The 69847-nt window shown below is 49.1% G+C and overlaps 1 protein-coding gene across 1 annotated transcript; it reads right to left on the bottom strand.

Annotated features, from left to right (window-relative positions):
* Positions 1-9490: 9490 nt before the first annotated feature.
* Positions 9491-65111, bottom strand: LOC142881632 (3',5'-cyclic-AMP phosphodiesterase 4B-like; the record flags this gene model as incomplete). The annotated part of the gene is made up of 5 exons (XM_076016021.1): positions 64549-65111; positions 13606-13800; positions 12589-12625; positions 12174-12244; positions 9491-9605 (listed from the first exon to the last, which is right to left on the bottom strand). Coding segments are annotated over exons 1-5 (642 nt in total), but the record flags the coding sequence as incomplete, so codon positions are not given.
* Between the last annotated feature and the right edge of the window lie 4736 nt (positions 65112-69847).

Below are 69847 nucleotides of genomic sequence, written 5' to 3'. Positions count from 1 at the left end.
CTTCCATCCTCCCTCCTTCCTTCCTCCTTCCTTCATTCATTCCTTCCCTCCTTCCATCCTTCCTTCCTTCCTTCCTTCCTTCCCTCCTTCCTTCCTTCCCTCCTTCCTTCCTTCCTTCCTTCCTTCCTTCCTTCCTTCCTTCCCCTCCTTCCTTCCGTCCTTCCTTCCATCCTTCCTCCCCTCCATCCTTCCTTCCTTCCTTCCATCCCTCCCTCCTTCCCTCCTTCCTTCCTCCTTCCATCCCTCCCTCCTTCCCTCCTTCCTTCCTCCTTCCTTCATTCATTCCTTCCTTCCTTCCCTCCTTCCTTCCTTCCTTCCTTCCTTCCATCCCTCCCTCCTTCCCTCCTTCCTTCCCTCCTTCCATCCCTCCCTCCTTCCCTCCTTCCTTCATTCATTCCTTCCCTCCTTCCTCCCTTCCTTCCCTCCTTCCTTCCTTCCTTCCTTCCTTCCTTCCTTCCTTCCTTCCTTCCTTCCTTCCTTCCTTCCCTCCTTCCTTCCATCCTTCCTTCCTTCCTTCCATCCTTCCTTCCATCCTTCCCTCCTTCCTTCCTTCCATCCATCCTTCCTTCCTTCCCCCCTTCCTTCCTTCCCTCCTTCCTTCCTTCCTTCCTTCCTTCCTTCCGTCCTTCCTCCCCTCCATCCTTCCCTCCTTCCTTCCCTCCTTCCTTCCCTCCTTCCATCCTTCCTTCCTTCCTTCCGTCCTTCCTCCCCTCCATCCTTCCCTCCTTCCTTCCCTCCTTCCTTCCCTCCTTCCTTCCTCCCCTCCATCCTTCCCTCCTTCCTTCCTTCCTTCCATCCCTCCCTCCTTCTCTCCTTCCTCCCCTCCTTCCCTCCTTCCTTCCTCCTTCCTTCCGTCCATCCTTCCTCCCCTCCATCCTTCCCTCCTTCCTTCCTTCCTTCCATCCCTCCCTCCTTCCCTCCTTCCTTCCTTCCTTCCTTCCTTCCCTCCTTCTTTAAACAGACCAGCAAGTGTATCACTGTCTGCTGACCAATCAACCAGTAAGATTTTGATGCCGTTTCATCCCCGGCCAAGGCCAGATCCCCACACCTCACCATTCCCTAGCAACGGTTAGCCAAGAGCATTCAGTGTTGCCACAACAAGGCAAACACTTTGAGTCTTAAGATTTGATGCAAAAGCTTTGAGCATCGTTTCCAGACAACACAATGCAACGCAAGAGAAACTCCTGGGCACGGATAGGAAAAGTCCCCATCCCTGCCTGGAAAGGCTTGGCAGGCCTTCACAACTTCCTCTCCAGGAAACGATGCGAAAGGGCCAAATGTCAAATGTCAGCATGTGAGAGACTGGAATGAAAAAACAAAATTTGTGTTCGAAAACATTTGCAGAGCCTGGCAGTGAGAGGAGAGTAAGTTGAAAATGAACGATGACAACAAGCATACACACGCGCTGGTGTAGCAGCTGGATCAACAGGTCACGTGGGAACCAATGATCAGAGCCTGGTGAAGAAATGGCCCGGGCCCAGCTGTTTGTGCAAACAACATAGAGTTACGCAATGCAGTCAGGTATACAATGTGCAAATTGTCTCGGGATGGTGCAGTCACGGCTACCACACACACAAGGTGTCATGTTTACCCAGTGGGGCGGGCCAGAGGCGTCACTGTGGTGTGGCAGCGTCATGGCTAATGTAAAGCAACAGCACCGGCCTCGGCCGCAACTGTTGATGTCTGCAGATGTGTTGCAGAGTGGCCGTCGTTGGACAAAGCATTTAGCGCAGCGTGAGGTCGGCGAGACGACCTGGACAATGGGACAGGAGATTTACGTGCGAGAGGAATTCTAGTTACATGTGGAATAATTCATGACTACAATTTGAATTACAGCAGAGAAAGCTTTAGGGTTCATAATTTGTTTTTGTTGAAAAAGGGGGGCGTGTCTGAGCAACGTGGAAGTTCCCATGAACTTCTTAATCGTTTTGTGTATTTTTTTAAAATTTGAAAGTCCCCAGTCCAAGGCCCTGGAATTTTCCAGTTTCTCTGCATGTACTTGTGTGTGCGGAAGTCTTTTTTTGGTTGTTGTAACTTCTCCTTCCACTGCGTCGCCGGAGCTTATCTCTCACCTCATCACCGCTCGGCCTGTCCTTCGCGGCGCATTCCTGCACCGCTGTAAGGCTGCAGGCAGCGCGGGAAACATCTGAGGCCGTTGTGGAGGAGATTAGCGCGGCGGCTCGTCCTCCTTGTGCCTCGAAAGGCGAGTGGAACGACCGTCTCATGCAGAACCGGGCCGGCTGCAACGCAGTGTTTGTCCATCCTGCTGCAGAACAGCAATGCACCGTCTGTGTCTTTCCACAAACATCTGCTGTGAAATTGTCTGGAAGGTCACTTTGAGAATGCGAACGGTTACAAATTACGCGTTAGCCGAATGAAACCCCAATAGCAGAGCAGACTAATTACATTTGAACCCGTTTAGATTTCTTTTCAAAATGTTGAAGAAATGCTTTCAACTGCTCAGACCTGACAGTGTTGAGCTTTGAGGAGTCCTCGAGACAACAACCGCAACAAGAGCAGAATTACCAAGAGACAATGCTGAGATACCAAGCGGGGCATCATAACCTCTCAGGCTTGAAATCAATCAAAATCAATCCCATTCCATCAAGATAGGTCTGCTAAGCCAACCACTTAGCATTCCATTTAGCACCTCATGAACCCCCACTGAAAATGCAACTCTCTACATTCTTAAGAAAATCCTAGCATTGATTAAAAACCAGGCCAAGAGCTGAAAAATAAAATGATGAAACATAAAGCCCAGTTGTTTTGTTTTGTTTTTGTAAAAAAAAAAAATGATCGGATGTAATTAAAATTGTAATCATGAATAATTCCACAAGTAACTGTAATTCAATTACACCCTTTTCCCGTCATGGAGTGACCTTTATTTTAGAATGAAATGATTTAACATGGCACGTAAGTCGTGACTCCCCAGCGGTGGTCGGGCCGGCCCACCTGCACAATGGAAAAGGTGCAGTGGGACTGCAGAAGAGAAAAGAAAAAGTCGACGCGATGACAGCGGTTGTGCGCACACACGCTCTGCGTTATTAGACAAAGGTCCGGAAAGTTCGAGCGCCCTTTGCTTCACTCGTTTCCTGTGTGACAGCATTTCATCACAGAGGTGCCGACGCAACCCGGGAGGACGCTAACCCTAACCCTAACCCGGGAGGACGCTAACCCTAACCCAGGAGGACGCTAACCCTAACCCAGGAGGACCCTAACCCTAACCCGGGAGGACGCTAACCCTAACCCTAACCCGGGAGGACGCTAACCCTAACCCTAACCCGGGAGGACCCTAACCCTAACCCTAGCCCGGGAGGACGCTAACCCTAACCCAGAAGGACCCTAACCCGGGAGGACCCTAACCCGGGAGGACCCTAACCCTAACCCTAACCCGGGAGGACGCTAACCCTAACCCTAACCCGGGAGGACGCTAACCCTAACCCGGGAGGACGCTAACCCTAACCCGGGAGGACGCTAACCCTAACCCTAACCCGGGAGGACGTTAACCCTAACCCGGGAGGACGGCTCACGCCTCTGTTCGCTTCTCACAGCTGACTTGGCTAGAAGTGGGACGGACTGTTTCCTGGCTCCACTGCGACACTGGGACACAAATGCAGCTGCTTCTCGGATGAGTGGATCCGCATTCGGTGGAAAATCTTCCCCCCCGATTACCAAATGGGTTAGCGTGTGTGAATTCTGAGAATTCTGGCAATCCGAACGCAGCTGGTGCTTGGCTTTCATCTGACAGATCACATAACTCAAAAGTGACAACTGGTACTTGCAACGACCTGTAGCCAAATAAAACCGTCGATTGAATTTGAAGTCGAATTTCAGTATTGTTTCATTTGTTTACGGACTCATGGCCCAAACCACATCCAGCCCTTCACGACATGATCTGATCTGAGGTCATTAGTGACACCGCCAACATCCCTATAACGAAGTCAACGCGGCATCATTTTTGGGAGCTTGGGTCCAGCCACAGTGGCACATTATCTCAGCAAAGTTCTGTTCTTCTTCTGTCCTCCTTGGAACAGCAAATCAAAAGAGCACATTGTCCTGACAACGGTACAAACTGTTCTGCCATAGCTTAACAGCGACGAAGGAGCCTGATGGTCCGATAGCGTGAGCAACACAGCATAAACAACAAATCCTGGCAGAACAATGGCACATTACAGGAAGAAGGTCCTAAAGGCAGAACTTTAAAAAAAACACAACCCAACAAAACAAGCATGTGATTCACACCAAGACCTCCTGACTCAACATCGGGGAGGCAGAATGGTCACAAACACAACTTATTTTCTCGAGTGAACACTGAAACGCCGCTGGACTGCGGGCCGCACTACACAGCGCCAGCGGTTGATCATTTCTGGTGACGTTAATCCTCTTTCACACTTCTGTCCCACTTTTTATTCTAATCGAGTCAAATTGATTAGAATTATTCATTAATAACACAGCAATGACACCGAGGCCGAGACTGGTTGGTGCTTTTCAAACCACTAAAAACCAAACAGACAAAGCTTTGCTTTCTTTGTCTGCACAGGGTTAATGTTGGCGCGGCTTCCACGACAAGAGCACAACACAGACCCGAGTGTTTGCGAATGTTGCAGGCCTGTCGGACCAAAACCAACCTGCAGTCACGCCGTTCATCTGACACGCTAAAACATACCAGAGACTCAAAAAAGTGTTTGTCATATATCAAAGCTGTCAGCGCTTATTAAAGTGCGGTTTCTCGATGGCGTTGGGCTTTTTTTCTTCTCTCTTTCTGTTTCCTGCTGCAACATTCTTCAATGGTGAGGTGAGACTTCAGCCCGGCTCATAAAATCAAATGCCAGGCGTGAGATATCAAATTACACTTAATTCCACTCGTTAAAATAATCAAATAAAAATGATCTTGCCATTTCTGCGATGGCTTTTTATGACCTCTGCCTTCACTAAAAGGAAAAAAAAAAAAAAAAGTGAACGGGAACTAAGGGGCCTGTTAAATACAGGCCACAGTGCGGCGGAATGGACCAGAACAGACCTCGTTTACCAACACCTCACATGATGTCTTGAAGACCTCACACACTGGGCCTCCGGACGGAGCTTCTTCTCGGCCAACACGTCACAATTCACACCTCGAGATTTGATCTTTTTTTCAGTTCGGGAAAAGCACCAGACATTTGACTCATGCATTATGATTTTCTTTCCGCTAACAAAGTGCGCTGGCAGACAATGCAAACAGGTCCACCTGCGAGTGAGCGCGCAGGTATTTACGAGTGGCATCATCGTGCGTCGGCTGCTGCTGCCAGCGCCAGACAATGGGCCTTTGTCCGTCTGCATCCTATTTTTCTCTGGCGGGCTGACGCGTCCGTGCGCGGCGCCGCTCGTGCACGAACGTGCGCCCGCGCACGCGCACGTGCTCACACGTACGCGCTCGCGGCTTCCGTCGACTTCCAGCCGTTTTTAAAGACAGCAAAACAGGAACAATGTGATCTTCTCTTCCTGCCTCGCACTTCCTGCTCCTTCCTGCGCTGACGCCAGACAAGCAGCTGGGCGGGCGAGAGGGCGGAGCAAAGATGAAGACTCGGGGGGGGGTGCAAATGAATGGCAGAGGTGACGGAAACGGAGGCGTGCGCGGCTCCAGTGTGTGCGTGTGTGTGTGTGTGTGTGTGTATGTGTGAGGATGTGGCCTGAGGTTATGGGAAAACAGTTGTGCTGTGGCGGGCCGGCGCTGACTGCTCACATCCAAACCACAAGCATTTCATTTCAATCGTGAACAGTAAAGCTTTTTTTTTTTTTTATTTATTTATTTTTTTTTTCTGTCACATAAACCCTGTTGGTGCGACTGTCGCAGAGTGCGTTGTGCAAGTTCGTACAACGCAGTGGCGGGCCGGGCTTTTCACTGTTTCATGTAGGACGGGTGCGAGGAGGCAACGGAACCAACTCTAACGGGTAGTTTGGAATTGCGACATCGCAGCTGCGCCAAAGCACCACAATATTTGAATTTTATTATAAACTGCAGATGCTCGGAATGTACAGCTGTCGCTAGCTAGCTCGCGTGTCTCCAGATTTAGGTTGGGGTTTTTTTTGTTTTTTTTCAGGCTCTCCAGTGTGCTTAGCCAATCACAGGGCTCGTACACGCCGAGTTCAGCGGAAGACCTTCCAGTCGCGTCGCCGACTCCGAATCTGTTTGGCTATGCCGACTGACTGAGTCTGTTCACTTACAGCACACAGTAGCCCGCAGTGTCGATCCTGAGGCCATCGGGCAGATTTCATAGCACCTGGCAACACCAGCTAGCTGAAATATGATTGGATAAAAACTACTGTGATGTGCAACCCTGGAAGCAGCGCAACCGAGAGGCAATAATATGGCTTGAAGTGAACACAGCATGGAGAATAATTGTATCGTATATTAAAAACAGTCTTGCTGGTACTGGATGCTGGCAACCGCTGGTACGACATCATGTCTTTGAAAAGGTCCTGGATGTTCCCTAAAGCTGGCGCGTTGAAGATGGACACTCCACTGACACCGGGACTGAATCATGACGATCATGAATTGTGTGATTCTGTTGCAGGCGTCAGAACATCCTCTCATGTCTCGCTTCCTCTCAAAATTGAAAAGCTTCAATTGAAGAAATGTTTCCATGTTCTATATTTCAGTTGAAACCAGGGTAGCGAAGCTGGAACGTTTGGATATCATTTCTGTTTCTCACCGCTGGTTCAAATCGCCGGGCCTGTCAATGTGAGAGTCTTGAATAATTCTGGACTGAAACAGATTTCAGTCCAACAATCACAGGATATTCAATGTCGCAGCGCGGCTTTCTGCTTGGAAGAACAGACAAAGGAACGCCGTCTTTCTGCCTTGGAGCGGCGCGTCTCGCTCACCTGCGCCGGGGTTCTCCTCATCCAATCATTTACCCACAGGGTTTAAATATTTGGATCTGCACCACACGGAACTGGGAAAAGTTATCCCAGCGTCACGGTGAGGTCGTGGCGCCGCCGACGCATCGTGAGGTCGAAGCAACAAAAACCGCGGGCTTGGGTTTGAGATATCATCGTGGTCTGGGCTCAGAGGGAAACTCGCCTCCCTGCGTGCGGCCCGTGGAAGCGTCTTCCTTCCACGTGGTGCGCGTTCCACCAAAGACCTTGTGGCGTGCACGCAGACGTGGGGAGGAGTGTTTACTCGCAGAGTCCCCGCGAGCCAATCAAGCCATCGGCTGCAGAGAGATGAAGAAATAAGTTGATTGTACCGTATAATTCCACTGTTTAGTAGTTTGTTTACCCTGCGCAGAGAGGTCAGCGTGCATGTTAGCAGGCTGCTTTACCAGAGCGCCCACACACACACACACACACACACACACACACACACACACAGCACCTGATGAGCTGCGGTTCAGAAGAAGGAAGTGAAAAGTCAGTCCATCTGCTTTGACAGGAAGTCAACAGAAGCCACATACAGGCGTGCTGACGTCAATCAGAGCCACAGGAACACCTCCCCACAGTGCGCACACACACACACACACACACACACACACACACACACATGTCAAACATACGCACACACTCGCATTACTCACAATGAAGCACAGATCCCACCATAAACACTCATTTAAATCACACACCTCGCCATTCCACCGTTGCAAAAGCAGAAAACATTGAAATGGCGTCGCGCACGGAAGCGTGCACAGCGCACACACGTCAACGTCTTAATGGGTGTTTGTGCTGAGCGCACACGCACACGCACGCACGCACGCGCGCGCACTATAAACACAGACTATCCACTCATTGCTTCTTTTCGAGGACAAAAAAAAGAAAGAAAAAAAAGAAAAAAAAGAGGCAAAGTTGGGCAATTCAGCAAGAGCCCGGGAAAGGCTTGGCAGGTTGTGCTGAAGAGGAGAGCAATGGCAGCTCTCAGCGCTGGGGTATTTCTTCTGAAACCCTCAGAGTCAGAGGCGTCTTCTCGACACACTCTGCTGATGTGTCTCAGCGTGGTTTCGTGTAAAACAACACCTTTTTCTTGATGTCAAACTAGGACCACTGATCTCGGTTTCTGTATCTCTCACCCCGGCCCGGCTCTCTACGCAGCAACGCCCACTCCGCCTCCTTTTGAGAATCATTTGAAAAGTAATTCGAGTGACATTCGAAAGCTCTGACGTTGTTTTCAGTGAAAACAACCGTTCAGATGCATGTTACAGATAAGCTTTGGACATTTTTGGAAAAAAAAAAAACTTTTGTCAATCAGTCCTCACAAGAAGAACAGTGTTTGAAATGTCTGCATCACTGTAAAATAACAGCATGGTTTTCTCTGCTTTCTACCTTTAATCTGCTCTTATGAACAGTAATCCTGCTGGTCCTGCTGGTCCTGCTAGTTCTGCTGGTCCTGCTGGCCCTTCTAGTTCTGCTGGTCCTGCTAGTTCTGCTAGTTCTGCTGGTCCTGCTGGTCCTGCTAGTTCTGCTAGTCCTGCTAATAGTTCTGCTGGTCCTGCTAGTTCTGCTGGTCCTGCTAGTCCTGCTAATAGTTCTGCTGGTCCTGCTAGTTCTGCTGGTCCTGCTGGTCCTGCTGGCCCTTCTAGTTCTGCTGGTCCTGCTGGTCCTGCTAGTCCTGCTAGTCCTGCTGGTCCTGCTAGTTCTGCTGGTCCTGCTAGCCCTGCTAGTCCTGCTAGTTCTGCTAGTCCTGCTAGTCCTGCTAATTCTGCTGGTCCTGCTGGTCCTGCTGGTTCTGCTGGTCCTGCTGGTCCTGCTAGTCCTGCTGGTCCTGCTAGTTCTGCTGGTCCTGCTGGTCCTGCTGGTCCTGCTGGCCCTGCTGGTCCTGCTAGTCCTGCTAGTCCTGCTAGTCCTGCTGGTCCTGCTGGTTCTGCTGGTCCTGCTAGTCCTGCTACTCCTGCTAGTCCTGCTAGTCCTGCTAGTCCTGCTACTCCTGCTAGTCCTGCTAGTCCTGCTAGTCCTGCTAGTTCTGCTAGTCCTGCTAGTCCTGCGTAAATAAAAACACTGTGTTTTGACACAAACTGCGCTACTTTGTTAGCTCAGCATCCGCTGTCTTCACCCCAAAGCTGTTGAGTCTTCCGCTTGTTTTGGCGGATTAGCTCGCGCTCACAACTCAAATCAATGACACAATAGGAGGGATCAATATTAAATGTGTCAATCGAGCCAACGCATCGTCATCATGTACCATATCAAGGCGCTTCAGTGTCAAACTCACATAGGACTTATGTCGAGGGCTGGCCAGGCACGCTGGGCTACCAGACGCTCGCACGTGCGCACGTACACAACTGCGCGCAAATACAAACACCCAGCCCCCTAAGAGCGAATGTGGCGAAAGACGGAGGGACGGTCCGTCGTTACCTCTGAGGGACCGGCCTTAATGGGCCGCTCCGAGCGCGAGCCAGCGCACACGGCAGCGCTCGGCTGTATTGTCTCCGAGCGAGGCTAATGAGCGCGATGACAGCGGCAGTCTGGATCGCAACGCTCGAAGCCGGACAGACGGACGCAGGGAAAAGTTGAAAACGGTCACGTAGGCAACTGGACGGGCCGGAGGGGCGGAGTCAGTAACAGAGTGGGTGGGACGCGTCCTACCTGGCAGACACACTCTGGTGATGGGAGGTTGAGTCGTTGCTGCAGGCGATCTCCTACAGGAGGGGAAGAAACAGAGAGAGGAAGAAACAGAGAGAGGAAGAAACAGAGAGAGGAAGAAACAGAGAGAGAGAAATAAGACAATGCGTCAGTGAATCCTATACTAAAATTTCCCTGCAAAGCTTTTTTTTTTTCTTTAGAATGTCCCATTATGGTGAGCAGCCCTTTGTGATGTCACAAAGGGCACCAATAAATAAAGACCCAGGACCTCCTCGTTTTCCGTCTCCATTTCCGAACAAACCGTCAAGTTTTTAACAGGAAGCTGAGACGGGACATTTTTTTTTTTTTGCGGAAGGTTGCAAACACAATGCTAAATATTTTGTACGAGCTGCACTGCCGGGAGAAAAAAAAAGGTCAGGAACAGTCAAGATTTCACTTTCATATCATGGAAATGAATGCATTTGTAGTAAGATGCATTTTGATAGATGACACATTCACATGAGGCAGCAGTGACACACGCTGTGTTGACGACGTGTCCATCAAGTTCTGGGGAAAACACCAGTGAACGGGACAGCATCTCCATCCCATCATTGTCATTGTCATTTCGCACACATTTTAGCATTGCAGTAGTGTGCAGCCACCCCTGCACTCAGTAAAAGCTGTATTCTTAGAGCGTACCCTAACAACAACACTCAATAATAATAAACATAAAATCTCATGACGAGAGCCCTGAATATCAACACCGACATCATGAAACAACGTCAAAATCCGTCTACAGTTCGTCGCGGTGGATGTGCGGCGCCGCCTCGGTGACAAGCAACTGTATTTATGAGAGTGACAGCGCAGGAAGCTGTCTCTGCGCCTCCATTCATCAGCGTCCTTTATAGCAGCCCAGCGCAGCGGCGGAGTAAACACAGACATTACCATTAGCATTTTGCTCAATGCCCACGTGTCTGCGGGTATTTCTTTGCTCTCGTCTCCACGTGGGCGTGAGCAGAATGTAGGTCAGACAGGCGTCAGGCCCTCGGTGAAGCAGAGTGGATGTTAATACGGGCCGCGGATGCATGCAGAGCTCTCGACAATCAAAAGGCGTGGTGCGTTCAGGTTCCCTCCTGCAGTCTGACCTCCTTTTGGCAGATGCTGCCGTTGCTGCTTGAAAGCACTGCGCTGTTGTCACTGCAAAGAGCCGCTGTGGCCGAATCTGCTCACTGATCATTGATTGGCCAGACATTGGAGAAAAAAAAAGTGATTTATTAGAGACTTTTTTTTTGTTTTGTTTTGTTTGGACTTTAAAAAAAGCCTTGCGACGTGGAACATTTGAAATGAACGTCCGTCGAGAAATAGAAGAGATGTTTCCAGCACGCCAGAATGTGGATCTCCTCTGGGTTCTGTGACCTGGGTGTAAGGCAGACATGTGAGGCGGGCTGGGGCTTCAGACAACAGGCAACAACTTCCAACCACATCACCAGGCCACCAATAAAAAAAGAACAGTTTGACCCTTTCTATTTGACAGCTAAGCATCGTATTGATCGGGGACATGAGCAGCATGACATTCAGGTCAGGCGTGGTGTCACTGCACCGGGGTCAAACCGTTATCTTGTTGTTGTTGTTGTTGTTGTTGTTTTCAACAAAGATATATATTGCTCAGGCAAAAGCTGCATCGTTTGATGCTAACTAATGAAAAGTATTACAGTATTTTATCGCTTGCAAACTGTCACCAATCGATGAATGAGTTGTCGTCCGACCAACAGAATGATCACACTTTGTTGGACTCGGCAAGCGAGAGAACAAAGACTGGCTGAATGCATTCGTGACGAGACGCCTCGTTTCGCACACTGACGTGAAAAAAACATCAACGCTTAAAAAGTTCGTCTGTGCACGGCAGCAGGTGTGTTTGGGCGCTGGAGCGTCACAACAGCGCCACCTATTGGACACGAAGCTTGCCAAGGAGCTGCAAATTACACACGCGTGGATATTTCTTTCGAGCACCACGGCAGCCACGAGGCAGAGCAGCGCTTCAAAAACTGAGTTTCTCTTTTTTTTTTTTAATGTTGGGATCCTTCTTTCATTTCAGTGAGAAACGTGCGCGCGCTTGTTTCCTGAACCTGCTCCACGTCAGGGAAAAGAGCGGCCTCTGTTTGTCTAAAGAGCTTTAGAGCCACCTTGTGGCACAATTATGACACTACACATGCCGTCCAGCCTTGTCGCATAACGGTTGTTGTTTGTTGTTGTTTGTTTTTTTGGGACTAGTTTTCATTTCTATCAGTGGCTTTGAAAGACGTTGGGTGCGTTTTTGTCTCGTGTGGAAGAGTGTGTGTGTGTGTGTGTGTGTGTGTGTGTGTGTGTGTGTGTGTGTGTGTGTGTGTGTGTGTGTGTGTGTGTGTGTGTGTGTGTGAGTGTGTGTGTTTATTTCCACCAAACTCACTGCATGAAAAACAGTATTTTCCACTCCGCCACCTCGTGGGAATCCAAAAACACCGTCCTGGGAACGTCGAACTGGGCTCCGACTGGATTTATAGCACGGTTGTGAATTTTCCACGGGGCAATATTTCTATTCTTTTTTGTTTTTTCGAACGTGTCACAGACATATTCCACTGCCGCTGTCAGAGCACAGGGCGACTTACTTGCTGGAGGCACACTGGACATTCGTCAGCACGGTGAAGTTATTCCTCACACTTCGAAGGCTTGCCAGAACCTAGAGGACAGAGGGAAACGCGTCATCTTTCCTTCTGGTTCTTCAACGCTTCATTTGGACGGCGCAGAGATCGTCGTATAGGTTGCGTAATATTTCACGTTCATACGTTCACGCGTTACTTTTCTATTGATACATCTCAAAGCAGGGATTTCATTTGACAGCACTTTGGGCCGAGGGCAGTACCAGAAACTTTGCAATCTTACAGTTTGAATTACTTCTATGCAGATCTGATCTGTCTCCATATAATAAACTAGGGCCCATCAACAGTCCACCACCTCCTGAGGCAGGCGTGCATGTGTGCATGTGAAGTTGAATAATCCAGACAGGGGGGGGGGGGTGCTTACCTGAGCAAAAGGAGTTACGATCAAGTCATCGCCATGTCTGAAAGACACACACAGGCAAAGAGGCAGTGAGCAAAAAGTCATCAGACACGGGCCGAGTCCGAATTACCGGCAATTACTGCTGCGCAGAGCCCCCGTTCACACGCTGCACTCTGTGGCTGGCGAGATGTGAAGTTAGCATGACAAGCAGCGAGTCCCCGTGACCCGGCTATCATTACTATCATTAACTAGAGATGGATGGAGTCCAGGCAGGGAGAGGAGGCTGGGAGGCTGGTCACGGATCCTCCGTCCCAGGATGCAACCTTGTAAGGCGCTCGGCTCTATTTCTGTCCGCTGGGCGTAAAAAAAAAAACACAGCCCGGAATTCTGAACAACAACAACAATAATAATAATAATAATAATAATAAAAGAAAGAAAAGCTGCATTAAGCTACTGTGGGTCTTTAAATCATTCACGTTACGCAACATCGGACAGTAACGGGGCGGGGGGGAGTGATCGAGAGGCCGCGGCCAAGAGTGACACGGATTTGCATCTTACGCATGATAAGTCGACACCTCGGTAATCACTTCTGACCAGGATCAAGGAATCGAGGTGAATGAGGTTCAATAACGCAAAAGATTCTCAACAACTCAGAGTGTGTGTGTGTGTGTGTGTGTGTGTGTGTGTGTGTGTGTGTGTGTGTGGTCTGAGACCAAAGGGGAACTCGTAGGGTGTAATGATGGGAGAGGGTACATGATGAGTGTGTCTAGTCTTGTGAATGTAAATATGAGCAGCTGACTGATGGTTGACACTTATCCAGTTAGTAAACTACTAAATGGTAACCAACAGTAGTTCATTTGTATTTTAACACAGTATAGTTAGCACCAGCGCGTGAGCTAGCGCAGCCTTAGCAAAGACGAAGCACACTGAACCGTAACCGATATCTGTGTGTGTGTGTGTGTGTGTGTGTGTGTGTGTGTGTGTGTGTGTGTGTGTGTGTGTGTGTATGTGCGTGTGTGTGTGTGCGTGTGTTCTGTTTACAGTTCAGAGGCGATGGACGAGTTCCGCGACATGGACTTGGGCGACAGGTCGTAGTCGCTGTCGGAGCGGTAGAGGAAGGACTCCCGCCGCTGGTTGTGACCGGGGAAGTTGGTGTGGAGGACCAGACCCGAGCCGGGGGAGGCCTGCGGGTCCAGGGGGCTGCAGCTGGCAGACGGGCCATTCTCCACATCAAAACTGAAACGCAGATTTAAAGAAGAGAGAAAGAAGTGTGACGTTACCATTTTGCTGTTTCACTCTCGGGAGGAAGACGGATAGATATACAGGTAACTAGACATAGATAGATAGATAGATAGATAGATAGATAGATAGATATACAGGTAACTAGACATAGATAGATAGATAGATAGATAGATAGATAGATAGATAGATAGATAGATAGATAGATAGATAGATAGATATACAGGTAACTAGACATAGATAGATAGATAGATAGATAGATAGATAGATAGATAGATAGATATACAGGTAACTAGACATAGATATATAGATAGATAGATAGATAGATAGATAGATAGATAGATAGACAGGTAACTAGACATAGATAGATAGACAGATAGATAGACAGGTAACTAGAGATAGATAGATAGAGAGATAGATAGAGAGATAGATAGATAGAGAGATAGATATACAGGTAACTAGAGATAGATAGATAGATAGATAGATAGATAGATAGACAGGTAACTAGAGATAGATAGATAGATAGACAGATAGACAGGTAACTAGAGATAGATAGATAGATAGACAGGTAACTAGACATAGATAGATAGACAGATAGATAGACAGGTAACTAGAGATAGATAGATAGATAGATAGATAGATAGAGAGATAGATAGATAGAGAGATAGATATACAGGTAACTAGAGATAGATAGATAGATAGATAGATAGATAGATATACAGGTAACTAGAGATCGATAGATAGACAGATAGATAGATAGATAGATCACATGTCAGGATCAGCAATAAGTCTATGAGTACAAAATAAGAAAAGAAAAACACACTCGTAGTTTGGATAGTGATGAGGACCTCTTATGCTTGTTAGGAAGACGAGAAGCTACAGTTCGACATTCGGTGCTTTCCAGTCATTTCCCCAGAACCATTCGACACCAACATGCTTTGATTTTAGACCTCGAGCCCTCCAACTCCCTCCTCCTCCTCCTCCTCCTCCTCCAACTCCCACCTCCTCCTCCTCCTCCTCCTCCACCTCCTCCTCCTCCTCCTCCCCCTCCACCTCCCCTGAAGCTTTAATTCTCTCCAGACTGGACTGGACTTTGAGGGCTGGGGAGATAGGAGACGTAGCCACACGTAATGCAGTAAAGCGGACACGATGACATGAGTGGGCTTGACATGAGCAGACCACGAAGGGCAGGGTGACACGCGAGAGGACGTACTGTTCAATAGTAATGACGAGCGGATAAAGGGGAAGGAGCGTCGAGGTGGATCTCCTCAGGCCATCGCCCGCTGCGCCCCCCCACCCTCCCCCGCGGCCCCCTCTTTATGCTGGCGTTCTCTTTTATTAGCCCGACAGCCACCACCTCTCCCTCCTGTGTAGTAAACACGCACCAGCGAGGAGGCCCGCTGCTTACAAAACAGAGTTTCATGTGGACGGCGACCTCTACGGCGAGCGCCTAGCGACTGTGCGCAGCGCTCCGCACACATGTTCTTCGTGACGTCAGAGGTTGACCAAGAGGCCCGAAGGCAACGTGCGGAGGTACATTTGCACTCAAACACTGTTTCTTTGTTTCTTTGTTTGGTTGCTTTTTTTTAATTCTATGTGTACACATGTACGTGGAGATGGTCCAGATGTTCAGAGTGCGATGGCGGACACTTCCCAGCCCCAGTCTGAGCGGAGTGCTGCCAGGACCGTCACGTCTCTCAGTAATGTAAGGGCGATTTCCCATTTCCCCCGAGAACAGGTGGCTAAAAACCAAAATAATGGTGGAGTCCGGCGATACTCACGGTCCACTACTCCAGAACTCGCGGTATTAGCGCTCGAGCTAATGTGCAGGCAAGCGTTAACGTTTTGCTGTGGGATTTTCCGTACCGTTACAAACATAGTAGAAGTGGAGTACAAACTGGGATTTAAAAAACCCACTCGGAGAAGTCTGAGCTTTTATCTTTTCCTTGCCTTTTTCGATCGACATCTTGACGATTACCTGGGGAATATTTTCAATATGCCAAGCGGCATTCAAACAATGACTTGGAATATATTTTCAACATGTGAGTGGAGGCTCTCCATGGACAAAAGAGGTGAGGAAACCACCACCAGATCTCTTTTCTGACAAATCCAGAGTCCGTGAAAGGTCACAGCTGTATTGTAGGTATTTATTTATCTGGTAGCACTGTTCCCACAGGCTTCAACTCTGTTTGTCAAAAGGGAAACGTGATCTCATCCACAGAGAAGAGAACGTTCCCAAGTAAAGACCTCCAAGACAATATGCTCATGCAAAAAGCCCTTCTGCACTGTTGGCTGCTGCATATAATGCATTCGGCTGCACATGAATGCAGTACTATGGTACAGGTCCTTGAGTCAACTCATTAATACCGAGCACTGAACCATATGTGCAGCATATGGGGCGGACTGGGTGGAAATTCTGCCCTTTATGTACTCCACGAAAAGAATGAAAGTGAGATGGATGTGAGAATCCCCCCCCACCTTGACATGGGAAAGACGATGCCTTTAATGCTTTTAAACTGCACTGTTTGCACATTTCTATGGCTTTAGAGATGAAATAAATCACAATATGATTAAGAAAAATATGGAGGATTTAAAAAAAAACAACTCTCAAAAGGTACAAGTCTCACGGCTAGCATGGTTGTTGTTGGCTGCCTTCTGTTTTTGCCGAATGACACGTTTATCCGGCGACTTGACACTTGACACCTGCTTTGAAAGAAGTCGCTTCACAGATTTAAAACCTCAAAGACTGTCGACGTGGAGTTATGGAAAGAAGCCAAGATTAGCATGCAGCAGCATCATTAGTAAAGCTCACATACTGCTACTACTACTACTACTACTACTACTACTACTACTACGACTACACTAAAAGGATATTCAATCACACAATCAAGTGAAAGGTTCTAGAAATGTACGATCTCTTTCTCCCGAAGCCTTCCAACAACAACCTGAACAGTCACAGGACGGTGGGAACGCTAAACTCGTGGACAAAGAAAGAAATGACTGAACCTTACAATGTTTGACGTCCTATAAGTGCGAGTACAAAGAAAACCGACGCAGTAGGGAACGCCGTCCAGGCCGGGCTCTGCAGCCACTTCTGGACCAGCCAGGACAGGCCTGCTTTTCCCACAAATGATCACGCTGAGCAACTTCTGAGCGGAAAACATTTCCGGTGCTATTCTGTCTTCTTCAACTTCTTTTTTTTAATTCCCCGGAAACATGTCGTGGTGATGGGCTGGCATGCATGCACCACACACACACACACACACACACACACACACACACACACACACACACACACACTCACACGGCTGTGCTGCACTGTGCACATGACACGCTTCACTGCTTTGCCCTCAGGTCAATCCACCGCTTTGTGTCTTGTGATCACGTGTCGAGGCGACGGGATGCGGAGCCGGTGCAGGCCAGTCTAGTCATCACACCCTAACCCATACCCTAACCCATACCCATACCCTAACCCATCCACAGTGCAAACGTCAACGACATCACGGTGTCAGGGAACGCCAGCAGGACGGCGGTTCTCCCTTCACCGGGGAAGGCGGTGAAACAAGCAAACTTGAAGGAAGATTGTTTCTCACTTGTCAGAGTGCTGGCCAGCTTGTGATGGACGGTCATCGACCACGGGTTTACTAAAGTTGCCTTTGCACACATATACCAAACGATGTCAACTGCAGCCCGGGACCACTCCAATCACTCTCACGTACAACGCAGAAGCAGAACTAATGGCGGCCCAAACGCGCTCAGTGGAGCAGACTCACAACCTCGTGACCAGTGAGAATCACGAATCGTGAATCCCAAACACGGGATCAAGCACTGGGGAGGAAGAAGAAGAAGAAGAAGAAGAAAAGGGAAATCAACTGTCCGGCTCTTGACAACTATTCAGGCACCAGTGGCACTCGCGGGTCTGAAATGGAGGGCAGATCTCCATATATGTCCGCGTGCACGAGCGCAGAAATGCTTCTTTCCCTGCCGGAAGCAATGGACTCCGCTCTGAGACACGCACGGTTGCGCGACTGTTTAGTCAAACAGAGATCAGAAACCCACACACACACACACACCCCATTGACATGGGAAGGTGTCTGAATGCATTCAAAGTCACCGAGTGGCGTGCTGCGTCCCAGACAGCTATGTTTGGTGTTGTGACTGACCAGCGCCAATCAGGAAGTGCGCTCCCTCTGACCCGAAAACCACTCTCTGTGATGACACGGCATTCCTTTCCCATGATCCAGCCGCATTTGACTGGCGGGACGGAGGGACGGACGGACCGAGGCCCCCGCAGGAGGACGACCACTGGGTTCCATCTGAGGGGTTCCTGTCAGACGTTCCTGCTCACTGCTACCGACCAAAGTGGCACCTGAAGCTTCAACAGGCTTCCAACAACAGTTCAAATAACTCCATGTTAAGCAATAACGACAAATATATATATATATATATATATATATATAAAAAAAACAAAAAGCAATGTTAAACACGAAAGTAACGGCCGTGTTTTTCCAACGTCAGAAGTAGAAACTACAGATATTTGTGTACAAATGTTGGGAGTAAAAGTAAAAAAAAAAAAAAAAAAGAGTCAGGTAAAGATACGTGAAAAACCTACTTCAGTACAGCAACAAAGTATTTGTTCTTCCCACCTCTGTCAATGAACGACTGAAATGAGGAGACAACAGTAGCGATATCCTCTTATTTTGATCTATTACTAATTCAGAAGGACGGAAGCATAAGAGGGAGGGCTACCAAAAATAATGATAATAAATAAATAATGTTGAGGCAGCTGAAAGCAGTGAGTGGACTTTGCCAGACAGGAAGCGAGGAGTACATGGTGAGTGTCTACTTTTCCAGGTAAGCGGCTTCCCAGTCTGAGAACAGCGGCGCTTTTTTAGTTTGCCAGTAAAGTCGCCGGTCCAGAAACATTTACCGGTAGAGCAGGACAGCTCAGTATCCTGCCCAGTGTGTGACGGTGCTGGGAGGAATTACACCACCTCGCTCTGGCTCAGGCAGGACATTGTGCACCTTTGTTCATTCGGATTGACAAGTAGGATAAATATCAAAAAAGAAATGATGCAAAAAATGTATACAGAGAGACCTGGCAACCGAGTGTGCAAAATCCAATGCAATGGGGAAAATAAGGGTCAACTTGTATGAAAAGCAGACTTGGTCATAGCTGCTTCCTCTGGAGTACCTTGGGACACATCTATCACTACGTAGTGGAGGCAGCGGTATTTTCTTCATTTCATTCTGCAGTGGTGGATATTGGAGCACCGCACAACTCCCATGCCACTCAGTACGTGCAAAATGGTGTGCAAACAATGCCCACACACTTTAGCTTTGAAAAAGACAGAAACACATTGAGGCAGGCAGGGGGGGGGGGGGGGGGCAGGGAGGCAGGGAGGGAGGGAGCGCTATACTTTGAATTGATCTCTTCCTTCCTGCCTGTTACAGCGAGAGGGAAGCCAGCAGCCATGTGTCTGTCCCCTTGTGCAAACAGAGGTGCCATGGTAACACCTCCTGTTTGTCCTGGCATTAGAGCAGGGCCTTAAATAATATTTCTTCTACACACAAAACGTACACTCTGTCCACTTATTAAATTTGCAATTATGCTGATGTTTACAATTCAGGCACTATTATTAGCCCGGCTGTTTGTCAAAGCGCCCGGGGGAACATTTTCCAAGAGACGTGAGAACTTGAAGGAGAAGCCCATTTGTTTGGAAGATTTTCCAGCGTGAACCGGCGGCTTCTGTCCTGAGCCCCCGCGGCTCTGAGTATTAAATTAGCAGCAAGATGTCCTCAAACGTATTCACTGGCCGGCAAGACTTGGTCTTACCACGGACATGACGAGGCCGACCTTTCCCATTGTGTGAACTCTGGAAGGAACAACAAATGGGATCGACTGCGATGCTGAACAGCACTTTTTTCTCCTTGCCTCCGTGCAACGGTGCAAAGCCCAGCTCTTCCTCACCGTTCACAATACACCAGCGCTGAGACCTCCTTCACACTCGCCACACAAACAAAGGCCCAAAGAATGGATTGCATCGCCGTGTTGAATTCAGGCTGCGCTGCCACAACCTCACTGGAATTAGTGACGGTGCTCCCTGTTCATTCAGCGGTGAAGGAGAGAAAGTGCGCTTTGCCTTTGCGGCGGTTGACCCCTTGTGATGTCACAAAGGGCACAGACAACTCTTCCAGGTCACCTACAGCCAGGCCTTTCCCCCCCGACAACAATTTTTTAGCTGGGAGCTGAAATTTCAACCTTGTTCATTGCAGGATGTAAACAGATGGCTAAATGTATTATGTGGGGTTTTCAGCAGCAGAGGTTTTTGTTGTTTTATGGTGATTAATTCCACTGATCTGACCCAACCTGCAACTGACATTCAGCCCAAGAGCACATCGCGTCGTTGTCAAACCCATTCATCCATTCAATCACTGTCATGGCATCCCAGGTGGGCGGGGCTTTGGGGAGGTTGCAGGCTGGATGTCACGCTACCGACATCCGCAGGATGTGAGCATGTTGATGCATGCAAAGGCAGTGGGCACTGGGAATAAAAGAAAGATAAGAAAAAAAGAGTTTAGGATGCTTTTTGTTTGTTTTAGCTTGGCTGCCATTGTGTGGGCCTTTTCTTTTTTTTTTCATGTTACGTCTCAGACCCCGAGACTGGGGCATAACAAGAGTCTCGGCCTTTACGGTCCAGTGGGCCAGCAGCTATCTGAACCATTTCAGTGTCAAAATCAGACGCCCCTTGAAAGATTTCAGATAACACGTGCTGCTGCCTGGTTCCAGGAAACACATAGAGGAAGTGGCCAAAAGGTGTGATGTTAATGATGAGCAGCTATGAGAGCCCCTTGAGCCGAGAGGGAAATGAACCCTTCCCCAAAGACAGGAAGAGAAACTTCACTTGCACAAGAGTGACGCCACTGGACACATCACTACGTCTGCATCAGTGGCCACCACTCTCATTATGAAAATGCTCCTCCACATCATCTAAATCACAAGAGTCTTTGCCACATGTTTGCACCCCCCCCCCCCCCGACGCAGCAGTTGAATGAAACTCTTGGGTATGAAAAGTCCCGGACCGTGAAACCACAGCAGTGTTGCTGCTCCTGGCCCGCATCAACCCACCGCCTGGGTGTGTGTGTGTGTGTGTGTGTGTGTGTGTGTGTGTGTATGAGTAAAGCGCACAGCAAATAAAATTGCGCTGAACCACAACCTTTAAAAACACGGTGCTGTGCCCCGCCCACGGGCGAGGAGACACAAAACACTGTGATTCCAAGAAGTCGTGCACTGCAGAGTAATTAGAGTGAAAAATGTGTAATGAGATTTGAAAAGGGAGATGTTTGATCAGGTTTGGTTCGACTCAAAGAGGCAGGGCGTGGGGCAATTACGAGTCACTTTTTACATCTGACACTCGAACACTGTTCCTGTTGCACCTGCACACAAGATATACAGTACATGTATTGTACATCTTAGACCTATTTCCACTGTTTTAAGGTTTCTTCCAGTGGAGCAGCCTGGCATGATCATCGGGAAAACCTCTTGCAGAGCTCCAGAAAACAGCGTATTTAGCCCTTTGTTTACAGCCTCCCGCTCAGATCTGACACTGTTGGACCGTCCTCGTGTTTTGGAAGGAGACCGAATCGAGGGGACAACGAGGCGCTTGAACAGTCACAATGAATGGGAATGGGTGTCGCTGACTAGTGAGGGATCGTAAAGAGATTGGTGTGCCCTTCACATCACAAAGGGATGATTCCCTTGGATTGCTTTCTGGAAACTTTCCAAAGAAAAGAGGAGAAAGCAGGAAAAAGTCACGTGACACCTATGACAGTTAGAAAATACTGGTAAGGTGAATTTAGCACGATGTGGAACCTTTAAATCTACATTCACCGGTTCTCATTACTCACTAGTCCTCACTCCAAAAACCCCTCATATCAGGTGCACTCCGTCAGCTCCAAGCGATGGAGTCCGAGCTCATCTCGACCGGGCCATCCAGCTGCGATGCTGCGATCCTCCTCACAGCGTTTGACATTTGGGCTAATCCCACCCCTCCCCAGGAGGTCCTCTGTCCTGGCCCGACATGTGAGAGACGCTCACCGCACGGGCTTAATTCATGCACCTGACGCACCAGGAAGGGCACGGGGCCGGTGCAGGCCCGCCACTTTGTTTCCACAGGCGCCCGACAGGGGAATCCTCCCCTCCGCTCCGGAGCTGCAGCGCTTCCCTACCTGTCTCATGACTGGGACGGGAGGAAGGGCGGGGAGGGGGCGCACAGCAACACCGTCTGTCTGCTCCCGCTTTTCAACGGCGCTCCGCTCCAGGACTTTCCACAGGAAATCCTCGGAGCTGCCGGTGCTGAAAGACGCCCTGAGTGTCCACCACGACACTCAGGGCGTGTCGTGAGTGTCGCTCACGACACGCTCAGACCACGAGTCTCCAAATTTCCCTGGGTCCATTTGGACTTGACTAATGTTTATATATATAGACGTCTATATATATATATATATATTAAAAAAACGGTTTAGTGGCTAGCTATCTTGAGAAAGTGTGTACAAGTGGCACAAAAACACATTTGCTTCATTTTCTGCAAAGAGAAATGTGAAGAATTCCTGAGACATTGCCATCTCCCATTTATCCCTGCAAATCAAATCTTGGACAGTCAATCAAAAACTAATGAACACGTGTTCAAAGGTTTGGGGTCACTGACTCATTACTGCATTGAACTCCATTGTGACCAGTTTTATGAAATAATCTGCTGGACTGGACCCAGAAGATCACTGCGACTATGTGCTGCACACATATGGGATGGTTTTGAGAGTTTGTTTCCTTATAAGTCGAACTGAACGGGATTTTTTTTGTTTGTTTGTTTTTTAGAGAAAGAATATCAAGTGTGCAATACGTGGTTGTCATTACAGAATCTGAATGATTTAAAACTTGTAGACATTTCTAAAACAAATCTTTGCATTGCAATCAGACGGAGCTCAACCATAAGAGGGTAAACAAAGCACCATGGTTTATATCTCAGGCTCTTTAAAACAGCCCGGTTTTGGTGTGTTCACATAGAATCTTGCACACTTGGAATTCTCTCGGTCTCTCTTCATGAGACATTGGAAACGGGCTTCAATAAACAGTGCACTTCCCATGCTTGTTAAGCGCATGCTGGCTGATTTTCCGTGCGCCCGTGAAGATCGCAAAGCATTCAAGTTCAATGCTGAGAGGAGTCAGCGACGCCAAACTCATGACGGGTTGGTGAATACACAAGTAAAGGCTTCCTCTAACATACAGTAAGTCAGTCATCGCGGCCGTCAGGAATCAACCACCCAGGAGGCGTCCTGGTCTTCCCGGGCTGGCTGAGGCCCTGGTGGCTCTCAACATTGTGGGTTCGCATCTCTGACACGACATCGGTGCTGGAGCCGCTCGGTCCACTCTGCCAGAACACTCACTCTTTCCCAGCTCATTGCTTCCTTTGATGTCTGCCCAGCTGGACGCTTCCTCCCCGGCTGATACCACCCAAAAAAAAAAAAAGAAAAAAAAAAAAGATATTTTTGGAACACCGTGTGTCGCGGCGGAAATACTACAACCACAATGACGACGGCAGCGCCGCTGTGATGTTCGCTTCTTGGTTCACCCCGAATGACAAAGACGGGCCGGGGGCCGGGCCCGGGGCCGCGCAGCAAGCCGGTGATTAAGCGGAGCTCCGCTGCCAGCAGAGCCCTCGTGTCTTTACGTCTACCGCTGATAATGTTTGTCTCGTCTGGAAGGAGAGCGATTTGGATGTGCTAAATAAAAGCACGATAGAGGGAGCAGAAGTGGGCGGGTTCTCCTTTTGTTTTTTAATCTACGTATAATTCATCTTGGAGCACTTCTTTAATGGAGGTGCGCGACTTCTCCGCTTGTTGTCCTGCCTCCATAGAAATATCATTCCGTGGCCGCTATTGGCTGTTTGACCTCCCGAGGTTGACCTCGACCCCCGGCAGGTCTGCAGGTGAAGGAGCCGAGTCGCTGAGGCGGCGGCTGCACGCGGCGATGATGCAGAGACAGGATCCCAAAGGCTGCTCGGCTCAACGCGCTCAGCGCGGCAGGACATCCTGCTCGGGAAGCGAGGTCAAACGGAACGCCGTCCGTCGCCCAGGGCACGGACAAACAGGGACATCCTCAGCTTTCACAGTTTTTAATCTCTTAAAAGACTCGCCTGTCTGTCTGTCTGTCTGCCTGCCTGCCTGCCTGCCTGTCTGTCTGTCTGTCCGTCCCCTGGGACGTCTTGCAGAGAGACTCTAAACAACGCGGCAGTAATACCAGCCAGAGATCGCAGTTCGCTCACAGCAGTTTGTGTTACAGATTGTGTCAGCGTTCATGCCGTGATTGCCGTCATTTCACACGACAGGTTCTGTGGAAGCATCAAGAGCAGAGACACACACAGACGTACACATTGAAGAGGAAGTGACGTTTTCCTTCTGCTTTCTGCCGAACTCAGGTTGCTTTTTGTTTTGCGTTGCTGACCTGTGAGTGCGTCCTCGGTTGGTGGCGTGGAGCCTCCTGATGACTTCCTCGCTGAAGTCAAAGTGAACCCTTCCTCTGGCACAGGGCGAACGCCGGTACATGGCCCCGAGAGACGCACACACACGCACACACACACGCACACGCACACGCACACGCACACGCACTCTCGCCCCAGAGGACGGCAACAACTCCGATGGAAGGACTTAACCAGCAGAGCAGGTGCAGCGCGCCACACACGCACGGACCGAGCATTTGAACGTCACACACACTTGGATAAACGCACACACACACACACACACACACACACACGCGCTGGCACACGTCATCGCTAACACAACCCGACAAGTCAACGGCCAAAAAGGTGACGGCTGCAAGCAAGCGCACTTCTTGGACTAACGAGCCACTTCACATTAAATTAACCTTATCAGTGACTGAAAACACACACACACACACACACACACACACACACAGGGACAGCACACACAGGGACAGCACACACACAGACATCGCTTCATATCACTTCATCAGCCGCCTGATGACTCAAGCCTCCAGATAAGTTACTCCACAGATCATCCATCAGTCATCTGCCTCCTCAGCAGCAGCAGCAGCAGCAGCAGCAGCAGACTGTCCCAGAACCCTCACACACACACAAACACACACACACACACACACACACACACACACACACACACACACAGTCAAACACACGGCCACACGTGCGCGTCACAAACAGCGGCTCCTCGCGTCACATCAAAGCACTCGCTGCCGGTCCTCAGTCACACAGTAGCACCGCCGTCCACACACTCCCCACGCTCACCCTGAGAGCTGATCTCTCCGTCAGAGGCTACACTTCCTCCCCATAGCCAGCGTGTGTGTGTGTGTGTGTGTGTGTGTGTGTGTGTGTGTGTGTGTGTGTGGTTGTGGTTCAGTTCCTTCAAAACGGCCCAGCAGAGTGAGGTGGTGCGCACAAGCTGCGGAGTGGAGTGAACAAAGTGGAGTGGAGTCTGGTCCGCCAGTCACCGCGCTGACGGGTCGTTTTCACACACACACACTGGAAAACACAAAGTGCTGTATATATATATATATATATATGTATATATATATATATATATATATATATATATATACATATATATATATATATTTTTTTTTTTTTTTACACAAGAAACTACATACTGATGATAAACTCGGTTTGGCGCGAGTAAGTTAAAGTGTCTCAATTTTGATCATAAAGGCTTAAACTGTCAGTGTGTCTGTCCTACTGGTCCTCAAAACGTCCTCTGATTCAAACAATGACAGAGAACATTGAATGTTTCATCAAGGACATTTGAAAGATGTTGTAAAATATGCTGTCAGGGCAGGTTTCTTTTTCACGATGTGTTGACACGACACACAAACAATAGCCAGGAATTGGCCAAGCCTCAGCTGCGACTGAGCGCTCCCATATTGCTCACCAGACTGCTTCACAAAACACACACACACACACACACACACACACACACACACACACACGTGTGCGAAACGGTGGAGAGGCGGAAGATGCGGCTGCCAAAGGCTTGTGGGAGCCCAGTGTGTGACGGTGGCAATGTCATTCCTCCTTAATGCCATCCTGCAGGGTTGACCAACGAAGAAGAAAAAAAGCAACAAAGAGTCGCCCAACCCCCAAGAGCCAAAACGGTCGCCATTCACAACAGAAACGCTCGGTAACTGGTAGAGAACCTTAAGACAATCAAAGGTCACATGGGCACTGATGTGAAACCAGACCTTTATTAAGAAAAAAAACAAAAGAAAAACTCTATTGTTGTTGTATGGAAAACAATAAGTAGTCTTTGCCATACAAAACGTGGCTGATATGTTGACACAACAGTGGTGTCATGATGGTTTACACAATCATATCAAATGAAAAAAACAACAACAACTATATAACAAATGTCTCTGAAGGTGGAACTCCTTTTGCGGCGTTCCTCTTGAGTTTTAAGATGTTGCCGTTGTTGTTGTTGTTTTTTTCAAGGTTATCTAAATAAAACAGAGAGCAACACTGTTGAGCTTTGAAAAAGATATGCACCATTCCTGTATTGTCTGTTCTTTGGAGCGCACGGCTTCAGAATGAATAGAAATGAACAGAAATAATTCACAGCGAAGCCTGACTGACAGCTTTGTCTGTGTTGGGACATGTAAAAAAAAAACACCCAGTGAAACTATTTACACATGAACTTTTTTAACCTACCGACACCGCCACACTGGCAGGCGTGTCAGCCTTTAGCAATGAAGTCGCGCTCCCGCCGTTTGCCCACGAGAGGGCGCCGTTACACTTTCTGTAAAAACAAAACCGCTGCCCGAGGCCTGCGGCCACAAGATGGCAGCACTTGACTGTGCCTGCGCCTGTTGTCGGGTTGCAAAACGACGACGACGACGAGCCGTGAGAGTCGAGCGAGGCGCAACAGATGAGCTGAGTGTTGCTAAGTCAGTCGGTGGTGACGTCAGTTGCCAGAAACTTTACGTCACGTCGCATTAAAACAAGGGAGCAAACGTTAGAGCAGCAGTGAGGCTCAGACCCAACACTATAAATCAGGGTGATTACAGTCCAGACTGGGCAAAGGCTAATCTTTGTGCAGAACTCAGTACGTGCTAGTAAATCCATCAGCAAATCTACTGAAAGCCGCGTTAACTAACATGCCTTTTAACTTGTGTATGGACGACAGCGGTCCAGTCAGGTCCACTTTGTCCTCACAGTGACAGTTTTGCCGTTGGTCTACTTTACGCGTGGCTGCTTCGCACGTACGTCACATCACATGTCGCTAGCGTGGGAGGAGAGTGCAGTACATTCCTTCAGCGCGCGGCTGTAATTGAAGGTGGATCAGACGTGCGGAGCGGCCGCAGGTCGCAACCTCTGCCTTGTTCTTGTGATTCAAATTAGCATCACACGGCGTGCAAGGTGCCAAAGACTGAAAAATAAACAAAGGAAAACACTTTGGAAAAGTTTCATTTCTGTTTATGGAAGAGACCAAAGTGAACCTCAGATGTTTCTAAGAGAAGCCGGCAGGCAGAGAGTCACCTCTGACATGAGAGCTGCCGCTCCTGTACAGACACACAGACCATCGTATCAAATCAGGATCAAAACAACAGGCAGGCTCCCTGAAAGCCATTCAAATATCCTTTCTAAAATAAGACAACAGGGGGCTGGGGAGAGAGCCATCCGAGAGTGGGACTGATGAAAATGCAAAAGTGGCAAACATTAAAGGGGAAAGTAAAGCGTTTGAACCGCCTTTGCATCCGTCCCTTTGTTCTTCCTCAGTTCTGGAGGAGAAACACAGACATACTAATTGGTATTCTGGCCAGAAAAACAAACCGCCGTGGTGGGGACGCCACAGAAACAAGGTTCACGTGTTGATTGCCATGTGACCTGTCAAGTTAAGGTCAACTGTAAAGGTTAGTGTGCATTTTAGGTACATGCTGAAATTTCAACCCAAAACTGAACATAGACTCCAAATCTGCAGACAAATTGTGACAGAAAAACTCAGAGGGAATAGAATCTGATTCATTTGTGGCGCTTGTCTTTGTTTTTCAAATGACCTTGAAAATCCAAACACCCAGGTAGCCGTACTGGAAACCTAATTTGAGTGATGGATGTGGAACTGCTTCACCGTTGCACTGAGCTGCCCCTCAATGCCCTCATGCGCGCACGTATGTGCCCGCTCTCCGAGCCAGGCGGCATATTGGGTGTCAACCGCCCCATCCACCATGCAGGTCAAGAGTCATAGAGGATTTCTCCAGTGATCAACGAGTGTCCTTCAGAGATGCCAATGAGATTTCATGAGTGGTGGCACTCTGTGGATTGGCACCGAGGAGTGAAAGGGGACCCTGCGTGCAGAAGAGAAGAGCGGGAGGAAGTGGTGGGAAGATGGAAGGATTTCCCACTTACTGACTGCTAGAAAGAGAGAGGTGGGGGGGCGGGGGGGTACACAGGTTTGCACAGGTTTAAAAAGGAGAGCGATGGGATCACCAGAGAGGGAGTTTAAAGCTGCCTCTGCTCGAGCTTACATCGATCCCCCCCGCCCCCCCCCCCAACCCCCTCCAGACCCCCTCCGCCTCACTCTGTACATCTAATTCCTCTCTCTCAAAAAAGAGGGCAGTGCGCTAGGCGCCTGTGAGATAGAACTTAATCCGCAGCGTTCCTCACAGTGCCAGGCAGCACCATACAGTGTTTGACGTCAGCAGGCAGGGCTCGCACTGCGAGATCCAGGGGGCGGACAGTGCGTCTCACACACAGCAGCGGTGAGATGAAGGAAGAACGGGAGCCCCAAACAGGTCTTAGGCCCCAAAACCCACGCAAAGAAAAATCCTCAGCTTGTAGGAAAACATGTGGAGCGTGTCAACCCTGCAACTCTACCGTTATCGCGCTGGAGGCCCCTTCTCACGCCGTGTGCCGGGAAATGATGTGAGTGAACGTGAGACTTTTTTTTTTTCTCTTTGCTTGTGCGTTCCATGCTTACACAATATGCTCAAGCGCATCTATATTTGAAATCTGTGACAAAATTAGGGCCCGGCGTCGTCGAAGAGGACACGCAGGCGACAGCCATGTTTGAGAGGGAGGTTTTAAATTATGTACACATACATGAAGCGAAGACAATCCCTCCGCGTTGCAAACGGCCGCAACACATTAAAGTGCTGACGTGCTTCTGCACCTGCACAAGAGGCAACCGCACAGCAAAAGTTGTCGTCAGTGTGCCATCTCACATCTTGTAAAGTCAGGGAAGCTGGAAAACTCAATGTACTGAGAAACGAGTGTTTTTGCAGCTTGTGCAATAAATAGATGGATAAATAAATAAATGAACAAACAAACAAATAAATAAAATTTACCTGACTTCATTTTAGATAATGGTTAAAAAAAAATGTAGAAAAACACAAATGTTAGATTACAACTGTTAGCTAACCACGAAGCCAGGCTGCATTAGCTACTGTACTAAACTAATGGACCATATACTGATCAACCAACCACATGAACATTGAAACTGAAGAAATGTGATATAATGCCTTAACGTTGTCAGTGCGGTGGTCTGCAGAGAAAATCTATGTGTCCCTTCCCATGACGTGGCGCGCTGCTTGCTAACGCTAACAAAATCAAAAGCCTAGATAAAGATCTCCTATGGCTCGTTTCAGGGGCATTTTGTGTGCTATCAGAACCTTGAAACGCTTCAATTGTTTGGCATTGCATTCGTTCTCCTCAGAAGTGTCCCGGTCAGTGGCAAAATCTTATAGCTTTTCGGCTAAAAAGATGTACCTACTGTCTGAACATTACCTCACCTGGTAAAGTCTAGACTAGCGCAGACGTAACGATGCTGCGGAGCACACTTTGATCCCTCTCATATCCCCATTAGGCCCTATAAATCCAAGACGGATGTAACAGAGGCTAAGACATACACTCCCACTTGGAGGGAGAAACGGAGGTCAGGAATTCCCAGAGTGCACCATTAAGCCCCCTACTACCAGGAACTAAATCTGACCCGATCGACACTGTGTCCTCGCTCAGTCATTATGTTCACCACAACGCAAGCACGCGCAAATTGGCAAGAGGAAAACAATCACGAGCATTATTATTGACGACCCATGCGAGCGAGCGTATGAGCTGCCGTGTATGCACACGTGCTTGATGCAACAACACATCCTATGATTAGATTCAGTCATGCCACGTTATTTCATCTTTACAAGGGTCGTAGGGGTGAACCCTGGCAACTTTGGCTGCAGGTTTGGAGAGCAATGTGGATTCTGGGTTTGGCTTTTAGCACAGACCACAACATTCTCAACTGGTAGAGCATCACTCCTGTATAAGTCTCAACTAGTAGCATCTCGTCATCCATCATCACCACCATCACCATTATCGTCTCATCATCCACGTTGACCAGAAATCACCTGCACATCAAGGTGCAATTTGTAAGAGTGCATTAAGGCTTGGGAGGAGCCGTTCCATCAATCATGATGGGAGCACCCAGACTTGAGTCTCTCCGATCTTTGAGCAGAGCTTTGATTATCATTACTGGAACCTCTCGTGCTAACCACACTATGACTCAGCAAAATGGCAGTGGTGGAAAATACACAGTTCGGCTCTGCAACGAGAGCCAGCAACAGATTTTAGTGAAATAGAAATGAGGTTTGGGGTGCGACATGAAGGGCAAACTGGAACAAAGCTTGGTTTTATTTTCCTACCAAATCCAGGAATGGCGGCGGGAGCAGAAAGGGCCGACGGGGACCTCCAGCCCGGACGACGTGGCTGTCATCGTCCTGGCTACCCTTGTGATTAGAAGTCAATTCACCACTTGCTTATTCTTCACCGCGAGTCTCGGCTCAGTGACTTACTTGACGTGATTCATGGATGATGGAAAGCCTCTGACACTACAGCAGACGTGTGAGGAGGGGGGAGGAGGAGGAGGAGGAGGAGGAAGCAGCGCAGAGGCACCTCATCCCGGCGCCAGCCGTATATCAACCGCTTCAGGATGTCAGCAGGTTGATGTCAGCAGGTCGTAGACTGGTCATAGTCTCAGTCAAGCAGCCGCAGACTGCTCCAATCAGTCGTGCATGTTCGTATTATTTAAGGGCTGTTTTTCAGGGATGAGTTGGAAAATGAGCTGCATTTGCCATTCCTGTATTTGGGGGAAGAGCAATTTTAGGCCAGCGTTAAAAATAGACCAGGAAAAAACATCCTGCTGACAAAAAATAGAATTTATAAAAAAAAAAGAAAAAAGAAAAAAAAAGAGAGAAAGCGAAAATGAGTGATGAAATCCTTCGAATCCTCTGTGACGGTGGCAGCGCTGATCCAGTTTTTGGTCCGAGAGTCCACAGCCTGATCTCTTCCTGCCTCCGTCCCGCTGAAACTGATGCTTGTCTTCGTTCCAGTTCAGGTCTACTGGACCTTGACACAGGTCACATTTCACAGATGATCTCTGATCCTCCTGCCACAAAGCGCCACCACGTCCATAACAAACATCCGCAAAAGCAACAACCCATGTGGCGGCGCTGCTTGCAACAGCTGTCAGTCAAAATATTGCAAAGTCAAAAGTCACGGCCAGAGTACTTTCTCACAAGCTTTTATTTCCCGGGCCTGTTTCCTGATCCGGTCACGCTGTCCCAATCCCTCTCCAATCACCTGGATCACCCTACCCAAAAAAAACGGAACTGGTAGAATTCCCTGCAAAGACGAGCCGCTGCCGGGACGCAGTGCTTCTCGTCTCGTCTCTTCCAGATGTTGAAGGTATGTTGAAGGTACGTTGAGGAAGTGGCTCAGCGTCCGGCCTCGTGTTACCCGAGCGTTTCACGCGAGGCCCGTTTGTGTGTCACGACACCCTCGTCCCACCGCACATGCTAGGCGATGTGCTAGCGCCGGGTCTGATTACACAGAGTGGCGGAGGGGGATAGGGAGGGGTGGGGAGAGGGGTGGGAGGGTGCGACATGGACGGCCAGCGCGGAAGTCGAGACACACGATCTCCACCGAAAGTAGCACACGCGAAGAAGAGCCGTGTCCTCTCCCGAAAAGCCCGGCGCCGCTCGTCCCGCTTGTAACGCTCACCGAAGGCAAACTGCCTGCGTTACATCTGCTGTTGGACCAGTACCTGCTTTTGTGGGCCGTTCACGGTGCCTCTGAAGGACTGGAAAGCCCTCCAGTCGCGCCACTGTACCGCTGCCAGGTGTCACCATTGAAAGGAAAGTACTTGTTGCTAGAGAAGGTTTGTGTCTCCTAAGGAAGCGCAGTTATGGAATCAGGAAGGAATAGTTGGCTGGTGACCTGGCAGTCAGGTTGTGCTTTGTTTTACAGTAGAAGCACTGCGAGTGCAGAGAGAAATGCATATAAAGTCTTCAGGCTTTAAATGACCTAGAGGAACCATACCACTCCCCACAGTGGCTGGAGGATTGGACGACTCCTCACATTACATTCAACTCATTGAACTTTGGATGTGTGTTGGAGTTTTGTCTGAAGGTGTAAACAACTGCTGCCTTCAAAAACACTTCCCCTTCCTTTAGCAGGCTTAGCTGCAATGAGTCGCGTGTCGGGTTGCCGTGGTATGCAGAGTACTGTAGCAAACCAAAAAGTTGACCTTCATCACTGGGCAGAGAGATAGACTCCACCGGACTGGTATGATGTCACAGTCTTTAACTTATTCAGTTCATTCTCTCTTCTTCTCCAAGATTTGAAGGAGACCATGGACTCAGTTTGGCCTGATTTCCGAACAAAACTCCCGTGGGAATTGTGTGACATGGGAATTTCCAAACTTTAGCCGGACCAACAGCATAAATCAAAAGGCTGGAAGTTATTTCTGTGGCCGAGGTGATTTTATCTCATGGTCTAAACTCTGCCTCAAACATTTGTTCTGACTGACACGAGTGTGTTTAAAATAAAGGTCAGAGTTCCATCCCCAGGAGGGCTTCACTTTATAAATCACTGGGTCGATTTCTGCCTTTGTGTCGCTAAGAGCCGCGGCCTCTGTGTTAACCAGGAAGCAAGTGGAAATCCCATAAACAGAGCTTGACAGGAAGTCAAGAATAACATCGCTTGGCTCAGGATTAAAGCTGGACTTGCAAAGACTTGATTTATTTTTTTTAAAGATAGCTTTGGAAACCATGCAAGTCTGTGCACAGTGTCGTGTTGTTAACAGGGACAAGATCCTAACAGAAAGATACTGACACTGTGCAAAAGTGACATTGAGGTTTTTTCAACAAGCTGTAAAAAGCGTTACTGCTGCTAACACACCAACAATAACAATAATAATATGAATAGTGAAGTCAGGAAAAAGCAATGCATACATACCAAAATAAAAGTTCCGGGTCTTTTATTCTGTCTAATTTTATTCACACTATTTATCTCCTGCGTATGAACTCAAGCAAGAGCAAAGTAGGCCAAGACAGTCGATCCTAATAGCAACCTGACATATTAATGTGAAAATGAACCGCTTCCCTGGTTGAAAGGGATTATTTATGACACGAGGCTTCCTTCCCGTCGCTGCCATCGGGTCAAACACCATTAAAACAGCCCATAAAGACGGCGCTCAGCTTGCCGCCAGATCATCCCACCACCCCAGCATCGACCTGTGGGCTCTGATTCTTCATGGCACCCTACAGGGCGCACCAGCATTGATCTCGCTCCGCTGCCACCTTCCCTGGCTTTTTAAATGATGGCCGGCGAGAAGCCACGAGACACCTTTAGCCCGGAGGCTGAGTCGTTTGCTATTCAAGAGCCTGACGTCACTAAAGTGGGGATGGCCACTCTGTGTGTTTTTATCATTCATTTTTCTTTAAAGAATCAAGAATTGCAGCAACGAGCCGGATGAAAAGTAATAAGCGTGATCAACAACACTTCCACCACAATGAGACCACCACTAATGGCCCAGCTGGGATAGCATGTCATTACGAGCACCTCCCTGCACGTGGAGTGCGTGTGTGTGTGTGTGTGCGCGTGGCCGCGCCCGTGACAGCGGGCCGCGCGGTGCTCGTGAGCCAACGTCGGTGGCCCTGGTTGCCATGGCCACGTTTCAACAAAGCAACAGGCTTCAAATAGCTTCCTGTATCTCCTTTCCATCTCCGTGCCCTCATCCTCTTCCTTTCCACGGTTTGTTTGCAGAGCCCCTCACTCTGTCCCATTTGGTTTTTAGTGGGGGGGGGGGGTTTAGAAGGGGGAGGGTGGAGGTTGTGTTAGAAGCAGCTTTTTCAACCTGACCAAGACAAATAAAGAGGCAGGTTGCTTCTCATTCCTCCGGGTCGTTGTTTGAGGGGTTGCATCGAGGGGAAGGACAGCGCCCGGTGCGCCACAGCGGGTTGCAACTGCATTCTTTCAGATTGCCATGCCTCTTTTCATTACCCCCCCCCCCTCCCCGCATGGCCGTCCATCAAATGTTGGACAGCCTCTGATGTTCCAGACAGCAAGAGGCTGGCGCCAGTCCCAGCGCACGGACGAGGCACCAGGCAGGTTCCTGTATTTTCTTCCCATGCTGACAAAAAAAACACCAAAAAAGTGTCTCACAGCTCCGAGGCATTTTATTCAGGGGGTTTATAATCAGTTGAAGTCTACAGTTCAAAGGCTTCTGAGCGCACTGCTTGGAGGCAGAGACTCGTGGGGTGCGATGATAACTGAGGGGCTTTCTGGTTCTTGGCTTGGCAACCTGCACGACAGGAAATAATTGTTTTTGCACAAAGGACAAAAAGGTAAATAAAGACGAGCATTCTTGACCTAAAGGCCCAGCTGCAAGCTTTAGACACAAAGTTCCTGACCTCTCCTGGGTCTCTAAAGGCTTTCTCCCTCTATTCCATCCACCACATGTCCACGGCAGCTCTTTCCAAATATCTTTGCCCCCACACCCCCACACCCTCTGCATCCCATTCCATTTTAGCTTCAACACAGTGAGCCCCGAGTCCCGTTTATCAAATCCGTTTTCCCAAACAATCCTCACAACCTTGCGTAATAGTTGCAGCTTCGTATTGCTGCCACGGCGACGTGCACCAATGACCTGCCAGTGATGAATGCGGCCGGGATGAGCAGCCTGATCTTTGACGGAGACCTCCAAATACGGCCCATTTAAATCCTCCCCAAATCTCCCGAGGGGGCCGAGAGAAAATCCTGCTAAAACCTGGAGATCAACATCCACGCTTGGCCTGAGCAGCGCCCCCTGTGCCCAGCCCTGTCCTCTGACTCATCAGCAGTGAGGACAGGGCACTCCTTTAAAAAAAAAAAAAGAAGGAAGGAGAAGTGCAACATTTAAAAAGAAAAGAAAAAGAAAAGAAAAGAAATCGGACTCGCACAATCACACACACCATTTTGACAATGGAGTGCATACAGCGCACGCTACAAGGGAGTGCTATGCTTTATTTTAGACCATTGATTGATTTCCTTTTGTTTGTTTGTTTGTTTGTGTGCACTTCCTGTGTGGTCCCAACTGACCCCCAACAGGTGCTCTCACACACACACACACACACACACACACACACACACACACACACACACACACGGAGATAGATATCCTTGCATGCAATTTGAGTCTGGGAATCAGATTGCAGCCTCATTTCCTCACACACACACACACACACACACACACACACACACACGGACCTCTATTCGACAATAGGCCTGAGAAGCATTGACAGAAAGCCACATCATTCCTACAACGGTGGCGCCACACAGGAGCAGACGGGAGGGAGACCTGCGTCAAACGTGCTCGTGCAGCGACAAACAAACACAGACTCTCCTCTCTGCAGCATCAGCACACCAGAGAATAAGGCCTCTGTCTCCCCCTGCAGCCCTCCTACCCCTCCTTCTGCACACTCATCTGCGCTTTCTGCGGCCCCTCTCTGTCGCTCCATCACTCGCTCCGTCCTCTCAAATTACCCCCCACCCCCCAGAATCCCTCCTGCTTTATTAATCAGAAGTGGAGGAGTGTTTTCCATTGGCGTGTAGAGGGAAAATTGCCAAACCCGGATAAAGTTTGAGAGAGGTGGCACTGACGTCACAGGTCTGATGGAGCCGTGACTCGTGAGTCAGGGCAGGTGAACACAGGTGAAGTGGTCCTTTGTGAAGACAGCAAAGACCAGACATCCTGCAGCAATCACGACATCCACGCCGTTGCACTATCGTACATCCCACGCCCAAACCGTCACCGAACGCAGCGCCACTCTCGCACTGCTCACTTTTCAATCTGGTTGGACATTGAAAACCTTGCGCACACCATTCAAGTGTGCAACTTCTTTCTATACTTGACTCGGGCCCCAGCGTCACCGGCTCCCATAATAGATTTCCCACGGCGCCGAACCACAGGTGTGGCGTCCATATGGCGAGCGTCTCCCCGCCTCCTCATTCTTGAGGCGGGAAGACGAGGCCGCTGCAATCGCCGACCGCCCCTCCATCACACGACAAAAGGACGGCGGTTTCGGTTGTGTGCTGCTGCGCGTGTGCTTTGTGGCGGCGTCACTAAATCCACCGGAACAAAGGAGCCCTGCAACGTCAGGGAAGCAGTGACCCAGCGGACAGGAGAGAGGAGACAGGGTGAGCAGGGATGGGCGTCAGGATAGAAATGATATGAAAGGATTAAAGCAGCAGCAGCAGCAGCAGCAGGGAAGAGCAGGGAAGTGAGCTTTCTAGTGCCAGTTTTAAATGATTCATTCATACCAAGTACTTCTTTTAATTGCGCACACAGAGCGTAATCAGCAGAGTCCGGAGACTAACAGATGCTTGTGACTCCTCGTCTGCGTCCACCGTCCCTCGTCCCTCGGCACCCACAGCCACCGCTAGCTGGAGAACATCCAACTTTGGAGTGAGTTGTTGAGCTGCTAACTGATGCTGCTGCTGCTGCACACTTGATATATTTGTCACGCTCCCAAGTTTTAATCCAATTTTCAGATCAATGTTTAGTCTTCTCCCCAGCTGGTTGATTTCATATTTGATTTATTTCAACCATCTCCATTTCATTTCCCTTCATTAGCGCAAAGACATGCTGGAAAACCAAGAAAGTATCTACTAACAGTTACTTGGAAACAGCAACTTACAAATGACTTGTGTCTCTCTTTCTAATCTGTAACCTGCTGCTGTTGAGACAGCTCAATATCCCTCCAGGGACAAAGCAAGCGTTCTAACTTTCCATCCATCCATCAACCCAATGAAATGCATTGTGAAACCAGCACAACTGCGCTAGCAAAATGCTGCAGCACCGACAACAGCAGCGTTTATGTCCCCCGCTACCATTTGAAGGAGAGGCATTTCTCGGGCACCTACAATGTATGACGAGCAATTTACATGGCAGCGAATGTGCCGGCACTCCTGCTGTCTGCGGTCCCAGGGCTTTAATCAGCCACTGAGATAAAGAAGCGCTAGATTAGCAGCCCGAGCAAACCTATTCCTGCCACGGGACGCCGAACGAAGGCTTCGCCACGCTTGGTTTGTTCCGATCCAGCAGACGAAAGAGGCAAATCTAGAGCAGACTTCACCGTGACCGCGAGCAATTCACCAGCACGGAGCAATTTTACACCACATTCTGCGCAGTCAAAAAGAAAAAAGAAATTGCCTCCAGCGGGGTCAAGCGTCGATATTTTTAATGAGTTCATTGAAGTGTTTCTCCACGTAGTCCTAGGAGCGGACTGGCCAGTCATGGTGCCTTACAGTGGCAGAGCCTGTTGGGGTGGCCACAGGGTGAGACCTTGACTCTTACAGGGCTAGCAGTCAGTAGATACCTGAAATGACTTTGATAATTGCATCTGTAGTTCTTTACACTTATCAAATGTTTTCAGGGTGGCCTTACAACAGTTGGCTTGTCTCTATTCCTATGAGTTAGAGCACAGATAATCTTCACCAATGTTAAATATCAATAATAAGCCTATATCAGCGTGTTCCTGCTGTCCTAGGGTTAGGCTTAGTGTTACAATAAAGTTCTTTTTAGAGTCTTTCCACCACATCAAGTCAGAAATACATGATACGACGCATACATTTATGAATACATTAAAAAAAAAAACACTGAACATCAATCAACAACATGTGACCCGAGATGTCGTGTGGAAGTGGAAGTGGGAGGTCTTCCGTCAAATGATCCCCCCCGCCGTGGGGTGGCCATGCCCACCACTGACCACCCACCTAGCGCCACCCCTGGGACCTAATGAGTGTAAATGAACGCTGCTTCAAGGTCGGGGGTGTTGAAATTCAGCGAGCTGCCTCGTCCGCCTCCACGTGGCTCAGCGCATTTAGCGGCTCCAACTTGATTGGCTGATTAGCGCTTCACGTTAATGCGCAATGTGGTTGCTGACAAATGTGGCAGGTGATTGTACACCATTTAAATATGCACCCGACGCTCTGGGATCAGCGACTGACAAATTGAATGGCAGCTTTCTTTTGTTTTGGAGCTCCCTGCCACGTGGCTCCGTCAGAAAAAAACACCCCACCGCGACTCACTGCGTCTCCATGCGCCGTCGACTCAGCTGACGGCGACAGGAACTTGGGCCTCCCAACGATTTTGTGTGGCAGAACAACCCAAGGAGTGCAGGCACCAGCACAGACTGTACGCCTCCCCGACCGCTTCGCCGGTCAAGCTGCATATTCAGTGTGAGACCAAGTAGCTTCAGCAGTGGGCTGAGAGATCCAATCAGCAGCAGCCCCCCCCCGGTTTGTATTCGATGACAGCCGAGAGCAACACACAATCCCTCCGGAGACATATTTAGGTGACGGTAATGACGGCGCTAAACAAGCCTGTAATTAAAAGCTCATCTCTTTCCGTCTCCCTGGTGGCAGGGTGCGGGGGGGGTTCCCTTCCACAAGTCCTGACGATTGATCCAAGATGCCACAAAGCCACCAGGATTCACAGCTATTCACAGCTATTCATGTCTTATGTCGTCAGCCACCGCTCTAAAATTGTCCCCCCGGAGTCTTTTTAAAGATTTTGCAGCGAGGCTGGTTTGCGTCGAGAACTTTTGGCATTTTTTTCGACGTGGGCCACGTGGTCACGGAAGTTGTACTGGCGGTCCGTGAGAAAGTAAGTTCTGGTACGGACCTTTTAACCCTCACTGAAACAAATGGAAAAACCCCAGAGTGTGCGAGTCATCCGATCCACACTGTGGAGGGCAACATCGCTCTTGTGTGTCCCTCTCTCTCTCTCTCTCTCTCTCTCTCCTCCCTTCATAAGGACTCTGACTGCCATTATTACGTATGACTCAATCAGTCAATTGACTGATTTGTAAAGCGCTAAATCACAACCAAAGGTATCTCAAAATATGCATATATACATGAGTAAAAGTCACGGTGTAATTGTATTATATTCAAATATTGTATATAATATTTAAATAGACTTAAAAGTACAATGGGGGAGTGTTTTTGCTGCTGTTCATATAGAAATGATTAGTCCATGATGGAAGGAGGGAAGAATTCAGGTGGGGGGAAGTGAGGGGGGGGGGTTGGCTTTTTAAAGAGAGACAGAGAGAGAGAGAGAGAGAGAGAGAGAGAATCAGAAGGATTCTCCCATCAATATAATCAAATCTTTAGTGATGAAACTAATTAAAGCTGCGGAGAGAGCACCCCGCACTCATCATCTGCGTCATCACCTCTTTCCTCTCAACTGTTGCCGCATGCTGATGATAAAAAAGGTGCGAGGAGAGACGTGTGTGTGCGCGCGTGTGTGTGTGTGTGCGTGCGTGCGTGCGTGCGTGTGTGTGTGTGTGTGTGTGTGCGTGTGCGTGTGTGTGTGTGTGTGTGTGTGTGCGTGAGAAAGCTCTGTGCAGACTCCTTGCAAGAAGCGCCGTCAGGATTTTGGCAGATGGTGGCCGTTGGCAGGGGCTCGCATCCCGAACCCCCCCCACACCCCACACCCCGCCCCCCCGAGTGTCCCCACACCGACTGGCAGCAGGCGGAGCAGCACGCAGCCACAGGGATTCTTTTTGGGACACACACACACACACACACACACACAGCGGCCTGGCAGACAGGTCAGCCTTAAACACACTGCTGGGGCAATTAGAAAACACGCAGACAGATTGCAGGGTGACCAGGAGCTGCAGTGAGAGCGCTCATTTCAAGCCCCGCTGTGACTTTTTTTGGGGCCAGCGGTTGCGTAAAGCAGAGCCTGGGAACCTCCAGGGAGGGCCAGCCAGCAGGAGTGGCGCTCCAAAGAAACGGGGAATAATCTACTTGTGCTCTCAAGAATCAGCTGCTTGCTTATTGTGGGTCTGCTTGTCAGTGAGTGGCAGTGAAACACAGATGGGTTGCAGAAACTGTCTTTTTAGTTACACACGTGCGTTTTCATTGAATATGATTTGTGAGGAAATAAAAATCTTGATTTTATTTTTTTTAATCAAGCCAAATCCACAAACCAACTAAATGTGTTATTGCAACAAAGTACACCGGAAACAGCACGTCAAACAGCTGTTGCGCTCACGTAAGAAAAAAAAAAAACAACAACTAACTGATGCATCAAGACATTCGTGAAGGAATAAAACATTCTGTGGGCATAGATGTGACTTAAAACACCGTGGAGTCGGTGTTTGGTTGCTTTGGAAACAGTGGCGAGACCCGGAACTACCAGCAGCCAAGTCAATTTCCTCTGACGATCAGAGGTGGAAAATTGCTTTCGAGGGGTGTCAGAAAATCATGTGTGTGTCTTCGTGCAGTGCGAGTGTGCGGTGTGTGTGTGTGTGTGTGTGTGTGTGTGCGCGTGGCCTTTTGCCAAAGAAAATGAATGACCAAGCAGGACACGAGGTGGTGTTTGAATTGCATCCAGTTAATTCATTTAATCGGCTTTGTGTATTTGCGTAAACAAGCCAGCGGACGTGTTGACTCTGCGCTGGACAGTGCAGCTCCATGCTATTGTAACTCACTCCTTTTCTTTGGTCGCGCCAATTCATTGTGCTGATGTTAGAACGCACACACTCACACTTTAAAAATATTCACACGATGAAGTGACCGACCTGCTGGAGAGAGCGCAGAAGTCAGTTGAGTTTACTGTGGCGAGCATCCATTGTCTTGTCATTGTCACAATGAAAACAAAAATTACAATAGTGCAAAATAAAGGGACAGTTTGCCCAAAATTGAAATGCCACCCATTTGCTAGACACTGCTACGTTGATGGAGGCTCTGATGACATGGGTATAATTCCACATGGGCCCAAAGACTGAATTCTGCCCAATGGCCACTAGGTAGTGCTAGTGATGGGCTCTAATGTCATGTAAACAATAATAAAAATAAATAAATGTCTCTACATCGCGAGTGTCTTGACACAAAACAGTGAGGCTAATGCTTTGTTTTTAGCCAAAATATCCACTGCAAAGCCAACACAGTGAGCGGTCATTGTTAGCTAGCCTAGACACGGAGGGAAGTCTGTGAGCATGCTAACTCTCATTTCCTTTGCACACTGGAGTGTGTGCCACAGGTGTCTACTTAGTGTAAGACCGTTTGCCTGAGCAACTTCAGAATGGTTGGAGCCTAAAGCCACACAAGGGTGAGTAGAAACAATGGCAAGGTCTCGTTTGTTGACTTGAAGCAGCCTCGTCAGAGTCAGCGACACCCACAGAACCTTCCCAATCAGTGCGAGTCGCTAGCATCCGAGGCAGCAGCATTCAAGACCTGGACCCCAGCCATCCACAACCTTTTAATACACAGTGAGTGGCAATTTGAGTCCTTGACTGGGAGGCCCGTATAGACGACGATGACTAACCCGGTGTGGTGACCCACTGTCGGTATCCTGAGAACAATATTGCGCTAATGTTATCAGTGTCAATCTATAGTTTTTCTTTCTTTCTTTTTTAGGAAAAAAAAGAAAAAGATCGAGTGTTTTACTTTCAGGAGGAGGTTTCCTCACAGGCACCTGCTGTTATGGCTTTAAAAGATCTCGTTGTCGTCGATGGTGGAGCCCGGAGAGGCTGGGCTTGACAGGCTGTGATGGCGCCGCACCGCCTCAATCTCAACCCCTTTAACAACCACCGCCGCTGCCATGGAGATCAAGCAGCGAGGTGGTTCCACCCCCCTGCCTTTCACTGCCGTGGACACAAGCGCACACACAAGCGCACACACAAGCGCACACACAAGCGCACACACTGCGTTGCCTCTGCGTGATTATTTTCCCCGGGAGCCAAAAGGTCACTGTGACGACCATGAAGTGGAGTGGAAGCCATCGGTCCCATCGCCCTTCATCCAATCACCGCCGCCCCCTCGGAAGACACACGTCACCCCCGCGTCGCCTTGTCGTGTCCCAAGTCGCACAAATGGCGGCGGAGGGAACGTTTTCGTATCGCGTGGAGGCTGTGAGGGGAAACCGCAATCATCTGAGGGTTCCATCTTCCATCAGGTCATTTCTGCCCACCTTCACACGGCGACCCTGGGGTTCACGTTTGAATATAGTCTAAAGGTCTTCCACCCAGTGGCCCCCCCAACGACCCCCCCCACCATACACAAATGTCATGATCAAAGTCGGTAACGACAACAAGCTTCCATCTTGGTGTTTAACGTGTCACATCTTTCAATCGCCATCAGTTTGTGCACTTCCACAAAGTGTCCGACAAAACTGTATTTAACAAGATCGAAAGAATCGAAGAAAATAAAGACATTAAAAGCCCACTTCTTTGTTTCCAAGACAAAACAAAACAAAAAACAAAAAACGATCAATGGAGAGAGGATTTCAGCAAATACTATAAGAAGAATGGTTGCAATTTGAATTTTCTGTAACGTCTTCATTAATTTTGGCTTTCACTGCGATCCCCCTGAGCACCATCGTATCTCCATATCCAACAAACAATGGCGTAACTGCTCACTTATTTCAGACATCAGGACATTGACTGGTTTGGTCTTGGAAAGCAAAGAGCCAGGAAGTGCTTCAATATTCCTCAAAACGAATCCGTCTCCCAGAAAGCCACAGGAAGTGGGCTCGGAGGGGAGCAGCCCCAAGCGTGGTGGTGGTGGTGGTGGTGGGGGTGGGGGTGGTAAACACCACTGGTGTCTGTGCCAGTGTGCTAATGCGGCCGGTAACGCTGCACTTCCAGCCAGCCACGAATGCATGCAGTTGTTGTGATGACATGGGCGGGTTGCCCCCTAATCTCCGCCTCGGCCACATTTCACAGGGAACTCTGGGATTTCCATTCATTATGTAAACAGGACGCCGCCCCTTTGAGAGCCGGCAGCTGTGCACTTTGCACGCAGCGCCGCTTACGCAATCCAGCGCGCCGCCGGGGCGTGTTTGCATAAAGCCGTGCGCACGCTCACGGCTAATTTCACTGTTTGAGGTCGGCGCCTGAGGCGGAGTGGGGAGGAGTCAAGACGGCAGCAGCAGATGCTTGGCAGACGCGGCGGAGGGTTGCCGCGGCTCCAGCGTCCAAGGCTGTGAGCTTAAAGTGCCGGGCGCCACTGCTGAGCAGGGAGGAAGGCATTAGTCAGCTCACTCCATCACGCACCAGTCCTTCTGCCGCCTCGATCTGCGGTTCAAAGGTCAAAGTAAGCTCCTCCCACAAGGCCGTCAATCTGAAAATAATTTACGCCCGGACGAGGAGAAAAAAAACCAAAACCCCCGACGTGCCATTTAATCTGTAATGTTTGCGAAACAGATTTTAGATATGAAGTAGAGTGAATGTGATGCATCAGATGGAATTGTCCTCATCACGTGCATTCGCCCCGGCCTTTCACTGCACCGCCCCCCCCCACCCCGCCCCCCCCGGGCTCCTCATGATATTCCTACCGCCCACTCACGAGCCACAATTAATTATCCTTCCATCTTATCCATATAACGGAGAGCATATCTTCTAACGGCTCTCAGTGTCAGTTCTGATTTAAACTGCTGGAGAACTGAAGACACACATTCACGTGACGCCCGATGTGCCTGAAGCTCATGGGACTTCGCTCGCTTGTTCCAAACAGGCCGTTCAACGTCTGAATATCTCAGATCGCATACGTCAGATCCAATTCTGAACTTCATAAATTGTAAAATGACCTCTTCGGTAAAGGTCATCTGCTAGCCGGCCGGGTGGGCGTGGCTCCACTCCCAGGGTGCTGCCAGGTCTGTGCCAGCCTGCGCCGTTGTGAACACCTGGCGCACAGCAGAGGACTGCAAACGAGCCGAGCTGCGACGACCTCTCACGACCTCTGACGACCTCTCACGACCTCTCTGCTCGGCCCGCGGCTCGGTTTCTGCGAGCACCTTTCATCTGTTGGACCCGGCAAGCGTCTCACCTGCTCATTTGTCAATTAGCAGAGAGTTGTTGGGTTTTCCTTCTGTTTTTGATGATTAAAAAATAATAATAATAATAATAATAATAATAAATGCTCATACCGAATAGAGTATGTGGATCTTTTAACGATGTCGAATAATGAGGAAAGTCAAGACTTGTTTTGGAGAGTGAGACATGAAAATGTGCACTGCATACAGGATTATGAGGTGGAAGAAAATGTCATGGCATACATACCAGAAACATGTCCGACTCCAACTGCCCAGAGCATTTTTGGAAAGAGACATTTCCACTGTATTTGTTCATTTCAACTGAATTAGTGCGCGTTGTTGCACTGACGCGCTAACCCGTCTGGAACTGAAACGCAGAACCTAAATCAGCTCGGACAACCCTGGAACATTCTTGCATTTCATTTCATGGAATTTAGGACTTTGAAAAAGAGAAAATATCATTTTGTCCAAAGGTCAAAATGTTGAGTCTTACGAGACGAATCCAAACAAGACAGTCGTACGAGTTATTTTCTTTTTCTTTTTGTTTTCGGGAGCTGCGCCAAGTGCTATAAACAGCAGGGTCTGACGGCGTCGCAGCAGCCCCGATGACTCACATGCATGCTGTGTACCCGCCAATCTGGCATGCAACCTTTGTCGCATGTCATCACGCCTCCCTCCCATCTCCCCTGCCTGTCTCTGCTGTCAACAAGCGAAGACAGCGGGGACACGGAGAGGAGCGCAAGAGGCCTCAGAAACTGACAGGACGGCCGGGCGGTAAAGACCCGACTCCCAACTGGACGCTATTCCACCCACCCAACCCTAAACAATCGCCAAAGCGATGCAATATTGAAGCATTATTAAAAAAAAAAAAAAAAACATTAATAAATTGCAAAAGGTAGGAAGAAAACACACGTGAAGCCCGTGTTGCTTAAAAAGCACACATCAGTGGAAACACACAGGCCTCCTATTAATCTCAATAATCTGAAATAGCTCGTTGTTGTTTTTCAATCCCAAGCAAGCAACCACTCAACAAACTTAACCCTCTGTTTATGCCCTCCTGCACAAACACTCGGTTGTATCTCTCTGCTAAAAGTGATGCTTTATTGAACTTTGCACATACAAGGAAGGAGAAGAAAACAAGCAAACAAAACTAGCAAAGGAAGAACATCTTATTTCTTGGGGCGGGGGGGGGGGGGGTCACTGGCAGTACAGAGGCACATATCCATGTTTGTAAAAAAAAAAAAAAAAAAAATTGTCAAGGTGGAAAGTGAATAATATGAGAGCCGAAATTGAATGTCACTCGGTTTGCATCACCCGTGTTGAATTTCCCACATTCATAGCGCTCAGTGTGGAGGAGAGCGGCGGGGAAACAGACCCCCCGCCTGTTCACCGTCAACCTATTTCCCCCACATTGATCTCAGTTACAACAACCATAATTAGGGCGCCAGCTTAACTTAAAATCGATGGAGCGGTTGAGCCAACGCACAGCGGCGGGGTGAGGAGGAGCCGACTGGGAGGAAAGAGGAGGAGGAGGAGGAGGAGGAGGAGGGGAGGGTTACGTAAACAGGACTCTGGGTTCCGCTGTGTGGCTTCGGCGACGGAAATGTTCTACATTTTCCAGCAGGAGCAGTGAAATGCAACAGCCAAGTTGTAGATTTCTAGTGTCTCCTCTCAGTCTGTTACAATCTACAAAATGGCTCTCGTCAGTTTTGAAGAGCTCCCTCACTATTCAGGAAAACATCGAGTCGAGGCATCGGGGGGGTTTTTTTTGTTGTTTTTTTTCTTCTTCTATACGAGCGATGAAAAAAACGCCGTCCTTTGAGCGAAAGCAGCCGCCGCCGCGGTGACGGAAGGGCTTCCTCCCCCAAAGCGCCGTGCGGGCCGCTTCGTGTCAATCATGTGTAACAGATCTCGGAAGACGTGCCATTAACGGACGAGGCGCGCATCAGAGAGGAAAGCAAAGGCCCGGCGCTCGCTCTGAATTAATGATGGCTTACAACGCGGACGCCCACTCTGCCGCCTGTCGCACCCGGAGCGGGGGGGGTGGGGGGTAGGCGGGGGGGCGGGGGGGACAAGAGGGAGAAAAGTGAGCGTTGCGCGTAACAGGAAGAGACAGGGCCAGAGGAGGAGCATCGTGAGGAATCAGCACGAAGGGGAGGAAGAGGAGGCGGAGAAGATTTAATTATCCCAGCCAGGAGTGGCAGAGGGGGGAGGAGCTGGGAAGGTTCCCAGCTCGGTGGGGAGGAACACACGCGGGCACAATGGCAAAAGTCCCACCGCTTGTGGAGCAAAAAGAAATAAATGACCGCTCCCGCAAATCGTAAATCGCTTTTCCAGGGCGGCGGAGTGAAAGTCGTCACCGTTAGAAAGATGCAGAACATGACGGGAAGTCGTCTTCAGCACGTTTGTCAAAGCTCCAGTGACCCTTCGTCGGATCCGTGTAGCAATTTGTGTCGGGACGGATTGCACACGCGCGAACACGCGTTCCTACACCGGCTGTGTAGCCCTGAAAGGTCGCGCATTGCACCCAGTGGCAGATCTTGTCACCATTCTACTCAGTTACACAGAACGGCCCCGACTGCGGCTGTTGTTGCTAAGCCCGGAGAGGCATCACCGGGATATCGGTGCCCCTTGTGACATCACAAAGGGCCGATTTCAAGAACCGTGCGTTTCTCATTTCTCAGGGGGTTTATTGAAAAGTTAACGTTAGGAAAAGATGATATTTATGTATTTATTTCCTAATAATGACTCTAAAACAATGGCTTCTAAGCTTGACCATTTACTTCTTAATGGGCTTACAAAGTGGATTTTGTCGTGTTTTTAGGAGCGCTTGCGTTAGTTTCTAATTGCTGGTCGAGGCGATTATGTTTCTGTTGAAATACGAGAGGAAATCTGTATTTCTAAAGTGCAAAGGTCTGGCAAGAAAGGAAACAATATCATAAAGTTTTGCTTTTTATCTGCAGCTACCTGCACAACCTTATGTCAGAGGCCGGCTTGAATGGCTCAAAGCTGATTCTTAACCAAACTAAATATTCATTTTTTACACAGGTACCTTTTATTAGTTCTGTTCACTCTGACCACAGGAAATCGTGACTCGTCTCGATAATGTCCTCTCCGCTCTCCCAGAAACAAATGAGCCTCCCAGGCCATTTGGAGGCGCTGATAAAAAAGGTTGGCGGCGCCAGGCGGAGTGCTGCAAAGCACTCATCTAGTCCCCGACACGTCGTTTCACCGGATCCATCCGTGGTTCTGTCGCTCGCCAGACGAGGCGCAGTCGAGCGCGCATCGATTTTAAGGGCGTCTCCCGACATTGGACGGCAGGACGGAGGCCTGCTTCGTCTTTAACTCCAAGGCCGACAGTTCGGGTTCTCTCAGTTACATCTGCAGACGGTTCGTCTCAGACTTCCCCTTCACTGACGTGGCGGAAACATCAGGCACAGGTGAGGAAATGACACCACACTGAACATTTGGTCGGACGCACGGGCGAGTGAGGATAACAAGTGGATAAAGTCATCATCATGCATTTTTACTTAAAGGTGCCTTTTAGAATACTCAAGGTCACTGTACAAACAGATTTAAGAATACAGTAAAAAATGTTAAAAAAATTAAATTAAATTAAAAGAATTACAGTATAAATAGAAGCCTTTTCTTTGGTGGTTCAGACGCTCCTTGTCCAACTCCTTGCAGATAGATAGATAGATAGATAGATAGACAGGTAGATAGATAGATAGATAGATAGACAGGTAGATAGATAGATAGATAGGTAGACAGGTAGATAGGTAGACAGGTAGATAGACAGATAGATAGATAGACAGGTAGACACAGACAGACAGACAGACAGACAGACAGACAGACAGACAGACAGACAGACAGACAGACAGACAGACAGACAGACAGATAGATAGATAGATAGATAGATAGATAGATAGATAGATAGATAGATAGATAGATAGATAGATAGATAGATAGATAGATAGATAGTGTGCCTAATGCTTCTTACTCCTTAGCAGCGGTTCGTACCTCCTCTGTTGTTTAGTACCATTGACCTTCAAATGCCAGGTCCCGTAGGCTCAGGGCAGCGTGCCTCCTGGAATAAGCTAAAAGGTTACACGTATGATTGGGAAGTGGGAGGCCCAACAAGGTTTTAAGACAAGAAATCAAAGTCAGAGAGGGACCGTAATACCTCTTCAAGGAAAAATAAATAATGAGCCTGACCTTTAGCCAGTATAGGTACGATAGTATAGTATAGATGTAGACACATTCTGTCAGAGGCTGCAATAAAATAGTTTCATGGTCGACATCCTGGTGGCTATTTAAAACTTTAAGGAAACTTTATTGAAAAGGAAAACCGAAGTCAGCGATTTCTATAGAACGGTGGAAAGGCAACAGATAGAGGCAACAGTCAAAGATGTGTTTTCCGAGATGTTGTCAGGTGATGCTGACAGAGACCAAGCCCTCTAGAGTGTCTCTATCTCCCCAGTGCCCGCAGCTGTGAAATGACTGAAATGAGTTGGCGCGCAGGCAAAGGCAAAAAGTGACGATCTTTTAAAAGGAATGCATTAGACAGCATTGCCAAGAGCCAATCAGAGGGTGACGCCGTAGCACGGCAGACAGAGGGCGAGCCACCTCCTCCCCCAACAGCAGAGAAGACCAGGCAATTATTCAGATTTCAATTATGATTTGGTTCTCCCCGCGAGCACCAGAACAAGGTGATTGAGGGAGAACAATTAGGATTCTGCATGTTTGAGGCAGGCACAGCACAGTGTGCGGAAGCTGTTCCAGCACGTGGCAGCTCTGCCAGACAGCGGGAGTCTGTAACTAAGGAACTCATGAGGACTTTGTGATATCAAACATGGTTGTTTATTGTTGGCCGCCACCAACAATGTGCTCCGTGATGAAATACTCAACTGATTTCATGTTTATTAAATATTTATATCTTCAATCTTCAATTTATGAATGGTTGAACAGATACATGCTGTCAAATGAGTGAATAGTCATTAACAATTGTCTGGTGGGTGGGCTTTTAATTCCATTTGAAATGACTGTGATTAACATTGTGTCATTCCAGTCCAGGCCCAACAGGGCGTCGGAATGAGAGTGCGTCTCTTGCCCCGGCCAGACAAAATCAGAGCGAGCTGCCCTCGAAGAAAAGCACTGAATGTCACTGTTTGTTATTCTTCTGAGGCAAAAACTATGTCTGGTTCTGATAAAACTGCTGCTCCCACAACATCCACGCTAATCCCAGCAACACCACCGGCCACAACTCTGAGCAGCTGCTTCCTTCAGGTCTTGGTTTTTTCCTTCCTTTTGCTTCCTTCAGAACACTCTCACTCTTGTACCTGGGAGGCGTTCAAGTACTTTTGAAATGTCATTCTGGGATTTTTTTCTTTTCTTTTCTTTTTTTTGACAGCAGGGTGAAAACAGGGAGACATTTTAATGATCCAAGTCTATTAGCCACATTTGTTCTTTCCGCGGGGAGGAAAAAAACAGAGATGAGTGGTGAGACCGTAATGAGAGCTTTGGAAATAGTATATAAAAAAAACAATAGGGGTTGGGGGGAGGGGGGGGGGTCTGCTGAAGCGTCACAGGGATCACAACTAAAGTCTGGTTTACTCCGGCAGCTCCTGGGTGCAACTTCACAGACTCCAGACTTTCCAAATTAAAGAGCACAGCGCTGAGCAGAGCGGAGCGGAGCGGCCGCGTCGACGGCGGACCAAGTCGAATTTATGGCATTTGGGATCAACACGGCCGCACGTTAAATAGAACACTGGCGGCCTTTTGGGCCTGGCCGCCACATGTGACGAACAGGCATTTGTCAACAACCAATGCAAACACGGGCGCCTGCCCCACTGGCACGTATTCCTCCTTAACTTCTCCTCCAGTCCGTCCAGCCACGGTGCGTGTTTGTGTTCATGTGTGTGGAACCGGGCCACACTGCTGCTCTGTGTGAGCGTGTTTATCTGCACGTATCGCCGCCGCATGTCTGTGTGCGTTTCCACCCCATAGAAAGTCTCCCCCCCCCCCGCACGCTGCTGAGTTATGGTGTTTCCAAGCAGGGCGACTTTGGCGGCCACGTGGCCCCTCCAAGGAGCTCTTCATTGGGCCGGCCTGGGTAGACCTGGGTGGCCCACACTGATGTGTGACTTCACTCCATCCAGCACCGGCAGGAATGTTGGGTCGGCGGGCACGTGGGTTGAGCCGTGACGCGTCGCCGCTTCATAAAGAAGCTTAAAATCCGCAGAGCCCCAGTGAGACGGCGCTCCACTCCAGCACACTGGGGGATCAAATGTGTAAAATGCCAGGAGGGTCGTAAATAAAACAAGAAAGTGGAGTCAGCAGCATGGAAAGTCTAAGATCATTTGAGAGGTATTTTAGCTGATATTATGGAGTTCATCTACGAGTGATAACAGCTGTCTACAAGGAGAGATGGAAAAATGGAAGAAAGAAAAAATCAATCAGTTCATTTGTCAGTCTGCCATCTTTTGTGCACATTGCATTTAGTGACTACGTGAAGCAAACCAGACACAAACAAATACAAAACTGTCCCAACAAACTGCTCTGGTATCAGCGAGCCAAATATCGTCTCTCCTATTTACTTTGCGTGTGTGTGTACACGAGTGATAAAAACATTCATGTCTCTGGGTTTACGGTTCGTGTTTGGAAAATTGCGATGCGTCTCGTCTGTTTCGGATGCCTCACATTCTTCATGCACTGATTTTGTGATTTCAAGAAGTTTATGGCCAAACACTGGCACACGGTGGGGGCTGAGGTGAGCTGAGTTAATAAACAACCCTAGTTAGCAAGGCCAGAGTTTTGCAGCAGACAGACAGACAGACAGACAGACAGACAGACAGACAGACAGACAGACAGACTCGCAGCGCAGGCTGTGAAAACAAACGTCTGGGAGCTACTTACATTCTGGGTGCAGGGCACCAGGCTCATTAAGGCAGCAGGACGAGGGCATGAAAAGGCCTCTCACAGTTTGTGTGCGTAAATCAATGCGACGCTAACTAAACAAACGCTGCTGGAGAAGCCGGTATAATGAACAGAAATGGACCGAGCGCAACGTGAGCCTGAGCCGGAGGAGCATGATGAAGGGAGACGGCAGACAGCAGGTGTGGGAGAGAAGACTAGAAAGGAGGAGAGTGAAAGAAAAGTCAAAAAAAAAATATGAGGCTGTGGTAATATTTTTAATTTTTTAGTTTAATTTCTTCACTACTTGGTCCCGAATCAGGACCTTAGCTTAAATATGACTGAACATGTGGCCCAATAAGATGCCACATGACAGGATGGAAGAATCTGGGGTTGAAAAAGGATGTGGATCGGATTATCAATGACTCAAGCTGTCTGAAGGTTCTCAGTCGTCCAGGTCATCTCAGTGCAGAGGGGTTAAGTTGAGGTATTTTAACCCTTACCCCTAACCCTTCAAACATCATCGTATCACCCAAATAGCGTCTTTGAATAAAGTACAAAGAGAATTTCTGTGTTCCGTTTGCTCAGATATGCCTTTATGCAACGTATGTTCACAAAAGTTTTGATCATCATTTCTCTGTGCCGCAGCAAGCTGTGAGGTCTCGTCATTAGAGTCTCTTCCACCTTGTCGGCGATGATGAAGAGAGACATGTTTTGACACTGTAACAGAGCAGACGGGGAGGGAGGCGAAGACTGGAGTGAAATCACCAGAGCGTCCCATGGCAGAGGAGGAGGTCCTTCCAAAGCACAACTACGTCTTTTTTCTACCTTACAAAGGTCATTTTAGAAAATGATTGTGTTTTGACTGAATCGTGCTGGGCCAATGGCAACGCCTCCAGCTGGCTCACTATCTTCTGATTCTTCATAAAGGTGCAGGCGACTAAAGAAGATGCTGTTCCTGTACAAGGCAGGCCAGCAGGGGGCGCTGTGTCAGTGCCAAGAAAAATGATTTCTTGAATTCCAAGATGAACCAACATTAAGATTTCTGGATGGGGAGCAGCCGCTGAGGGTGAGAGGCGGAGTCGGGGGGGGGGGGGGGGGGGACATCTGCGTGTCACTGTGGTGGCAACGTTTCACTGCCAACATGCCAGCATGGATAAACACTGGCCACATGGCACTGTGCGACCCCGAGGTGTTGACGATTAAAGAGGCGCGCTGCGCTCAGCAGGCGTACCGAGCGAGCGTCCACTCGCCCTGACTAACGCATCGCTGTCCTAGTTTGAATGCGGCGCCGACTTGAACGACTTGGAAGCGTCATTTTATCCAAAGACACAGACTGGCAGAGCGTCTGATCTGCGATGACGTGACTCATCTGAGACCTGCGACCCCTCCGAAGTGTGTACGCCAGTGAGGTCACCGCTCCCTCAAAGGCCCAGAGTGCAGGAGGTCGCGGAGGTTCGGCTCCACTCAGAGTCCCGGGGACTCGGGAGTGTTTTCAGCGGACCGGAGGCGTCTTGTGAGTCTCCGTACACGGTTCAACAGGCCTGGAGTGTCAAGCGTTAGGTGTCACTCTGCCTCGGAGGTGATGAAATCACTCATTCACACTAAATGCCACCATCAGAGCCTGCCGGGTTGTGCAGAGGGGGCGGGACTCTGACTTAATTAGCAGCAACACAGGTTGCATTGAAAATGAAAATCAGCACAACGAGACAGCAAAAGGTCTGTACAGGAAACGCAACAAGCCGGCCTCATGCTTGCTTCTTCATCATGAACACATTCGGTATAACAGCGCTCTCTCTGCAGTGGCACGTTGCCCCAACTGGGCCCACTGGGAAGAAAATATCCATGCATTCGCACGAAAGTCAAGTTTATCAATTGAGAGGGAAGATAACATCAGGAACAGAAAACAACTCGGCAGGCCAAAAAAGGGAGGAAAAAACAGAGGTGCACACTTCACTCTACATAGAGTGATCCCAGAGAGAGAGAGAGAGAGGGAGAGAGAGAGAGAGAGAGAGAGAGAGTTTTCAGCGAGCCGCAGCCGTGTGGAGGAAAATGCCTTGTTGACGTCAGGGGTCGGAGGTCAGAATGGACAGACTCACACCACTGTGTGTGTCCGACAGCCGCTACTCCATGAGGGAGCCGCTCCTGCCCAGGACCCCCTGAATCCACAGACTCAAACACCCAGTGAAATCTGGATCCTGAGAGGATCCCGGCTCTTCCTTCTTCCCCGTGTCCTCCGCTACCTCCGGATAATCTCTTTCTGTTTGCCGTCTCGCTCGCTCAGGCAATCAAGACCGGCGCACATAAACAATGCAGCCCAATCCTTTTTTATCCCCGAGCATTAACCGACACGACACCACGCCAGCCTCTCGACCGGTGCAATTTCATTCGCATCCGCACGCACACGCGCACGTGCACGCACGGGAGTCAGAGAGTGTGTGGGTGGTAGCGGTTTACCCTCCCCGCCCCCCCGATCCCCACAGCCACCCCACCCCCCCGCCCCCACGGGTCCACGTTGACAGTGAGTCGAGGAGACGGGGGCTAGCGCAGACAGACACAGAAAGCCATCCCAAGGCGGAAGCGCACGTGCACAAAGTAAGTGCGACGTTGCTGGAACGCACACAAACACACAGAGCGCATACACGTAATCCCGGCACCGGACAGACTGCGGCGCGGGAGAGGCAGCTAGCCGACCGAGCGCCCGGCGCGCTGCCAGCAGGCAGGGCGACGGGCGACGGGTGACGACAACCAAGATGAGAATTAAAATGTGACAATTTGCGAACGCGCCGCTAAAAGCTGTTTAGCGGCCACCGATCACAGCCGCTCCCGATGTACCAAGCCCTCCCCGTGAATTAGTTTCAGCTCCTCGGACCCGGCTGCTAGCGCCGTTTTCCTGCAGCTCGAATGAGATTTGCAGAAAGTGAAAAAAAAAAAAAAAAAAGAAGCAGTTAATCCCACGTTTAAACCCCCGCGACCGACTGCGTGATTGTATAATTACTGATCTCATTTCCGATAAGGTGCCCGTGTTCATGATTCCCTTTTCTCTTCAGGGCTGAAAGATAACTCTTAAAAAGGGGCTACATTCAGATCGGTCTCCATTCTGCTTCCTGCCTCCTTTTGAGGTGTAAAGTTAAGAAAAGAGCCAACGCTGAAGCCGGCGGAAGAGTCAAGCGTCTTTCCAAAAAGTCAGCAGGACCTGCATGCAGGAAAAGGCAGTGTGTCGGTCTGCCGAGTGAAACCGACATCATGAGAAAGGAGATCCCAGGTTTGAAGACTTTACGTTTGCATCGTGGCAAGAAAATACCTTGAATCTTTATTGAAGAATCCTAAATCCTCAACATGTTTGATAAGGAAGGGGCTTTGAGATGTCCTTATGCGTGACGGTGAGTCTTCATGCAAAGCTGCTTTATCCCAGCGCTGAGAGCGCTCGAGATGCCCTGTCAGTTGCACCTAAAGTCCTCCAACGTCGACATCTTGAAAAACGTCTCATGCAGAATTCAGTTTTTCACCTCAGAAATGAAGAAGCTTGAGGGTGAGGAAGCGGGCCAACCACTGAGTATCCGCACCTGAAGGCACCTTAACCCACCTGGCAGCTTACTGAACCACATTGCGAGCATGTTGGCGACATGTTTGTTTGCATTCGCAACGGCCTCACGGCTTTAGAGCTCCTGCACACAATAACCATGGATCCCCTCGTGGTCGTTTCCCCGGTCCTGGCACTGCTCATTATTAATTAATGAAGTAAATGGGACCTAAATGAAGAGAACATGCGCTCACTCGGTGCCTCTTGCTCAGCGCACGAGGGCAGAATACTGTGGGAGGATGATTCTAGTGACTTTCTGAGACATGTGACCTGAGGCAAAAACCAGGAGCTTGATGGTCACACACCTGGACGCAGCGTTCACACCAGGGAGGAAAAGTGCAGAAGACTTTGATTGTGACGTCATTCCTCCGTGACGCCTCAGCTTTCGCTTCTTCGAGCTCCGATGATCACATGTCTTGGGTCGCCAGCAGTTCGATGGACAATTGCACTTTGTGAACGAGGTTAATTCTTCCAAACTGGTTCATGACTGCTGGATGACTCGGCACTGCAGCACAGATCCTCCACTCTCGCCCAAAGTTGACCAAAATCAAACTCTTTGTTTGCCGTGCAAACTTGTCGCACAAAGCCGCCGCTGGTTCCGATCCTTGGCTTAGCGCCCCCCGCTGGTTGAGAGAAGAACGTGCAGCTTCACACGTGCGTCCAGCCGAGCGCACAGCTGCTGAGGATCGGTACCATAATGAGTCAGCCGTATTCCTCAAAGTGAAGTGAAGGTGCACACCGAGGATGCTGCGCACATCACAAACACACACACTAGCACACACACAAGCACGCACGTGCACGCTCAGTGTCCTCCTTCCTTTGTGGATCAATTAGCGGCTGCTGCGAGTGCAGGATGAATGGAGGAGCCTCGAACCCCGCCGCTCGATACCGCCGAGCTGGAATAGCTGCTAATTGCTCCTTCCGCTTCACTCCATGTCTGCCCCCCCCCACCACCACCACCAACACCACCACCCATGTGTCAGTGAAATTAATGTTATAAATGCAGGTGGCCTAACTTTGAAAAAAAAAAAAACAAAACCCAACAACATCAAAGCAAAACATGGACTGCGTTTCCACGAACAGAACACTCAAACGTGCGTGGTCCAGTGGTCCAAATAAGCTAATTTCATGCAGAGCAGCTACAGCAATATTCCCATCTACATGCTAATCAGCATATTCTGAATAAACCAAAGACGCGCACCGCTGGCGCATGACGGCGGTGGCCCGTTGTGTTGTTCTGGTTCTTTTGCAAAAAGGAAAAAAAAATAAATAAATAAAAAATGATGCAATTGAAAGCTCTTCCGTTCTCTTTTGTGTCGTCTTTGGCTGTTTTTCTGGCATCAACACAACAATTGCTCCCCATCACATGCTCAACAATGGAGGGAGGCCAAGGCAGGAAGTGGCACGTTTGGAGGCGAAGGAAACGCGACACTGACACAGTGCAACAGCTGGGAAAGCCCGGCATGTGTCCCAAACTGTGGCAAATGCTGAAAATAGCTTTGATAAGTCAATAACCAGAGTGTACTGGGCATCAACGGGCATATTGAGCCTTGATATTGTTCTGACTCAATCTTATATGACAAGCGTAACATACGTCACTCAATACATGAAGTTATGATAGGAACGGAGGTGTGCATATAAACGTGTGCTGTAAATGAATGGCTTCAAATGCTTCCGTGATGCAATAACAGATGTTGGAGTCAGTTGTACTTCATGTTACCAAATGGGATGAAACGTTGCTTCCAGTCCGTCTGAACAGGGCCGAAACATGTTTGAACACCAGGGCGTGACGTGCACGGCATGCAAGAATTCGATGGAAATGTCACATTATCATTGAGGCTAGAAGGCAAGCGGGGGGTGGGGTGGGGGGCGGGGGGGTGAGAGGAGGAGCAAAGAGACAAAGCAGCAGCAGCAGCAGCAGCAGCAGCAGCAGCAGCAGCAGTAGTAGGGACTATAATGAAGATGAACGTCTCTCCTAATGTTTTCTGAATGCTCGCATTGGAAGCCACATGTTTTCCAGGGACCCGGGTAGAATTGCTCTGCATTAGAGCGGCGACAAACGCTGATTCATAAAGCCCTTACAGTCTCGCATACATTCACTCGTCATTTCTTTCAAGCCGCCAACGATTCGTGCGAGCGGGGAAACTGGAATGAGAGCCAAAGAGCCAAAGATGGTCATCTTTGGGCAAAGAGACGACGAGTGTTTGCTGTTTGCCGTTGACGTTTAGGGTAGCAGAAGGCTGAAACGAGACAGGAAATGGAAAATAACTGAGATATTAGTGCAATTTTAAGATACTGCAGCCAAGCACAGCGGCATCGGCGGATTCCACTGCAATGGAAACGTGACTGAACATTGCTACACAGTTTTTTTTTTAGATATGAAAAATGACAAAACAGCCTTCTTATGGAGGCATCATTTCAGTTCATTAAGAACAAAACTGAGTGTATTGGCTGATTTAAATTACAGCACTGCTGCTGCAATCACGGCCATTTTAGCCATCATGCGAGTCCAAGCGTCAATGTCATCAATATTTATTTATTTTTCTGTCCTGCTGATGATGCGTCCTCTTCCTCCCAGCCAGGACCGCAGCCCTTCTGTGCATTTTCCCATCATTTGCATCCATTGCCTGCGCAGATCTTCAGGTCGGGAGTTTGATTTACAAAAGCATGCGCGCTAATCAAATGAACCTTCCCTGCTCCCTGCCCTGCACCCTCAGCAGGTGCTGTACAGTAGGACTTTACCCCCCCCAACCCACCCCCCCACCCCCCCACCCGGCAGGCTCCGGCGACAGACACAACTGTGTTACAAAGAAAGGAGGCAGCGGTCGGGTGAGGAGCGCCACGTCATCCGTTAAATCCAAAGCGACAGCGGTGCGAGTGCATGGTGCAGCACGCTCCTTAAAGGAGCTCAACGCAAGAGAGACGGGGGGGGGGGAGCACTTACCTCTCCAACAGTGCCACCACACAAGAAGCTTTAAGGCACACACAACTATGCTGCTACAAAAAAAATTATATCTATATACACACACACACACACACACATATATATATATACATATATACACACATACATGCATATATACATATACAGTATATATATATATATACATATACAATATATATATATATATATACATATATATATATATATATATATATATATACATATATACATATATATATATATATATATATATATATATATATATATATATATATATATATATATATATATATACATATATATATATATATATATATATATATATACATATATATATATGTATATATGTATATATATATATATATATATATATACATATATATATATATATATATATATATATATATATATATATATATATATATATATACATATATACATATATATATATGTATATATATATATATATATATATATATATATATGTATATATATATATATATATATATATATATATATGTATACATATATATATATATATGTATATATATATATATATATATATACATATATACATATATATATATGTATATATATATATATATATATATATATATATATATATACATATATACATATATATATATGTATATATATATATATATATATATATATATATGTATATATATATATATATATATATATATATATATATATGTATACATATATATATATATATATATATATATATATATACATATATATATATGTATATATGTATATATATATATATATATATATATACATATATATATATATATATATATATATATATATATATATACATATATATATATATATATATATATATATATACATATATATATATATATATACATATACTGTATATGTATATATATGCATACACACCCCTTTATATATTAAGACACAGGGTTGTTTCGCCATGCAGGTGTTTTACCATGCAGGTGTTTCACCATGCAGGTGTTTCACCATGCAGGTGTTTCGCCATGCAGGTGTTTCACCATGCAGGTGTTTTACCATGCAGGTGTTTCACCATGCAGGTGTTTCACCATGCAGGTGTTTCGCCATGCAGGTGTTTCACCATGCAGATGTTTTACCATGCAGGTGTTTCACCATAGCAAATGTAAATGAACCTGTCACCGGAACAAACAGCGCCAACGTTTGTTTCTTTCAGCGCCACCGAGAGCACGACGGGAATCTCGGCGGGGCCGCGCATGTCGGCATGTAGAGGAGGTGTGAAAGCACGTCCCCCCCCCCCCCCCCACGCCCCCCCCCACCCCCCCGAGTAGCTCGTCACCAGGGCCCGTCGAGGATGATAACATGGCGACATGTGCACAGCGGCGTTTGCAGACGCAAAGCGCGCCCCCCGGAGTGATCGCACTCCTTCACCCGTCCGTAATGGCAACATTTCTGCTCCGCTAGCTCGGCGCCGACTGGAGAGACTGGAAGACGGGGACGACGGAGGGGAGGACGCGCTGAACCGATGCAGAGAGGAAGAGAACGAGGAAGGGGGGGAAACAAGGGGAAGTGTCACTGTTCCAGAAACCTGATGCTGGCTACGATTCAAGAAGCAGATCATCGCAGTGTAAGTTACAATTTAAAGTCCCAGTCATTGTCACATCCCCGCGCATGCAAGATTTGCCCTCCGCATGTGACCCGTCATCCCCTGAGGGAGCGGTGGGCAGCAGCGGTGGGCAGCAGCGGTGCCGCACCCGGGAGTCATTGGCTGATCTAACCCCCCCCCCCCCAATTCCAACCCCCAATACTGAGTGCCAAGCAGGGAGGCAACGGGGACCTTTTTTTACAGTCTTTGGTCTGACTCGGCCGGGGATCGAACCCACAACCTACCAGTCTCGGGGGGGGGGGACACGCTATCGCTAGACCACTGGGCTGGTTCAGTAGCTAGCCTCTTACGTAATGCCAGAGTTACATCGGATGATTTGAGAACATTTATCTTAATGTGTCCTGCGGTTGGTTGCCACCACTGCATTATTTACCATCAGTCATCAATTTTACAAGATGCACGAGGACCATGTGTGTGTCTCAGAGTCCTATACAACAGCGCCCCCTTAATTAGCGCACAGAGTTAGTAGCGACCAAAGCTAGCTGGAGAGGGTATTTTCAGGTTCTCAACATCATGATAATAGTGTCTCCTTCTGTTGCAGAGTTAAATAATGGGTTCAACACAGTTTATAGAGACTATCGTAAGGGGCTCCCCGGCCCCTGTAAGGGTAGCACAGTGGTCCAATATAAACATTAATCTCTGCAGCTAAATCCAGCGGCGCAACCCTTCACCCTTAATAGAGACGTAGCTGGGTTTGTTGTTGCCATATAAATAAACAGTTTATTTTAAAGCAGCCACTTCGGCCGGAATAGAAGAAGCCTGGGTCACTGCTAATGAGACCTATTAAGGCTCAGCTCCACTCAGGTCAAACAGAGTCCAGATGCTGCTCCCTCCAGCCTGTCGGTTCACCGAGGAGGCTTTGCAACACTTAATGGAACTTCATCCTCATAAATTCCATTTCAGTGCACCTGTATCCACAGACAGCTGCTTGTGCCATTATCAAAAAATGGTGTATTTTTCAACACGTTACACATCTGCAATCCAACAGGCTAACGTTTCATTTAAAATAAAAAAAAACAACACATTCCAAACGAGCCTCCTCAGCGAAACCATCGGTGAGTTGATGGGACCGGAGCTGGTCTTGTTTTGCTCTATAATGCAACAAAGTCCCTCTCAGCCCCGTCTGCCCGTCTCCAAATCTCTGACACAAGTGAGCCGTTAGCCTAAACACGCCGGCTGCGGCGCTAACAGCTATCACGTCCAGCCTTCCCCTGGTGTCCACAAAGAGGATTTTGGGTGAGTCACAGGGGGAAAAAAGAATTAAACAAATCATGAGCAGACGGGGAGCTGGACAGGATGCTGCGGTCAGAAAGAGATTTAGGTTGACATTCAAGCTCAGTCAAATAACCCTCTGCGGAGAGACCTCTGTTTGTTTTCGCCTGGGCAAACTTCCCGGTGGTAAATAAGCTCTGTTATTTCGGTTTATCCCTCTCACTCTTTCAACATATATCGATATATATATATATATATATAGAACTTGAGCCTTCCCCTTCCCGCTTTTCTCTTATTAGCCTTCCGGGGGTAGGTCTTCATATACCATGAAAGTATCCGATGTGTGCTGAAACAATAGTGCAGGGCCAAGTTAAACAATCGTTTGAGCGAGCAATCTTCTTTTATTGCGCCAGCGGAAACAGAGCTGGGAGGGCTTTATCAAATTCAACGTGCTCCTTTTAAAAGTCCTCCGCCGAGGTTCAAGCAATCAGTGCACGTGTTTAATTCAGCACCGGCGTACACCGCAAGTGAGATTTTTAACTTTCTCTCATTTCCTGTCTCTGCCAAAAAGACAGGAGACGAGCGGAGTTAGCTTACTTGGCTCAGCCCCCGAAGGCTTCTTCAATGTGCTTTTAGTGGGAGTTGAAAACAGGGGAGACAACACGCCTCCGCTGGCCATCACACACTAACACCGCGTGGCGCCGTTGAGAGCGCCGGGAAAAGATGGCCCCATGAGAGAGGACAAGGGGCGACGCGGAGGGCTTCAAAAAGGAAACAAAGGAGGAAGCGAAAGTTACCGTCCACGCAGACGGACTGCGGCTGAGTGGCTCAAACAGAGGGCACGTTGTCTGAGCGCCAGGAGGTCAGGAGTTCGCCGGCCACCGGTGCTCACCGCAGGCCAAGCGGGGCTGCAACAGTTCAGGGTCATCGGAATCACTGAAACCCAGGGTCCACCTGGATGACCTGGATCTGTAGCAGCTCCTCGGGACAAGATCTCAATATTGAGCTGCTTGACATTGGATTTTACAGGCTCCGTTTTGTCCGTCTTGCAGCATACAGTGTATTGATAGACATTGGGATTTGTACTGTTAAGAAAAGCATGAAGTTCTCCATCAGCCCCTGAAATAGTTTTTTTTGTTTTTGGTTGTCTCGTGTTTCTTTGTTTTCTAAATGAATTAATAAGGACACTTTGATAATTAATAATTTAGGAGAATAATTCAAAAGTAATTATCAAACAATGGGGTACGACAGTGAAATTCACCGAGCTTCTTTTTCACCAAGGTCTGGTCCAAATGCTGAGACAATGAGACCCAAGCAACAGTCGTTCCTTTCCCGAGGCAGATGTTTTGAGAGGCGGGACTTGATGATATTTACCGACATGATTTGTAGCAAAGCCTTCAGAAATGATTCTCGTAATCCATCATACTGCAGGCCGACTGAAATGCACTGCGCGCTAGATAGAACACATGTAGAAGATCTCATTCTATGTCCTTTAGAGTTTCTATTTTAATCTTTGATTAATCTTCAGTTTGCTGAGTTTCAGCTCAAAGTGAAGCTCGGACGGACGGGATCGAAACAAAGTGGTTGCAACACAGTCAGAGAGTAGAACAAACCAACTGCGTGGCCGTGTTGCCACTAAGTAAGGAGAGACAGTGAGGTCGTGGTGCCCTTGGTGACATCACAAAGTGCCAATCTCCACATCTTGGGTTTTGTTTTTTTGTTTTTTCGCATTTTGTAAAATTGGAGCAGGCAAAAAAAAGTAAAGGTTGGCCGTTTGGACATTTCTGGTAAAGGCTGCAGAATCGCCCAGTGTTATTGTTTTTAAAAACAAAACAAAAACAAACACTGGTAAAGTCAATTTTGGTGCAATACGGGACCTTTAAAAATAAGTTACAGACGCCCCAGTTCTGCGAAGCAGGTGCATCCATCTCCCAAATTCTCTGCTCGCTGTCCAGATGGTGCTCCTCCTCCTCCTCCCTCCTCCCTCCTCCTCCTCCTCCTCCACCACCACCACCACCACCTCCTCCTCCTCCTCCTCCTCCTCCTCCTCCTCCTCCACCTCCTCCTCCTCATCCTCCTCCTCCACCTCTCCCTCCTCCTCCACCTCCTCCCTCCTCCTCCTCCTCCTCCTCCTCCTTCCTCCTCCTCTTCCTCCTCCTCCTCTCCTCCTCCTCCTCCACCTCCTCCCTCCTCCTCCTCCTCCTCCTCCACCTCCTCCCTCCTCCTCCACCTCCTCCTCCTCCTCCTCCCTCCTCCTCCTCCCCCTCCTCCAGTGATGACAGCAGATTATTTTCCCTTTGGGCTCCCTCTCACACCGTCTCTTTTTATCTTTGCTTTCCATTTTCAGGTTTTTGCCCGTCACTCTGGGAGAATCACAATGAGCGGAGCGCCGGCCCTCGGTGTCTCTCACTCAAGGGCACTTCATCGAGTCAAAACAGCCGTAATGGGTGTTGTCACGATCCCAGTCGGAGTCAACACGACGGTGATGATGATGATGATGATGATGATGATGATGAGAATGTGGATTTATGGGAAGAAAAGCAGGCGAGGGAAACTACTGACACCCCAACGCTGTCTAAATTGAGCCATTATCTTTAGGTTCCTTATCCCGGAGCAGAACTCAGAGTCACGCAGGGAGAAAACAAACATGTTCTACATTCAGAGAGCAAAAACCGCGCAGCTGAGACGCAGGCACACCCACGTAAAATACACACACGATCCAAATTCTGCCCCGATGGGTCGGACGTGTAAACGGGATCTGCCGGTCGTCCATCACAGGGAAACAACATTTAGACTGAACATCCAGGAGCCGATTCCTATCTGGACTCATTTCCTCTGCCCTCCCCGTCCCAGAACACACACACACACACACACACACACACACACACACACACACACACTAAATCCACTTGATCAGTCAAGCCGAGCGCCACTCCACCTGTAGTTGGGGGGGGGGGGGTTGCACTCTGTTGAGATGTGCCGATGCCTTTTTCTTACGTGTCCTGCCTCCACAAACGTAACCAGACGGAGGGGCGAGGTTGGGGGGTTGGGGGGTTGGGGGTTGAGCGGGGTTGTGGGGGGGGGGGGGGGGGGGGGTGTACAAAAACCCAAAACAAAGCGCTGTTGTCGTCCTCTGCCTACATACGCCACACGAGAGGCTTTTGGGCGAGGCCTTGAGCCTTTGTAGTGGCATCACAGCGGCCCTTCTCTTTTTCCTCGCCTCTAATCCATACGTTGCATAACGCAGCGGGACCGAGGGGTGGGGAGGTGGGGGGGTGGGTTGGTGGTTGGAGGCGGGCCTGACTAAATCAAGGTGACTAAATATCAGCGTTTAGGGGGAAAAAAAAAAGGGAAAGAAAAGAAGAAGAAATTAAGGACGCAAAGCTGTGCTGTCGTCGCGTCGGTTGCGACGGACCTGCGTTTGTTCCCCGGGGACGGCCAACCAGGGGGGGGGGGGGGGGGGGGGAAAGGTTAAAGTACCAGCGGGTTGCGTAACACACCTTGCACTCAACTCCACAGCACGGCAGCCGTCCAACACAAGGGCTGATCGTCAGGCACACACACGCACGCACGCACACACACACACACACACACACACACACACACACACACACACACACACACACACACACACACACACACACAGAGGGAGGACAGGTACAGGGCAAAAGACACAGAGCATCAAAATGGAGGACGTGTGTGTGTGTGTGTGTGTGTGTGTGTGTGTGTCAGGTCTGCTCCAAATGTGATTTGATTCCATTACGCAACGCTGGAACCCCGGCGACGCACCAGCAGCAGACAGCGGCCCTCTTGTCCACCTCGCTCGCCACCAAACATCCCTCTGTATTATTTTCACCGCCCGACCGGATTCATTGTTGCTTTGGTCACTTTTCTTCTCTCGCTTGTTTGTCCCCCTTTTTATTTTACACCATTATTCTCTCTCTCTCTCTCTCTCTCTCTCTCTCTCTCTCTCTCTCTCTCTCTCTCTCTCTCTCTCTCTCTCTCTCTCTCTCTCTCCTCCCGAGCCACCCGCTCTGAATGGCTATCGCTCTCAATCGTTCCCCCCCCCCACTTAATCTCTCTGGTTTCCTCTTTCCCTCCGTGTCCTCTGCTACTCCTCCCCGTCTTATCTCTCCTCACTACAATCCTCCGGCACTTTCATTAACCCCCTGCGCACCTCCTCATGTATTTTTCCTGTATATTTCCCCTCCAACCGTCACGCCTGCAAATTTTAATATCCCTTCCTCCCGTGAGCCGCCGGTCCGACGGGGGGGGCCTTACCAGGTGTGCGCCACGGTGAAGCGCCGCCTCTGCCGGATGCTCTTGTTGACCATCAGCTTGCGGAAGAGGCGCGGCGAGCTCCTGGGGGACAGCTTGGGGGACGTGGCGTTCCTCTTGCCTCCGGCCACGCCGGGGACTTTGGGAGGCTCCAGCTCCAGGTGCATGTGCTCCTTGAAGGTGCGGATGCAGGAGTCCATCTCCACGCTCAGCTCGTTGGAGGACATCCTTCCCTCCCTCGCAACTTCTTCCTTTCCCAAATCCCTTCGAACCCCCTCAGTCCAAATCTTCAGTCACGTCGGACGCCCTTCACCTTTGGCGGGGGGGCGGGGGGAGGGCGGGGACGGAGATCACGAGCGGCGGCAGACGCAGCATTCAGCGACGACGCGCTCTTCCTCTCGTCCTCCCGCTGCCTCGGCACTTTCGGAAGCTCTTCCCGTCGGGACGAGCCGGCGCCTCCTCCTCTCGGCCGATGTGCTTCACCCGCAGCGGGGCCACATCCGGCTGAGGATCCCTCACCTCACCTCAGCGCCGCTCGTCTCCCATCGTCGCCCCCCCGCCCCCCCGCACGCCGGGACCCCTGCTCAACGCGACGGCCGGGTCCTGTGCCACGCACCCTGTAGAGTCGGTGCTCGGCGTCCCTCAGCACCAAAGTCTCAGTCGGTCCGTCGGAGGAGCCACCAGCACCTCCTCCTCCTCCTCCTCCTCCTCCTCCTTCTCTATGAAAGATTCAGAGGGGCTGCAAACTGCTCTCCTGCCTCATCAGCCACCGCTTGACTGACCTCTTCCTCTGCAAACATCACCCCCCTCCTCCACTACTCACACTCCTCCTCCTCCTCCTCCTCCTCCTCCTCCTCCTCCTCCCAAAGGCACTACCCGGCGTGGCACCGCAGCGACTCCCGCGGAGCAGATCGTCAGGGTCGGATCGCCCCCCCCCCCACTCCTCCTCCTCCTCCTCACTGGCAGAGCAGAGCGGAGCGGAGCAGGAACAGCAGGAACAGCAGGCAGGCAGGCAAATGCTTCACTCGCTGTTTCATTCAGAATATACACAAGGAGCTGGGAGCAGGCACGCAGCCAGGGGAGGCCACTCCCCCGCTGGCCACCGATTGGCCGGTGCTGGCGGTGACGACAGGCAGGCAGGCACGGTAACAGGTCGGCAGGATTTATTATTTATTTCTCGTTTAGGCACGATTTGTGGCATCAGGCATCTGGCGAGAGCGGCCCCCCCGAGAATGAAACAACACTTTGGGGGGAAAGGCAAACAGCTTAATGGGCACGGGCGAGGCGGAGGATGCACGCTGCTCAAAGGTCAACTGCTCAGCGCTCCAGCATCCCCAGCTTTTCTTCTCTTCTCTTCTGTTTTTTTTTGTTGTTGTTTTTTTTCACTGTGACGTGCATGAACCCACATTTTTCCCCCCATGTAAAAACCCTCTCTGCTGACAAAGGTAACCCGCAGCCTAGTACGATCACAACAAGCAGACAGAGGCGGGGAGAAGGAAAGAAAGAAAGAAAGAAAGAAAGACACATAAACTACACTCAGTCAAAAAACGGAGAGCGATGCCCCAGAGGCAGAGAGATGGCGTACATGCAGTTGAAAAGAACATGAGAAGAGGCAGCGGAGCAGCGTGACAGATATTAGAAATGTGAGCTCGTCTGCGCTGTGGACTGATTTGTTTTGGTAGTGAGTCACCGACCATTCCAAGCCATCGAGGAGGCAGGGAGGGCTTTTCTCGCCAAAGGCCCGCTAATAAATCCTTTGAAAATAGTCTCCACGAGCTTGTAAATGACGGGGAAACACACACACACACACACACACACACACAAGCGCAGAGTAATACGAAGCGTAATAGGAGATCAGTCGGCTGGGGAGTATTTGCCGGTGATGCGTGCCATTCCCTGGCTCCTCTTCCACCCAACAAAACCTGCTTAAAAGCTCTCTAAATGTAAAACTGGCACAAGAATAGAAATTAGAAAACAAATAACCTGGGAGCCATGAAAGGAGATAAACATGTACTATAGGCTTCTGGTTATACAACACGTAGCGTGAGGATTTAGAAGGGAACGGAATATTTCCACCTAATAGATCTGCAGCCTGGCAGAAGAGCTCAAAAAGATCGTTTCCACCAGAACAATAAAATAAGAGTAAGAGAGGGGGGGAAAAAAACACCTTTGAAACTACAGTATTAAAAAGTACATAAAAATAAGAGTCGCGTCCAAATGAGGTGCAGAAGAGCACAAGCAGTGTGCGGTTGTAAAGTGCAGGCTGGATTGCACATGAAAGAACCCCCTCATGAAATCTAATGAACTAAGTGGTGCGCCAGCTGGCTGCACGCGCTCATATCTGATGCGAGCGAGGCCGCAGACGAGCAGGCATCGTCAGCCGAAGCCCGGAGTTCGATAACTTTATGCCTCATTAGCGTCGGCGGGGAGGGACGAGGAGCGACTGATGAGGTGACTTACGGAGAAAGGGAAGTGGAAGTTCCCAATGAGGCGTTTCCAGAGAGAGCTTACGGAACCGTGAGCGCGCCGCACCCTCCGTGAACCCTCGGCGGCGCCGCCGGTGACTGAGCTCCGTCACAAACCCGTCAGGCTTTCACAAACAAGCAGGAAGGACCGGCGAGCGATATCCATCCCGCTGTCCAGCAGCCGCTGCTGGTTCGGGCTCACGGCGGCCATCGCAGGCACGCTTGGTTTGTGCGTCGCACTGGCCCCTTAGAACCTGATGTGTGTGGACGGCAGTGTTGGGGAATAACGAGGTACATGCAACGTCGTCACGGAATTTAACTACTGATTGAAGATAACTGGAATCAGTTGCATGACTGGAAAATGACGCGTTGGAATTATTAACGATTGCAATTTTTACATCCGTCCTTTTCCCGTTTCCCTCCACAGATGAAAGTCGGACGCCACTCTGACGCGTCTGATTGGTTCTCCTGTCAATTTGGGAATTGCAGCACTTACTGTACACACAAACAGGCCCCGCTGCGGCTCCAGCTAGACGGTCAATAACAGTTCTCGATGACCAGACTTTGAGTTCACAGCACCTTGAGGTGGACCGGGCATCAACACGTGTCCCTGGGAATCCCAACACGAGGAAACAGGCAAAGTTCAGCAATCAAACGTGGCCGTCGAACCTCCTGTGAAGTCCTTCAGTGTGATTGCCTTGATAAGCGCTGACATTCACAGAGATCCTCGCCCGTCGTGCAATCGCAGCAGGATGCGAGATATGATTTTGTCTTTGAGAACCCCCACTTCTGCTGTGGAGCGGTGTGCCATTGCATGCGTGCGTGTGCGAGTGCGCGTGCGTGTGCATGTGCGTGTGTGCGTGCGCGTGCGTGTGATGCTGGCAAATTGTGAGGGATTGAATTAGAGCGACTGGGCCATTTCATTCCCCTCTAAACCGGTTTCACATTTTCCCGCAGGCCTTGCTTGAAAGCGTGCGGTGCACTTCACGGCACAGCGAGAAGTCCAAGTGTAAAAGCAGCTGTGCCAGTTTCTCGCTGAGCTCTTGAATTACCACAGGCGACGATACCCGTTCAGACGGGCCACGAAATAAAGCCTTCTCTGAAGCATCTCGATCATTAACAACCAAAAACACAAAAGAATTGAAGTCCGTGAATGATCATTCAGCAGATCGATCACTGAAGTAGCAGAGAAGAGATGAATTATCAGACCGGTGCCTTGAGACCTGTTTCCATGACTGGCGAAGTAGACCAGAGCGTTGTGAAACAGCAGTGGTTAAGGTGTGTTTCCCATTCAAATTATAATCACATTTCAAACCCTTTGGACAAGAGGACAAAAGAAAGTGTGGACCGGCGGTTTGCGACAACAAGGGAATAAAAAAACCAGAGATGCTACGAGGAAGAACATGCAACCAACCAAAGCACTGTCACACAGGAAGAAGAGAAATCCCTGATATCAAGTGCAGCGGACCATGACCGACAAAAAGTGGTCGACCACTTGCCTGTGGTGAAATTTGCTTAAGGAGAAAGACGATGACAAGCACGTCATCGGCAAAAATCCAGAGAGCCTGGCCGTCCGGCGGTGCAGGAGACGGGACAGGAGCCTGAGGGGAGCCAGTGGAGGAGGAGGAGGAGGAGCAGGATTCAGACAGGAAGACGTCCACTTTCCCTCTCCGGAACACAAAAGGAGAAAAGGAAAGAAAACTGCAATCCGGCTCCACACAAGAATTCCCGGGCCAAAGCGTGCGGCTGGACAGCGTTAGAGGCACAAGTGAGAGGTCTGCTTTTGGTGCTGGAACCCTGGAAATGTTTATAAAGGAACACTTCAACCCTGTTGTTTATGTCAAGTCTCAGCAGGTGAACGGAAAAAATGGTTTGTGGAGACGCAAGCAACTCCTCAAAATGTCATCGTGTGCGTAGCGGACCGTTAACACGTTGACGTTTACTGCACATGAAGTGAAACCGAGGGAAGAACACATTGGATTGGAATGAGTGGCATTCAATGGGAGGACTTTTTAAACCTGTGCCTCCTCAATGGAATAACAAGGTGTTTTTTTTCCCAAACCTGATGATGCATGACAAGATGCTTCCATAAATCAGATCATCCAAATGGACCCGTGGACCTACGAGCGTCTTAAACAGAGGTTGAAAAACTGGGTTTTTCTTTCCATTCACCGCCAGGCCTCCACGATCTCTTCGATGATATCAAACTCAAAGAATTTTAATTATTTGCGTCAATCAATTTAAAATCTAAATGTGCAAATGTCACAGGAGCGCTGCAGCGGGTGGGAATCAGTAAGGCCGGTGGGATTATTGCGGCGGGGACGCCACATGTTGCTTCCAAATGTCACGCCGATCCATCAAAACAGTTGCCAAGTGGTGGTGGACAGGCTGGGTCCCCTGAGCCGGACCGGCGGCTGGGCCGGTGGAAAGCACCATTTGCAAAATCGCTTTGGGGAGGTTTAGAAATCATCCCACATTTTCAACATGTCACAGCAGCGACTGCTGCTGCTGCTGCTGCTGCTGCTGCTGCTGCTGCTGCTGCTGCTGCTGCTGCTGCGGAGGCTTTAAGGCTTTGCACTCCCAACCCTGGCGCTGGTCAAATGTCACTCCTGTGAGGTTCTATGAACACTAATAGGATTAAAGGAATTTTGATGCATGTGATCCGCGTATTAATGTGGAGGCGGCTGTGGGTTCCTGTGACAGCCAGTCAATGTTCCCGTCCGCTGGGCTCGCTCGCCCCCCCCTCCCCCACCTGTCACTCGTTATAATGTCATAACGCAGGGCAGCATGAAAGGCCTCCCTCCAGTCACTGATCACCCACAGTGGACCCACCGGGC

The sequence above is a fragment of the Nelusetta ayraudi genome, unplaced genomic scaffold, assembly GCF_046127955.1.
Source record: "Nelusetta ayraudi isolate G7.1 ecotype Tasmania unplaced genomic scaffold, CSIRO-AGI_Nayr_v1 ptg000210l, whole genome shotgun sequence".
Lineage (NCBI taxonomy): Eukaryota > Metazoa > Chordata > Actinopteri > Tetraodontiformes > Monacanthidae > Nelusetta > Nelusetta ayraudi.
Note: the sequence above shows the minus strand (reverse complement) of the source record. Positions and strands in the feature narration are given on the sequence as shown.